The 64988-nt window shown below is 41.0% G+C and overlaps 5 protein-coding genes and 1 long non-coding RNA gene across 6 annotated transcripts; 4 read left to right on the top strand and 2 right to left on the bottom strand.

Moving 5' to 3' along the window:
* Nucleotides 1-483: 483 nt before the first annotated feature.
* Nucleotides 484-24400, bottom strand: LOC119886784 (dynein heavy chain 12, axonemal-like). The gene is made up of 13 exons (XM_038697731.1): nt 24302-24400; nt 23560-23707; nt 20221-20273; nt 12011-12145; nt 11725-11883; nt 7327-7572; nt 6470-6641; nt 6227-6332; nt 5419-5598; nt 3457-3585; nt 3165-3293; nt 2276-2429; nt 484-2146 (listed from the first exon to the last, which is right to left on the bottom strand). Exons 2-13 carry the CDS (start codon nt 23679-23681, stop codon nt 1929-1931), a joined length of 1803 nt encoding a protein of 600 aa, XP_038553659.1. The 5' UTR covers nt 23682-23707; nt 24302-24400; the 3' UTR covers nt 484-1928.
* A 333-nt stretch (nt 24401-24733) lies between these two features.
* Nucleotides 24734-34249, top strand: LOC119886785 (dynein heavy chain 12, axonemal-like). Its single transcript, XM_038697732.1, has 9 exons — nt 24734-24828; nt 28967-29194; nt 29565-29736; nt 29836-29941; nt 30481-30660; nt 31122-31250; nt 31648-31776; nt 32861-33014; nt 33158-34249. Exons 2-9 carry the CDS (start codon nt 29137-29139, stop codon nt 33385-33387), a joined length of 1158 nt encoding a protein of 385 aa, XP_038553660.1. The 5' UTR covers nt 24734-24828; nt 28967-29136; the 3' UTR covers nt 33388-34249.
* Nucleotides 34250-38799: 4550 nt separating this feature from the next.
* Nucleotides 38800-41623, bottom strand: rps23 (ribosomal protein S23; the record flags this gene model as incomplete). The annotated part of the gene is made up of 4 exons (XM_038696131.1): nt 38800-38988; nt 39427-39547; nt 40092-40251; nt 41476-41623. Coding segments are annotated over 4 exons (576 nt in total), but the record flags the coding sequence as incomplete, so codon positions are not given.
* Nucleotides 41624-49912: 8289 nt separating this feature from the next.
* On the top strand, nt 49913-52459 carry atp6ap1la (ATPase H+ transporting accessory protein 1 like a). The gene is made up of 3 exons (XM_038697782.1): nt 49913-49959; nt 50489-50726; nt 51970-52459. The coding sequence occupies exons 1-3, from the start codon at nt 49916-49918 to the stop codon at nt 52216-52218; spliced, it is 531 nt and encodes a 176-aa protein (XP_038553710.1). The 5' UTR covers nt 49913-49915; the 3' UTR covers nt 52219-52459.
* Nucleotides 52460-52717: 258 nt separating this feature from the next.
* Nucleotides 52718-60507, top strand: pde12 (phosphodiesterase 12). Its single transcript, XM_038697292.1, has 8 exons — nt 52718-53942; nt 55056-55483; nt 56275-56380; nt 57342-57486; nt 57597-57675; nt 57795-57917; nt 58081-58286; nt 59825-60507. Exons 1-8 carry the CDS (start codon nt 53377-53379, stop codon nt 59942-59944), a joined length of 1773 nt encoding a protein of 590 aa, XP_038553220.1. The 5' UTR covers nt 52718-53376; the 3' UTR covers nt 59945-60507.
* Nucleotides 60508-62356: 1849 nt separating this feature from the next.
* On the top strand, nt 62357-63943 carry LOC119886389. The gene is made up of 3 exons (XR_005441482.1): nt 62357-62467; nt 63556-63749; nt 63863-63943. It is a non-coding gene; the product is annotated as an uncharacterized LOC119886389 (long non-coding RNA).
* Nucleotides 63944-64988: the final 1045 nt, after the last annotated feature.

Here is a 64988-nt window from a genome sequence, read left to right on the forward strand (position 1 = left end):
TCCAGACTGAAATATCTCAACAACTATTGGATGGATTGTCATGCAATTTTGTGGAGACATGGTCTACAGACATGGTCCCCAGAGGATAAATCTTCATGACTTTGGTGATCATCTGACTTTTCCCACAACCATTAAGACATTTTTGTGGGAAATCTCTCAGCTATTGGATGGATTGCCATGAAATACGGTGCATACAGTCATGTTTCCCTTAATTATAGCACCATCATCCGGTCAAAGTTTCATTTGTCCAGTACTTTGGTTTATGACTAAATACCTGCAAAACTAGTGACATTTCCATCAGCCTCAGATGTACTTTGTGCTTTTAAAAAGTGTAACTGTTACTTCTGTAACACAGACAGAAAATGCATGTTTTAGTCTCAAACACAAGGAGTGAAATGTTATATTTCATCCCATAGTTTGGGTTAGTTGTAACATACGCCGGGTGAAATGTAACATTATGTAAGAAGGAGGATGAGAGAAACATGATATTGAAGGCTTTTATTCAACACTTTAAGGGGCTATATGTAGTGTTCAGTGGCCGCTAGCGTTGCAGTTTCAGATTGCATCCACTACTTTCCAAAGCGTGTGCTCATGCGCATGCTCACACCGGAGACAGCTTCACCCAACATGCTGGAAACTCAGGTAAAATCCCACTGCAACTTTACAGTAATATTTTTATCAGCTTGAGGATGAACTAATCCATGCTTGTTACATGAGAACATTACATTGACTACATTTAGCTAACATATGGTGATGACACATCAGTGTTAGTTTGCTTGCCTGCTTTTCTATTAATATTATCTACATTTTGTACATTTTCCACCAGAGAGGCTTTGCAATGTGAACACAGCTAAATTTATTTGATGATAATGAAAATGGTAATCGCGCTAGCTTGAATATTATAATGAGATTGTTGCCACACTTTATAAAAGTTAGACCGCAGGGGGGGTTCAGAGAGATCAATGCTACTTCACCAATGATGCAATGAATCACAAACTCACGGTAAGGATCTATTCGTGGTTTTATTTTGAAAATGTGCTACGGCTTTGCTAGCTGTTTCTCTCTGTCTGTAATCATCACTCTGTAGTCTGATTGGTTACAAGTTGTGAATAACAGCCTATCAACACTCACGAGACACATTTTTCTTGAAAAAATATGTGTTCCTGAGTATTGGTATTATAACATTAATCTAATTTGAATGTTACAAAGCAAACAATGGCAGATCCATGCTAATGTAGCTGGCTGCCCCTGCCTCGCATCATTATTGGTTTTAAAAAAACAATCCGCTTCACATTTGCTTTGCACCATAACATCAGTTCTTGCGGACTGAAATCAACACTGACATAATACCAGTGGTACACAGGACAGTAATATGGGTCACGTCAGCTGGTGAAATAACGTGGAAATCCATACAAATATATTATTTCGCAACGGACAACTTTAGCCGGCAAGCTAACGTTATCTAACTTGAGCCAACTAAAAGACAAAATCACAATATATTTCACATTCTTTGCAAGAATGATAGTTTACTTCTCCAAAAGGATGAAAGCCAACCCTGGGTTGGTTTTGTCAGTTCTAAATTTAGTGCTGGCCTGACAGGCTTCAGCGCATGAAACTATAATGTTGTTTATATCCTTGCGTGGAGTTTGTGTTGGTCGTTTTTTGGTGTTAGCAGACTCTACTTCATTAGTTGCGGTGTTGTCGCGGTGTGTACGGTTCAGAATCAGTAGGCAAGAGGCTTGGGAGCACGCACGCCAGAACTTCGACTAGATTTCTTCACATTGGACGCAGAACGGTGGCTGTTCAAGGGACAAAGAAATCAGGCATGTAGTTAATTTTTATGTGAGGTTACAACCTGTTTACAAATAAGCAGTAAAAAGGGATTAATTGAAAAGTGATTTCTTTAAAAAACTTCATATATAGCCCCTTTAACAAATTTTGTCTGTCTTCTCACTTCTGCGTCCCTGACTTGCTGCTGTGCAGTTGCTCTGCCGGCCATACAGGTCGTACTCCCGGTACAGGATGTAGTCCCTCAGTCGACCTGGCAACGGCAGGAAGCTCGGGAAGACATGTGTCCGGAGACGCCGGCGACCAAGACAACGACGGATCCGCAGACGACAGAGATGCTGCAGACAACGGACGTTCTCTGGAGAGGACGAGGAGGAAACATGGAGAGGAAAGATGAATAAAGACCACTGGTTGTATTCCTGTTTCTCACATTTTCTATTGTTTCTGTTGTCACAGCCACGGCAAGGAGTGAAAAAGTTTAATATACCTTGCAGCTTGCAGATGTCGGGCCACTGCTGCTGCTCCATCAAAACTGCCTTCAGCTTGGAGCAAAAGTTGACATGATCCACGTAGTCCAAAAGTATGCGAACAACCTGACCAGAGAGGTTCTTCAGCCAGGAGACAGTGATCACCTCACAGAACTGCAAAGACAGATGGACAGGGGTCTGACTGAGCTGCAGGTGCTCCACACCATCCTTCACACCTCTGTAATGACTATAAAAACAAACTGCGTTCTGCAGAAAAAACTGATTTCAGACAGATTCTGCTTATCGTTAGCTTGTCACTCAGTGTACCACCAACATTACAATGAGTTTTCTTCGCTTGAAACAGCTGCTCACTTTGCAGAAAGGTATATGTCAGCCACTTTCATTACTGGCAGCTCTTCCAAGCACAGAGTGTAAAAAATAGCCTAACCTAACGTTAGCTAACTAAGCTGTGAAAATGAGGCTCATGTTGGTACTACTCTGAGTGACTAGCTAGCGTCGCTAACTGTTATGTTATCCAAGACATTGAGGTGATGATCAAAATCATCAAAAACATTATATACAAAAATGAACAGTAAATAATATTCACATTATGTACAAAGTCAGCTGTGAAATGTGAAGTAACTAACTAGCACTGTGAGGTGATCACTAAGTTTGGAGGTGAATGTTACTGTAAAGTTGACGGGAAGTAAACAGACGAGCAGCTGGTAAAACGGATATACGTCAGATGACATTGTGCAAGTAGAGAATATCACAAATCTGCATCAAGAGGCTTTACAATCTGTACAGTTTAGGGCAATCTTCTTTCCTTAGACACAAGGTAACATGCTTTGTCCTCCAGTGGCTCTACAGTGTGACATCCATGATGAACTGGTGTGCTCTGTTCATTACCAAGCTGTCTTTGATCACGCAGTTGGTCCATGCTTCGAAGCCTTTAGGGATGTGGGAGTCATTACCATAGGGACAGTCAAAGCAGCGCCCAACATCATAACCATAGTTACACAGCATCCTGAGGACCACCTAACAAACACAACAGGCGAGATTAAATACAACAACAGTTATCCTCATAAAAGGTGAGAACTGTACAGAAATACATCAGTAAAGTTAGTAAAACTGCGCATTCCAGTAACATTTTTGAATATGGACATTTGTGTATGTTTTAGAAAAGATTTCTCCAGTTTACCTCGTCTGTGAAAGCGTACTGCAAGGCGGAAGGGAAGTGTGTTGTGTTTACTTTGCAGTAATAGTTGACGTTGGCTCCAAACGTCAGCAACAGGTCAATCAGCTCATAGTTTCCCAAACGCAGTGCAACCTTAAAGACACAGTCACTGGATCAGCAACACAGGTTTCTGTTGGTGTTTTGAACTTTTTTAACCAAGTTATTAAAACTAAAATTTAGGAACAAGATGGCGCTCACTCTCTCTCTTTCTCTCTCTTTCTCTTTCTCTCTCTCTCTCCACCTGTGCCTTTTAATCCAATCACCTGCACATACTTATATAAGCCTTTTGGTCTTTGTCAGTAAAGCTCATGGTGGACAGACTGACAAACAACAGTGTCTATACACCCAGTACTTCTGTGCAGCATCTCAAACAATAGCGCTGGTTGCCAGATATGATTGTGAGCACAGGCTTTGTTTTTGGTTTCTATATGTGCACAATGGTACCAAACATAGAAACCTCAATGTGGAGACAAGAGTTTAGAAAGCCACACAGAGTCCCTGCATGACCCTTGTATAGTTCCAGGATGTAACTCCCTGTAAAAGCACAAATGAGATATGATTTGTTTTATGATTAGCTGTAGAAGTGTTGGTAGGTGTAGTTTTGGACTGTACAGTGTCACGTTAACAATTTCCCCCTGCTTGCAGTCTTTATGCTGAGCTAAGATAACCACATTCTGACTCCAGCTTTGTACTTGTACATGAGATTTATATTCATCAGCTCATCTTACAAATGAGTTGAGGCAATTTGTGTTTCTAAACTGTTAAACCCTTATTTTATGTATTAAAGGGGCTATATGTAGTTTTTTAATGAAATCACTCATTAAATAATCACCGCCTATTTGTGAACGTTGTAACCTCACAAAAAAATAAACCACACACTTGCTTTCTTGGTCACTTTAAACAGCCACTATTATGCATTTTATGTGAAAAAATCTGGTCGGATTTTCTGCATGTTTGCTCCCAATCTCTTGCCTACTGGTTCTGAACTGTACACACAGCAACAACACCGCAGCTAACAAGAGTGGGGTCTACTAACACCAAAAACAACCAGCTCCCAGCCCAACATAGACTCCAACACAAACTCCATGTCAGGATAAAAAACAACAATAAAGTTCTATGTGCTGAAGCCCTTCAGGCCAAACGGGAACCCGATCGATGCTGGGACACGGAATGGTGTTTGAGTCACGTCTTAATTTTGGATATAAAAAAATAAGGCAGAGTTGGCTTTCATCCTATTCGACAGGTAAACTAACATTTCTGCAAAGCATCTGAAATTAATTTAGATTTTTTGACTCAAGTTTGATAAGCTTGCCTGCTTGTAAAGCTAGCCTCACTACTTCACTGGGTAAAGCATTCTTATTACTATCCAGTGTACCAGTAATATGTCTAAGTGTTGATTTTAGCCTGCAAGAAATGATATAATGGTACCAAGCAAATGTGGACCGGTTTGTTTATACTAGCACATAGTGATGCAAGGCAGCCAGCTACATTATCATTGATTGGGCTTTGTTTGCATTGTAGTAAAGTTTCCTGCATTATGTGTAATGCTGCCTCTTATGTATGTCCCTGTTTTGGTTTGACCAGCGACGCCGACTTCTCCATCATGAGTTCGAGCCTCCGCAGAATCACAGGCTTGGGAATGTAGCTGTTGCAATCTGAAACCACATCACTATAGGCCACTGAAAACTACACATGGCCCCTTTAAGTTTGAGGATTTTTCTTTCTCGTTTTAACTTTGGCACATGAAGAAAATAATTTCACCAGTAAAATCATCTTAACAATAAACTCTTTGGCTCATGGAAGGTTAGCTAACGTGTACAAAAAAGAAGTTCCTTTTCCTTCCTCCTTTAAAAGGGACTCTCCCCCAGAAGTCTGCTTTCAGTCATGACAATGTGTTGACGCTGTAACACACAAACACACACATGCCTGAAGACATTTGATTGGGTCTTGGTTGGCCATGGCCCCGCCCTCCAGCAGCAGTTTGGCTGATGGCACGTCATTATTGGAGACTGCGAAGAAGAGCACAGACTTCCTCTCGTCGTCATAGCCTCGTTGCACCCAGGGATGGAGCATGTAGTTGGGATCATAACCTGCATCCAGCAAGGCCTGATGGGAGTTGGGCAGGAGAGACATTCAGTTGTTGTTGATCTGTTGTGTGTTTAACAGACAGCTGTCAGCCAATCAGAAGTATTTTCTAAGAAATCAAAATGCAAAAGAAAAAAATTGAACATTGATTAATTATCTACTTTTGTAATTTTCAGGCAAACATTTGCTGGTTGTGTAAATGTCATCTCCTTAGGCTGTGGGAAATTACAGTATAACGCATTACAGTATAAAGTATTTTTCAATATTTTATGCCATTTTCTAGACAAAACAACAATAACGGAGAAAGAATCAGCTGATTAATTCATAGTAAAAAGAATCCTCAGCACTGACCAACCAATCCTGAAAAATACCTGCATTTATGTAGTCATGGCTGATTGCTGTGTTTTGCAGTGGATTTGTGACTTTTGAAACACTTGTGTTGCCAACAGGGGTGTTGCAGAGTCCCCTCAGATGGACAAACTATGCAACAACAACACTTGTAATATCATTGAAGGATCCGTCTCTCCATTTATTTTTTTATTGTCATTTATCGGCTGTTATAAGACAGATACCAATTTATCTGTAATTATCTCTGGTTAGCTGATAATATCTTGACGCTGTTTTATTGGTCAGGCTCTTATGCACACACCTTGATGCAGTGTGGGTGTCCTCCTGCAGCAGCAGAGTGTAGAGGACTTATCCCGCTGTTATTTACTTCTTCGATAGAAGTGACTGGAATCAGCAACTTCAGAGCTCTAAGGGAACACACGCACGCACACACACACACACACACACACACACACACACACACACACACACACACACACACACTTTATCTGATGTTATATTTTAAAATATAAATAAATATGAATATTTTTGCTTTAACATTTACTCCAGGTTGCCTTGGTGTGCAACACTGTGGATCGGCATATGTTTTGTGTTTGTGCCGACGTTAGCATCGGCGCCATATTCCAGCAATAGACGGATAACAGATGGATTTTCAGACAAAGTCGCCTCGTACAAGATGGATGCCTTATCCTTTGCCTCGGACAGGATGTCCGCACCTGCAGGACAAACATGGAATTTTGTACAAAAAAAGATTAGAAAAATACCCACTTGATAAGACTGTTGAAGCCTCATATTAGCTGAATTTATTTAGGAGACAGATTCTCTAATCTGCAAAGGAAATAGTAACTTTAACCATCAAATAAATGTAATGGTACAAAGTATAAAGTAGCAAAACATTTAAATATACAAGTAAAGTTCTTAAATTGTACTTAAGTGCAACACTTGATGTACTTTCCATCACTGTAGAACTGCAGGCGAAATAATAAAGCAAAGAAAGTGTTTTAGAAGAAGCTGTATAAATGACAGCCTTAAGTCAATACTATCTTCTGTCTCGCCTGCTCTTTGCCACCGGTCTGACTTCACCTGAAGATAAATACTCCTTGAAAAAATATTGGCATCTTGTCAAATGCTAAAAATTGAACATCAAATCAAAGATAAAGAAGTAAAAGAAACCACCAGTTTCAAATGCAATGAGTATCCATCATAAAGATGACGTCTTTATTGATGTCATTATTAAGTGAGTTAGTTTATCAAAAATACAGCATTTCTATTTTTTTTATTAGACCTCCATTAATGTGTTAAGGCGGATTTCAGAATACTAATTTAATTCACGTTTTTATGATTTCATTTTTAGTTGGATCACCTCTACCTTAACGTGTAGAGACATCCGTGCCCTCTCACCTCTACTCAGTAGAATCTCCATCACCTCCAGGTGTCCTCCCTGAGCGGCCAGTGCCAGCGGCGTGAGGCCGAAGTTGCTGCGAGGGTCTGGCTGTGCTCCAGCCTTCAGCAGCAGAGTCACCAGAGCTGATTTGCCCAGCTCTGAGGCCTCGTGGAGGGGACAGCGACCGTAGCGGCCCTTCTGGTTCACCCAGGAGCCATAGTGGAGCAGCAGCTTCACCAGGTCAGTTCGGTCTGAACGGATTGCTGCAGGAGTCAAACTTTTAGATTTTAACTGATGAACTCAGAGAAGGAATAAAAAGGTGTAGCCCACATCACAGCTTGACCTGTGTTCACACCGAATGCAAAGCCCACGGCACGACTGAATACAAAGTCCATGCAAAGACGCGAACAGATGCAATTCACACCAGGTGGCGCGAATGAGGCTTGTGTGGAGAGGATCGGTGTTGTGTCTGAACTGCATTTATGCTGAGAAAAGATGTGGATGCAAATCTCGGCAGGTAGCCTACATCATCTGTTCTGATGAATTATGCATCCACCTCTTAAGGTCCTTCTCTACAGAAGCCCTAAGCGGCCATCCATTGAAATATTTTTTTACTTCGTTTCCTCGTGATAACAGCATAATTTTTTCGTGATCTCGAGATAACAAAACAGTAGTTTAACACCCATTGGAAGGAGCGTTTCTTAATGATAATTTCAGAATGGCTTTCAGTGTCAGTGGTTAGCTCAGTTGGTAGAGCACAGGATTTCCAGGCTAGGGGTTGCATGTGCGATCCTCACTTAAGACCAATTTTTTCTTCTTTTTTTTATCTGTTTTATAATCCTCTTCAACAAAGTTCTTTCGAAGAGACTGTTTCACATGTTCACAATGAACCATGTGCTGGACTGTGATTGGTCCACATCCATCAACCTATGAACTTTTCCTTTCCCCATCATTCCCAGAGAAAATTCCTGTGCTTCTCATTCAGCGGAAGCCAATCACAAATTTCCTGACAGCTATTTCAGAACCTTTGAAATAGCCATCGGGAAATGTGTGATTGGATTCCCCTGAATCTCTTCATAAGAACTTTGTTGAGGAGGATAATAAAAACACACAAAAGAAGAAAAAAAAAATCGAAAATGGGGATTGAACATGTAATTACGAGTCCTATGTTCTACCAAATGAGCTACCCAGTGAAAAAATATTTTTTTTCTTAAATTATTCTGAAGAAACACACATGCCAATCCCTGTATTCAACTATGGTTTGTTATCCAATTATTGCGGGATGGATGGTCACTTAGGGCTTCCATACTTTTCAGACACTTTGCTGTGCACATTTATCAACTGCGGTTATTACCACATATTTTTGCTGAATCTCAAGGAATAACGTTACTTAGTGTAATAAAATCATAGACTGTAACGCTGTTTTCTGCCGTCCCTCTCTGGTAACATTTACCAGAGAAGAGCTCTTAAATATTGGACTTTCAACTGCTCATATTATTCCACCGCTCCTTAACGAACCCGGAACTTTCCCAGAGTTATTAGTTGGAGGAGCAGCAGGTCTGTTTGGGATCCTTCGGAAATGGCGCAGGGGAAAACGAGCAGGCGTGCCGGTTAAATTAGACAGTGGGGTTTTTGCACTGCGCTCTCTTCAATTCACCCGGCGAATGTCTGCTCTCTGGCCAACAAAATGGACAAACTGCTTCTCCTCAACAGAACTAACTCGGACTTCTGCAGATCTGCCGCCCTCTGTTTCACCGAATCCTGGCTCACCGAGCACATCCCGGACAGCGCACTTCACCTACAGGGATTTAATCTCATCCGCGCGGATCCTGAAAGGGAGCTCACGGGAAAAACAAGGGGAGGCAGACTCTGTTTCTATATAAACGAAGGTTGCTGCACAGATGTCACAGTGTTGGAAAAATCATGCAGCCTCGCTTAGAGACATTATTTATAAACTGTAAACCTTTTTATTTACCGCGGGAGTTTTCTTCATTTGTCCTGGTTGCTGTTTACATTCCACCTCAGGCCTGTGTTAGTGAGGCGTTACTACAACTGGCTGACCAGATAACTAATGTGGAGAAAAAACATCCAGACTCCCTGCTCATTGTTCTTGGAGACGTCAACAGAACAAACCTCAGCCACAAACTCCCAAAGTACAGACAGCATATTAAGTGTCCCACCAGGGACACTAACACACTGGACCACTGCTACACTACATTAAAGGATGCCTATCGCTCTGTTCCCCGTGCAGCCTCTGGTTCACGTGAGCCACCTCTTCCAAAGGCAGAAGATCAGGAAGGCTCCTGGCCCCGACGGTGTGTCTCCATCCTGCCTGAAAATCTGTGCAAACCAGCTGGCCCCCATCTTCACACAGATCTTCAACAGATCACTGGAGCTGTGTGAAGTTCCCTTCTGCTTCAAACGCTCTACAATCATCCCAGTCCCCAAAAAACCCTCCATCTCTGGACTAAATGTAGTCATGAAGTCCTTTGAAAGACTGGTGTTGGCCCTCCTGAAGGACATTACAGGCCCATTGCTGGACCCCCTGCAGTTTACCTACAGGGCTACCTGCACGTCCATCACTGTCTGGTTTGGATCTGCCACCAAAAAGGACAGGGACAGACTACAACGGACAGTCAGGACTGCAGAAAAGATCATCGTTGCCAATCTCATCCGCGCGGATCCTGAAAGGGAGCTCACGGGAAAAACAAGGGGAGGCAGACTCTGTTCTCTATATAAACGAAGGTTGCTGCACAGATGTCACAGTGTTGGAAAAATCATGCAGCCTCGCTTAGAGACATTATTTATAAACTGTAAACCTTTTTATTTACCGCGGGAGTTTTCTTCATTTGTCCTGGTTGCTGTTTACATTCCACCTCAGGCCTGTGTTAGTGAGGCGTTACTACACCTGGCTGACCAGATAACTAATGTGGAGAAAAAACATCCAGACTCCCTGCTAATTGTTCTTGGAGACTTCAACAGAACAAACCTCAGCCACGAACTCTTTTTCTGGGATCCTCTATTTCCCAGGACCTGAAGTGGGAGCCCAACGCGGACACCATCATCGCGCCAGCTCAGGAAGCTCAATCTGCCTAAGGACCTGTGGATCCACTTTTACACAGCTATCATCCAGTTTGTCTTCTGCACGTCCATCACTGTCTGGTTTGGATCTGCCACCAAAAAGGACAGGGACAGACTACAACGGACAGTCAGGACTGCAGAAAAGATCATCGTTGCCAACCTGCCCTCCATTCAGGACTTATACATTTCCAGAGTCAAGAAACGGGCAGGAAACATCACTGCAGATCCATCTCACCCCAGACACAATCTGTTCCAGCTTCTCCCCTCTGGTAGGCGCTACAGAGCTCTGTACACTAAAACCAACAGACTTAGGAACAGTTTCTTCCCACAAGCCATCACTCTGATGAAAAGCTGATTTCTGACTCACAGTGTCAGGAACAATTCCTGTGCAATAACCCAGTAACTCTGTCTCTAATCAGCCACCTGTTTACTGGCTAACACTTATTATTTACTCACCATTCTCTATTTCAGTGCTGTTCATACTGTTATATTGTCAATATTTGTCAATATGTCTATATTGTTTTTGTCTGATTTTATTTTATTTTTATTATAGTGATTTTGTATTTTTGTCTGAGTAAGCACATTGTGAGCAATGTACAATCCAGAGTCAAATTTCTTGTATGTGTACACATACCTGGCAATAAAGCTGATTCTGATTCTGATTCTGAGAAGTAGGGTCATTATTGTATTATTTCTAATGGAACTGCACTTCCTTTTTGCAACCAGAAGAGTCGCCCCCTGCTGGCCGTTTCAGGTTTAATGGACCCTCATTCGCATCAGATCTCTGACTGGAAGATTCACGCTTCAATAAAATATTAACAACTCTAAACGTTCATAAAATGTACACATTTATCACCGTTGATGAACCCCACAAAAAAATTTACAGCATTTAAAAGCAGCACTTGGAGGTGCATGCAATTATTGGCAGTCATGCAAAATTCAGCATAACACCGGTAGAGAGGAGGGACAGAGCCTCTGCTCGCCGACTGAAAACTACTACACAATAGTTTCTGGACAAATTAAGCACTGGAGTTGCTCCGGATTCTGCTCTGGAGCTCAGGGTGAATTTATTTTATTAAAACAACTTTTTAATTTTAATTTTGGGGATTAAAAAGTCACTCACACTTTTCAATCTATCTGCAGCAGCTAGCCGCAGAGTTTCCAACCTCCACTGCCATAATTGTAGCCATCGGCATAATTTTGATCCATTTATTGCAATTAAATCACAGCAAAATACCGTTATCAATCAGATTGGGGTAAATATTCACAGGTTTTTAGCCACAATCGCTTAACTGGCTTTGAGGCAGTGAACTGCTGGTCGGTGTTCAGCCTACCTATGACAAGTGGTGTGTCCTGGTCATGGTCGTGGCTGTCCGGTTGAGCTCCATGTTGGAGGAGGAAGGAGGCGTTTTCTATCAGACCTCGTTCAACTGCCAGGAAGAGTGGAGTCTTACCACAAAGAGTACAACTCTTCACAGAGTGTTGGCCTGAAACTGGAGAACAGGATACTGCCTTAATCAATTTGATTAGCCCCTTCAACATTCATCACATCTCTGCTTCATTAAAGGAGTTTTATGTTATTGTGAAGCTGCACAGAATCTGTTTAAAGTGAGAACAAACCTCTGAATATGAGCTTAAGGATGGTTTGGTTGCTCTGAGCTGCTGCTTCATGGAGAGGGGTCCAACCTCTGCTGTCTGTCTGTGAAAATGTGTTTCTCTGTTGGACACACAGATCCTTCAAGAGCTTCTCGTTACCTGGAGGGATGGATGAAAGGAACAGCAAAAGAATGGAGATACACTGTCCCCTTACATAAGTACAATTGTCCATTTGTCTCTGTCAGTTAAACTGATTGATGGGCCTGGTGGATAGACATTGTGGTGTTGAGTGTTTGTTTGATTGTAATTTATGTAATAAGTGTAATTTATACTTCTGTGTCAAATTTACGGCGTAGGTGACTGCGTAGGCTACGGGGCTATGCCGAGGCTACGCCGTCGCCTGACATGCACCTCCTCAAAAATGTAACTACACGTTGAGTCAACGGAGACCATGAGCACTGTGATTGGTTGCCTGTGTAGCTTTGCAATGTCTCAGAGACGACAGGAAGTGTCCCACACTTTGTGGTAACTTTTACTAGCAGCCAAAATGGCGTCTGTAACACGGTGGATCAGTATATTTTGACTGAAATAACTCATTTCACTATCAGAATGTGATCCATTCTGTCGATAACATTGTAAAAGTTACAAAAAAGTAACAGCTGCATGTATACAATTTTACCCCCATTCACGTTAGCGGAGGGCTAAACTGGAAGTTAGCCTGCTTGGTCGGCCAAAGTCAACACAGTGGACGATGTAGCGCTACTGCCGACTAGCGTTTGGAAGTGTAGTTGCAGAATGACGGAGACACCTACACACAAGTATAAATGCCTGGCTACGTGCGTAGCCTACGGCGTAGCTATGCACGTAGGCCCTACGCAGAAATATAAATCAAGTTTAAGGTGCATGTTCTTTGAGATGTATCCTGTCAAGTCATTGGCTTTGTGATGTTTGGTGTTGATGTAGCAATTACCGTAATCCAAAACAATAAAGTAACCTTAAAATGCAAAGTGTTTTGAAAACAATTGCCATGTGTCTTTCTCTGTGTGCTATACACCAAATGTGTGAGTTGAAACCTGTTGCTGCTATATGTTTACATAGGTTCTATCACTGATGTAAGGTTTGGTTTTCAAGCAGATCCAGAAACGGACACAGACGTGGACGGAGAGGTGCATGTAAAAGATTTTAATGAACAAATAATGAATGGAAGAAGGGCTGGGCTGACAAAGGTAGGACGTTGGCAGGCTGGTGAGGGTAGAGTATGGCTAGTGACTGAGCTAAGGCAGCTGGTGGTGGTGGTGGTGAATGGCTGGACTGAGACAGTGGAACAGGAATCCTGAGGCACAGGAGAAAAAACACATTAGCAAAAAGCACGAGGGAAACAAAATAAACAAATAAAAATAACAAAAACAGACTGAAAAGTTCTCTGATGGCATATCAGCCAAGAGTCACTGTCCCAAAGAATAGACAGAACAAACTGGCGATGAGTGGCAGGAGACACGGAGTATTTGTGCTGAGGGTTGATGAGCTTATTGAAGCCAGGTGTGGAGATGAGCAAGGGGAGGTAAGCCACGCCCACAACACATACACGGGAGGAGGGGACAGAGAAAACACAGGAAAAAACAGGGAAAGCTGGAGTTGAGGACCCCCCTCTCTCAATGGGTGGCTCCAGGTGCCCTACCAGGCTTGTCGGGATGCTCCAGAATGAGGGTGGCATCCAGAATGTACCAGCAAGGGATCCACAATTGCTCCTCAGGACCATAACCCTCACAGTCCAATAAAAACTGGGACAACCTGCCGTCCAGAATCCGAAGTCAGCATAGTTGTCAATGATCCGGGAGCAGCAGAGACAGGCATGAGCAGTGAAACATGGAGGTTAGGATGAATTTTCATAGAAGCAGGCAACTTAATTACGGAATTACTTAATGACTTTGTCATTTTCAAATGGCCTAACATAAACGGTGTGCCAACTTATGGCATTCCACCTGGAGAGGCATGTTACGGGAGGTCACAAGAGGAAAGCCACACCTTCTAACTGAGAGTGGTCAGCGTTGGCTTCGAGCTGGTGAGCTGATGAGAGCGGACCGGGCCTCCCTTCAAACCTGGTTACACCGACCTTAAATGGTAGGTACCGCCACCTCGCTGTCCAGGACTGGGATAAGGTTGACAACCCAGAAAATCCATGAAAGGTGTCAGTGCTGGTGAGAGAGTTACATTTACATTTACTCATTTTAGCTGACACTTTTGTCCAAAGCGACAATTGCTATACAGGTGCTGGTCATATAATTCGAATATCATCAAAAAGTTGATTTATTTCAGTAATTCCATTCAAAAAGTGAAACCTGTATAATGTATACATTCATTCCACACAGACTGATATATTTCAAGTGTTCATTCCTTTTAATTTTGATGATTATAACTGACAACTAATGAAAACCCCAAAATCAGTATCTCAGAAAATTTGAATATTGTGAAAAGGTTCAATATTGAAGACGCCTGGTGCCACACTCTAATCAGCTAATTAACTCAAAACACCTGCAAAGGCCTTGAAATGGTATCAGTCTAGTTCTGTAGGCTACACAATCATGGGGAAGACTGCTGACTTGACAGCTGTCCAAAAGACGACCATTGACACCTTGCACAAGGAGGGCAAGACACAAAAGGTCATTGCTAAAGAGGCTGGCTGTTCACAGAGCTCTGTGTCCAAGCACATTAAAAGAGAGGCAAAGGGAAGGAAAAGATGTGGTAGAAAAAAGTGTACAAGCAATAGGGATAACCGTACCTTGGAGAGGATTGTGAAACAAAACCCATTCAAAAATGTGGGGGAGATTCACAAAGAGTGGACTGCAGCTGGAGTCAGTGCTTCAAGAACCACCACGCACAGACGTATGCAAGACATGGGTTTCAGCTGTTGCATTCCTTGTGTCAAGCCACTCTTGAACAAGACACAGCGTCAGAAGCGTCTCGCCTGGGCTAAAGACAAAAAGGACTGGACTGCTGCTGAGTGGTCCAAAGTTATGTTCTCTGATGAAAGTAAATTTTGCATTTCCTTTGGAAATCAAGGTCCCAGAGTCTGGAGGAAGAAAGGAGAGGCAGAGAATCCATGTTGCTTGAAGTCCAGTGTAAAGTTTCCACAGTCAGTGATGGTTTGGGGTGCCATGTCATCTGCTGGTGTTGGTCCACTGTGTTTTCTGAGGTCCAAGGTCAACGCAGCCGTCTACCAGGAAGTTTTAGAACACTTCATGCTTCCTGCTGCTGACCAACTTTATGGCGATGCAGATTTCATTTTCCAACAGGACTTGGCACCTGCACACAGTGCCAAAGCTACCAGTACCTGGTTTAAGGACCATGGTATCCCTGTTCTTAATTGGCCTGACCTTAACCCTATAGAAAATCTATGGGGTATTGTGAAGAGGAAGATGCGATACGCCAGACCCAACAATGCAGAAGAGCTGAAGGCCACTATCAGAGCAACCTGGGCTCTCATAACACCTGAGCAGTGCCACAGACTGATAGACTCCATGCCATGCCACATTGCTGCAGTAATTCAGGCAAAAGGAGCCCCAACTAAGTATTGAGTGCTGTACATGCTCATACTTTTCATGTTCATACTTTTCAGTTGGCCAACATTTCTAAAAATCCTTTTTTGTATTGGTCTTAAGTAATATTCAAATTTTCGGAGCTACAGCATGTGGGATTTTCATTAGTTGTCAGTTTTAATCATCACAATTAAATGAAATAAACAGTGAAATATATCAGTCTGTGTGTAATGAATGAATATAATATCCAAGTTTCACTTTTTGAATGGAATTACTGAAATAAATCAACTTTTTGATGATATTCTAATTATATGACCAACACCTGTATATGTTAGAGGTCGCACGCCTCTGGATGAACTAGGGGTTAAGTGTCTTGCTCAGTGGGAATCAAACCCGGGTCTCTTACACGATGTGTCTTAGCCAATGTACCATCGCCACCATCATTATGAGCATACTCCCTTAGGACAACTGTTTGCGCCAGGTGGATGGATGGAACTGTCAGACCACGGGACCAGAATACATGGAGAATCAGAAGATCCATCTGTGGGTTGCTGAGGGCAGTTAAGTGAGAGAACAAGCCTTGGAAAAACGGCAAATTGTGTTGTCTAATGATGGAGGGTGTGTGAAATTCAGAAAGGCAAGCTTGGAGGAATTTCCCCACTGGCGAATCTGAGACCTAACAGGATCAGGCACAAACAGTAGGTTAGGAGGTCCAGTATCTGGGTCAGGGTGAGTGTGCTGAGCCTTCCAGGCAATGGTCCGGTCTCAGTGTCACGCGTAGCAGCAGCCACCAGGCAGGGAGGACAGAGAATGTCTCTTGCTCTGAGTTGGGTTTCTCAGGATCAGATTGGCAGGAGAAAGGTAGGTTTTTGTGGTCCATCAAGACTACAAAACGTTGTTCAACTCCTCCAGTACTTACACCACTGTAAACAGCTCACGATTTTCCACATCATAGTTATGCTTAAATAGTTCAAGGAGACGAGGAGGGACGGATTAGACCAGAATCTAGGGAGTCATGGATGTTTTTCTTCATAGCCTCTCTTTCAGGACGGGAGAGGTTATAAAGTTGACTGGAGGTTAAGGGCCACAACCAGGAAGTCAGTTGTGGTGTACAGTCATGGGGTCTATGTGCAGGCAAAGACACAGCTTATTACTTGCTAAACACCTCAGCTAAGTCACAGTAAGTGGAAGGAACTAATGAGGGGTCAGGACACTCAGGAGCCGGCGTTTCAGTTAACTGAGTAGCGAGAGTGTGTGGTTGAGGTGTGGCTCATCAGGACTCCCCCGTTACTGTTGAGCCTTCTCTTTTTGGCAGAAGGAGACACGAGGTTTGGGAAGTGGAGCTGAGGGACAGACTGGTGCAGGGGTTGGCAACCTTTACTATCTACAGAGCCACTTTTGGCCAGAGAAAGAAAAAAAAATTTGCAAAACAATATTTTAGCCCTTTAAATGCATGAACCACAACCTATTACTGTACATTAGGGTATCGACATTTCTAACAGGTCTAAATGACCATTCATTCATATGTTTTACCACAAGGTGGCTGCAATAGGCCTGTATGTTATTTATGATTATTTGGCTACTTCAACTTTGCATTTCCAAAAATTGTTTTAGTGGATTTATGACAGTATAAAAGTACTACAATAAAGAAAACAGTTGAAACTAGTTCTTTTTACTGGGGATGCCATTTCCAACAAAACTGATTTGTGGGGAAAAATTAGAACTTAGAAACTGAGTAGCTATTGATATTTTTTTAGGGCTAGTTTGAGACCTCAGTGTTTATGGAAAATAAATGAATAGCCCAGTGTGCACAAAACACAATGATCAATTAATTTATAGAGAAAATTAAAACTTGCTAAAAGAGGTAATGTGTTGCACAATAATAACCTAATAAAAAATGCTGTTCTCACCAGTTTAATGGGATTTCTGTTTCTAAACATCAGTGCAGATATTCTTGATACCAGGGCTATAAGATGTAACAATTTGATCTTGACACGACTGAAGGCTCTCATCTGAGGTGGACTAATATCTAACGATATTTTGACTTTATGTAGTTCATGCTTGAGAAAACTGGCTAGCACATACGTTGCAAGTACGTTGATCCGAAATGGGACAGGACTCCAAATGCGTCTTCATATTGACATTGTTGTCTGCAATAACTTTCCATGTTTCAAACAAAAGTTTGGCGGGTTTCGGGAGTTTTTCAGTATCGCTTCGTTTGTGGTTTTGATTGAGAATAGCCTTCTGACAGGCAACATCTTCGAGCTCAGATGTCAGGATTTTGAACTTAGATACACATTTGTCATTGTCGGCCAGTTCTATTTATTTCAAGTTCGGGTAGACTTACTCCTGTGAATGAAGACAGGGATGGGTCAATGTCCAGAGGTGTAACAGGGAATGATAGTAGCATTCTGATGATCAGACACTGTAAATAATTGTTGATGTAATTGTTTTCTTCTCTGAACTTTCTCAGAGAGGGGAAGTGCAAAAGCATGCCTCTCTGTACATCTCACACCAACTTGCACTCAAACACTAAAACAACTTCCGACAGCTGCTGGACTGTCCCTTTCCCTGGAGACTTTTGTTCAGTGTGTTGAGGTGACTTCTCATGTCCACCATGAAGTGCAACTTCTCCAGCCAATCATGATCTTCCAGTTCTGGGTAGGTCTGGCCTTTGCAGGAAGATTTTCAAATGTTCTATAGTGGAAGTTGGCCTCTGAAGTTAGGATCTGACAGCCCAGACTTCTCCCTAGATCGTTTACGTAGTTGGTTATCGAACCAAATACACAGGAAAATTAGGGAATCTAAGCTATTTGTCTCATCCCTAGCCACTAACTCATCATATCATTTACTTTATCAGAAAGCCCACAAATCAAAACTCCCTGTAGAGCGACTTAATTCCCACCCACTCTCTGATGCCCAAAGTCTCAGCTCCACAGAGTATTCTGTGACTGAACTAGAACGCTGGCGAAGGGAGAGAAATCTGTTGGAACGCTTTCTTTCCATGAACAGGATGGACAAAAATGTTTCTCATCTCAGCTATAAATGTTAAAAAAGAACTACAAATCAATGACCCCTCCTCCGACAAAGTAGTAGCCCACTGAGATGCTTTACTAGTAAATAAACCAATAAGTTTAATAAGACCTCAGATTCCCAGATCTCCGGAGTAATGCTGTACCGGACATGGTGAGGGGGACTATGGCTGGAACGCAGCGGGTGAAACACTCCCAGCCATGGCAGAGGAGATGGACAGGTGAGTGGTGATTTGATTAATATGGCAGCCGAGTTGAGCAATACTGGTGGTTGGGGTTCACAGGGTGTCTATGTTGTCCAACCAGAACACCTTGAGAGGCTAAAGCTCATCTGCTGGACTCTGTTGCTTTCTGCTGGGTATTCTGTTCTGGTTTGATTAAGAAGACCCAGAAGCAGACACAAACAATGGAGGGAGAGGTATAAGTAAAAGTTTTTAATGAACAACAATGAATGGATGAAAGGGGTTGCTGGGCTGACAAAGGCAAGAGGCAGGCAGGCTGAGGAGGGTTGAGTATGGCTGGGGATTGAGCTGAGGCTGCAGGTGGTGGTGAATGGCTGGATTGAGATGCTGTAACAGGAATCCTGAGGTACACGAGAAAAACCACATTAGCAAAAAGCACGAAGGAGAATCATAAAAACACACTAGAAGGTTCTCTGAATGCAAATCAGCCAAGAGTCACTGTAGCACAGAGTAGATGGAACAGTCTGGTGATGAGTGGCAGGAGACGTGAGGTATTTGAGCCGAGGGTTGATGAGCTGACTAAAGCCTGGTGTGGAGATGAACAAGATGCCAGGAGAGGTGAGCCGCGCCCACAACACATAAACACGGGAGGAGGTGACAGGGAAATCAAAGAAAAAACACAGGGAACGATGGAGTTGAGGAGCTCCCTTGCTCAGTGGGTGCCTCCAGACGCCCAAACCAGGCTTATCAAAATGCTCCAGAATGAACCAGCAAGGGATCCACGATCGCTCCTCAGGACCAAAACCCTCTCAGTCCACTAAAAACTAGAACCCCCAGCTATGGGGTTCCAGGGAGCCAGGTGCCAGGAGAGGTAAGCCTCACTCCAACAACACATACACACATGTACAGGAGGAGAGGAGGGGGCAGGAAAAACACAGGGAAAAGCTGGAGTCACAGCCAGAGTGGTGACAAATGAACTGATGTGTTAATTTGTGTTTAAACTGCGGAGGCTGCCTGCCTGCATTACACATATGATCCGCACACAAGATTGACCCATCTGTCTTGGAATAGAGTAATAATAATAATTCTGAGGGATCAAAAAGTGGAGGTTCAGGAGGCCCCAGACCTCCATGTTTCCATGTTTAGCTACAGCACTCTGACTGGAGGAACAGGGGATCTGATACTTTATTTACCCAAGTTACTATATTTACCCCCTCCAGATAGGTTTGTGCTGTGAACTCATGGGCAGACAGCGTGTTGTTAGTGATATTGAAGAGTCAGTACCCACCACATCAGCATCTAACTGGACCTAAGTGACATTTGCAGGTATGTTTACATGCTGTTTAATGTGATTTAAAGAGCAGATATATATGCTGTAGCAACTGCAATTTTATTTCAGTTACCTGATGGTTTAATTTGCATTCATTTATAGTAAATCACAACAAAAGCCGTCACCTTGTTACAAGCCTTGTACCCCCCCTCACCTTGTCTTATAGCAGTGAAGATCGAGCTGCTGTCTGCAAAGTCAGGCCAAGAGCTGTGAGGAAAGAAGATCGCTAACTATGTTAAACATATCAAACACAAAGTAAAACAAAATTCTGTTTAACTACACAGGAAAACTAATCCAATCTGATGATAGCTTCACCTGCTGGGAATAATACTGATGCAAAAAGTTAACATATCGAGCCTCTTGAGACCAACATTTGTCAAGGCTGAACGTCCCACTCTCTTTTAGAAGACAGTTTAAAGTATTACTTACTTCTGAAATCTGGTAGGTTCTTCCACCAAATTTGTATTTAAAATTCCAGATTTCAGATTAAAGAGATAGTAAGTAACTGTAATCCAATACACTTTTTTTGTTAAATTCAGTGTGTATTTCCTCATGGTTTTTGTGTGTGCTCTGAAAAAAATCTGTCTAGAAAGTGGTGTGGAACTTGCCACACAACATCCAGCCAATCATCAATAGGTGGTGTTAGTGCTTGTGCACGTTCTATACACCAGCACATTCAAACATGCTGGACTCTATGCACCATGGCCGGCTCGTGACATACAGTGGGTACGGAAAGTATTCAGACCCCTTTAAATTTTTCACTCTTTGTTTCATTGCAGTCATTTTCCAAAAATCAAAAAAGTTCATTTTATTTCTCAGTAATGTACACTCAGCACCCCATCTTGACAGAAAAAAACAGAAATGTAGAAATTTTTGCAAATTTATTAAAAAAGAAAAACTGAAATATCACATGGTCATAAGTATTCAGACCCTTTGCTCAGTATTTAGTAGAAGCACCCTTTTGATCTAATACAGCCATGATTCGTTTTGGGAAAGATGCAACAAGTTTTTCACATCTGGATTTGGGTATCCTCTGCCATTCCTCCTTGCAGATCCTCTCCAGTTCTGTCAGGTTGGATGGTAAACGTTGGTGGACAGCCATTTTCAGGTCTCTCCAGAGATGCTCAATTGGGTTTAAGTCAGGGCTCTGGCTGGGCCATTCAAGAACAGCCACGGAGTTGTTGTGAAGCCACTCCTTCGTTATTTTAGCGGTGTGCTTAGGGTCATTGTCTTGTTGGAAGGTAAACCTTCGGCCCAGTCTGAGGTCCAGAGCACTCTGGAAAAGGTTTTCGTCCAGGATATCCCTGTACTTGGCCGCATTCATCTTTCCCTCGATTGCAACTAGTCGTCCTGTCCCTGCAGCTGAAAAACACCCCCACAGCATGATGCTGCCACCACCATGCTTCACTGTTGAGACTGTATTGGACAGGTGATGAGCAGTGCCTGGTTTTCTCCACACATACCGCTTAGAATTCAGGCCAAAAAGTTCTATCTTGGTCTCATCAGACCAGAGGATCTTATTTATCACCATCTTGGAGTCCTTCAGGTGTTTTTTTAGCAAACTCCATGCGGGCTTTCATGTGTCTTGCACTGAGGAGAGGCTTCCGTCGGGCCACTCTGCCATAAAGCCCCGACTGGTGGATTGCTGCAGTGATGGTTGACTTACTACAACTTTCTCCCATCTCCCGACTGCATCTCTGGAGCTCAGCCACAGTGACCTTTGGGTTCTTCTTTACCTCTCTCACCAAGGCTCTTCTCCCCCGATAGCTCAGTTTGGCCGGACGGCCAGCTCTAGGAAGGGTTCTGGTCGTCCCAAACGTCTTCCATTTGAGGATTATGGAGGCCACTGTGCTCTTAGGAACCTTAAGTGCAGCAGAAATTTTTTTGTAACTTTGGCCAGATCTGTGCCTTGCCACAATTCTGTCTCTGAGCTCTTCAGGCAGTTCCTTTGACCTCATGATTCTCATTTGCTCTGACATGCACTGTGAGCTGTAAGGTCTTATATAGACAGGTGTGTGGCTTTCCTAATCAAGTCCAATCAGTATAATCAAACACAGCTGGACTCAAATGAAGGTGTAGAACCATCTCAAGGATGATCAGAAGAAATAGACAGCACCTGAGTTAAATATGAGTGTCACGGCAAAGGGTCTGAATACTTATGACCATATTTCAGTTTTTCTTTTTTAATAAATTTGCAAAAATTTCTACATTTCTGTTTTTTTCTGTCAAGATGGGGTGCTGAGTGTACATTACTGAGAAATAAAATGAACTTTTTTGATTTTTGGAAAATGGCTGCAATGAAACAAAGAGTGAAAAATTTAAAGGGGTCTGAATACTTTCCGTACCCACTGTAGGCGATAGAGGCGGTCAGATGTTGGGGGGAGGGTCACAAGAGAAAGTTTTTGACTCTGCGCAAATTAACGCCGCCCGGCTGATGCAACACCGGTGTAACGCTGTCATAGTGGACCCACCTTGCACTGAGTCGCAGCCAGTTTGTGACAGAGTGGCAACATAGCTGGTAGAGTTTTGTTATATAAACATCTAAAAACTGAGGTGAAACTTTGTTCTGTGGATCTACAGGAGAAAACATATTTAAAAGCAATGTAGAATGCCCAAGAACCTTCTATTTTCATATTTTGAAGTGTTGCGTGCTGCCCGAATTTTGTGTTTCCCTTTACATAAATAAAGATCACCAAAAATTGATGCAGAAAAGGCAGCAATTTGTGTAAAATGTAACACCAGAATACAGGAAATTAAGTCTCAAGACCCCCACACCCTGCATTTAATAAGTGTCCACTCCAGTGTTGAAACAAAGTTGGGGCAGCCAAAGAGGAAAAGGTCTGAAGAGTATAAACAGAAAAGAAAGGGGATTTGAAATTTAGGTTGGTGGAGCTTCTGAGGGAGCACTGAGGGGAGGGGTGTATTTGTTTGGCAATTAAGGTCAAATATCAAAATCCTACAGAATCACTTACTCTCCCTGTAACTTAACTAGCAGTCTTGATTTTTCCACCCAGTTAGTCAAGATCCTGTAAACCAACAGTAAACTGACATAGAAATCAAAGATAGATTTGTGTGGAGCCCCTAAACTGACAAAATGGATTAATTGGACTGGTGGTGAAACAAAAGGCTTTACTATTCTTTACCAACTAATTAAGAGGTTATGTATAAAGCTATCTTTTAACACTGTATTTTAATTATTTAACTAACATTATTATTTATTTTTTGAATCAGTTATATTTTTTACATGTCTGATAATGTTTAATGCTTTTTGTCAGCATGGGGGCTTCACAGAGTTGACAAAATGTAGTTCTTTTGCTTAGTAGAAGAAAGTCTCAGAAACTTTCGGATCATATACTTTAATAAACAACTAAGAAGAAATAATTACAGTATTGCAAATACAGCAATGGAGAAGACAGCAAAGGAACAAGCAGAACTTTGATCAAACTAAACATCTGAGGGAAATATTTTTAATCTTTGTTTCAATTACACCGACCTCCTGCCTTCTTCCTTCCATTTGTTGTGCTCCAGCAGACTCTGCTCAATCATGTACTGTGTAGCTGCATCAAATTCATCTTCATCATCCACACCCTCTATCCCATATTGCTGAAGCTCCATGATATCCACATAAGGGGTCCTGGGCCCTGTTGAAAAAGGGAAAATTTTAAGATTTATTTCAATGAACTTGTGTCTGATATGCAAGTCAGTGTTACATCATGGACACTACATCGCATAAGTATGTAGACACTGAAACTGTGTGTAATAGATCATTTGTCATTCCAAATCCATGGGCCCATCTGCTCCCATTCAGCCACTAGAGCATTAGTCAGATCCAACACTGATGATGGGTTATAAGGTCTGGCTCCTATGGCGCTCCAGTTCATTGAGGTCAGGGCTCTGTGCAGACCAGTCAAGTCCTTCCACACCAAAGACCATTCTTTATGGACCTGGCTTTCCACAAGGACACTGTCTGAAGTTGAATCTTGACTAGAATAGCATCCCGCAAAGTCTCAAATCAGTGCAGAACTTTAAAAAGCATTTTAAAATAATTTATTAAGCACTCTTATTGTTTATAACAGCAACATCCCTGTTTTAAATCCAACATAGGATCTTAGCTCCATGTCATCTATCTTGCTCTCTCCCCGTGTTTCCTATCAATCTCTACTGTCAAACAGACCATTTCCAGTTTTCTTGCCAAAATATAATTATATATAATGACAATCACTATAGGTTTTTACCTTGTGGTTTTGTCTTGTGTCGTTGTTTTGATTCTCTCGACTCGGCCGTGGAGTCCCTGCAGATTCTGGAGAGGATCTTTGCTGTTGCTGAAAATGGCAGGAGGTGTCTCTGACCTATGACTTAAACTACAGCCTACGTGGAAAAGCGGATCCAATATCTGTTACTATATTTACCTCCTACTAAGTTTATGCAACAAACTAACAGCCGACAGTCAGTGTGTCCGTCAGTGTGTCCTCTGTTGACCACCTACCTCCATTTCTAACTTTACTGCCCTCTGTGCAGTGTGTATGTACCCTAACACCTTTAATTAATTAATTACATACAGAGCACACAGCAGTATGGGGAAACTGTGTGTAATAATTAAACTTTTGATTCCAGATACATTGGCATTAACGAACTGCTGTAACCGCCTTCTGGTTTCAGAATTTCCACCATTTTTCCCAATCAGCCACAAGAGCATTGGTGAGGGTGATAAGGTCTGGCTCCCAGTTCATCCCAAAGGGAATATGATCAGGGCTCTGTGCAGGTCAGTTCTTCCACACCAAACTTGGAAAACCATTTCTTCATGGATCTGGCTTTGTGCATGGGAACACTATCATGTCGAAAGAGGATAAGTTGTTTAAATTTGCTCCTCGACTTTAGAATAGCACCCAGGGGATTTAAGTGACATTTAATGTGGCACAGTTGTTGGTGCCAGACGGGCAGGTCTGAGTATTTCAGAAACTCTACTGGGATTTTCAAGCACAACCATTTGTAGAGTTTACAGAAAATGGTATGAAAAAGAGAAAATATCCATTGAGCAGTTGTGTGGATGAAAATGCTTTGTTGATGTCAGAGGAGAATGGGCAGACTGGTTCGAGATGACAGAAAGGCAACAGTAACTCATATAACCACCCGTTACAACCAAGGTATGTAGAATACCATCTCTGAATGTGCAACACATCAAACCTTAAACCAGATGGGCTACAGCAGCAGAAGACCACATTGGGTGCCACTCCTGCCAGTTAAGAACAGAAAACTGAGGCTACTATTTGAAAAACGTTGCCAGGTCTGATGAGTCTAGATTTCAGCTGTGACATTCAGATGGTAGGGTCAGAATTTGGCGTAAAAACATGAAGGCATGGATCCACCCTTCCTTGGATCAACGGTTCAGGCTGCTGGTGGTGGTGTAATGGTGTGGGTGATATTTTCTTGGTACACTTTGAGCCCCTTAGTACCAATTGAACATTGTTTAAACGCGACAGCCTACCTGAGTATTGCTGCTGAACATGTGAACCCATCTTCTTCCAGCAGGATAATGCACCATGTCACAAAGCTCAAATCATCTCAAACTGGTTTCTTGAACATTGAGCTCACTGTACTCCGATGTCCCTCCACAGTCACCAGATCTCCATCCAATAGAGCACCTTTGGGATGTGGTGGAACTGGAGATTTGTATCATGGATGTGCAGCCGAAAAATCTGCAGCAACTGCGTGATGCTATCGTGTCAATGTGGACCAAAGTCTCTGAGGAATGTTTCCAACACCTTGTTGAAAATATGCCACGAAGAATTAAGGCAGTTTTGAAGACGCAAGGGTCCAACCCAGTACTAGTAAGGTGTACCTAATAAAGTGGCCAGTGAGGGTGTATTATGACACTCACTGTGGGTTTCTGTGCTGACAGATCTCACTGGGTTTTTACCTTGCGGTTTTGTTTTGGGTTTTTGTTTTGGTTCCCTCGACTCGGCTGTAAAGTGCTAGCAAATTCTGGAGACGATCTTTGCTGTTGCTGGCAGGAGGAGACGTCTCTGACCTGTAACTTAAACCAGAGCTGGATGCCTACTTGGAAAAGGGGATCTGGTACTTGTTACTATATTTACCCTCTCCGGCTAAGGTTACACAGTGAATTTATCAACAAACAGACAGTGTGTGACTGTAGGACAGACCACGGCTGGATTAATGTGTTAATGGCCTAAATATTCAGTTTTGGGCCCCTGTTGATACCCTACCTCAACTTCTGACTTTACAGCACCCTGGGTAGTGTGTATGTACATCATCACCTTTAATTTAGGGCTGCCACTAATGATACATACAAAGAAAATCCATCACATTTTGCCTAAGATCTATGTGATGTTATCTTGTTTTGGTCGACCAACAGTCTGAAACCCAAAAACATTCAGTTTACAACAATATAAAAGAGAATAGGAGCAAATCCTCATACTGTAGAATCTGGATCTGGAGAATGTTTAGCATGTTTGCTTGAAAAAAAAACTGCAAACAATTAAGCAATAGTTGCAGATTCATTTTCTGGCCCCTGATTTCATTGATTATCAACTAATCATTGCAGCTCTACACAGCAGCTTCATTACTTGCCCAAAGACCAACAACTAGTAGAACTGTATAGCCCTGTGTGTCTGTTAGTTTGTGGTGATTTGATTAAACAAATATGGGAATAGGCAGTGTAGGAATATGCAGCATGTGTGTACAATATAAAGTAGAATAATTAAGGTCTTACAATTTTGGCTTCTATATAAAAAACTAACAAACCCAGCAAGGGCCAGTCTGCAGGAGGCAGCAGTGGTTCTAATCGTGGGGTTAATATTTCAGTCCTGGGCTCCTTCTGTCCTAAAGTGCTCTTGGGCAAGACACTGAACACCAAGTTTCTCCTGATGGGCAGACCCGCACCTTGCTTTTCCAAATGGCAAACTGGAAAGCACTTAGTATACTGAGGTAAAAATACCAAGGAAGGTTAAAATCAAGGGCAACTGTATGTGGTTACAGCTCCCTGATACTTGAAATGAATTGTAATGCAAAGCCTGCACTAGCTACAAATGGACTTTAAAGGTTCAAATTCTATAACAAATTTGTAATTAATCAAATTACAAAAAACAATTGACAAATAGTAATCATGGGACAGTTATCCTACCTTGGGACAAGGGCAGCTAACATTAACAGGAAACAAATACAATGTAAAGGATAATGATACATCTGTATATAATATAAACTGCCGGCATACCTGACCTTTGTATCCAACTGGACACAAAGCATGTTATTTTATTATCTGTGTGGGACCATTCAGCTGTTAAAGGTTAAAACTAAATCTGACTGCTGAGGTTCAGGGTGCTTGAAGATGCAGCTCATGTGAAACACTTGGAAGTGCACACTGGAGCCACGTGTTTTACCTAATTTTCCGTCTCATGTGCATCTGATGGAACCGATGTGTTTCAGTTTTAATAATTTCAGCTGTCCAGGGTTCCTACACATTTTCCATTTCAAAATTCCAAACTTTTCCACTCAAATTTCCAGACATCTCGGTAGATTATTCTGAACATATTTGACATCTGAGTACAAATAGCTTGATGTTCATTATGTAAATAAATTGTTTTAAATTCCAACTTTTAATGTGTATGTTACATTCTTACCATGTTTGCTATCATGTTGTCAAATCAATGCCAGAAGATTGTAGCTTGGTAATGCAGCTCTTACAAATCATATAACACCAAACCATATGCAGAAACTTGGAAGATGTTCCCCTGTCAAACATCTCTGCTCATAGTAAACTAACCCATACTCATGTTATTGTCCCTTAATATATTGAATAAATAATATAATATTCCACAGACCCTGGAATGCTGAGTTCACTTAACAACTGCCTTTGTGAAGTTAAAAAATGGATGTCAAATAATTTCCTCCAGCTGAACTCAGACAAAACAGAAATCCTGGTCATTGGGTCTCTGGCAGATGGCAAATCAAATACTGCCATCTGCTGGTTCCCTAGTAAATCACATTAAGCCTGTGGCAAAGAACCTTGGTGTTTGGTTTGATAGTAATTTAAATTTCGAGCAGCACACCACAAAGCTTGTTCAATCAACTTAGAAATATAGCTAAAATTCGATCTATGTTAACTTTTAAGGACACTGAGACCATTTTACACGCCTTCATCTCATCACGCCTGGATTATTGCAACAGCCTTTTCACCTGTTTAACCCAAAAATCTATTGATCGACTCCAGACTGTCCAGAACTCAGCTGCCAGGCTTTTAACCAGAACAAAGAAATATGACCATATTACTCCTATTTTAGCTTCATTACACTGGCTCCCATTATGTTTTGGAATTGACTTTAAAATTCTATTGATTACTTTTAAAGCTCTTCATGGCCTCTCGCCTTGTTATATTTCTGACCTTTTAGTCCCATACACACCAGCACGTACCTTTAGATCCTCGGGCAGAGGTCTGTTGTCTGTTCCAGAGTCTCGACTGAAAACTAAAGGGGACAGATCGTTTGCTGTCAGGGCCCCGAGGCTCTGGAACAGCCTGCCCGAGGAAATCAGGTCAGCTGAGTCAGTGAACTCTTTTAAGTCCCTTCTTAAAACATACTTTTATTGGAGAGCCTTTCCCGATCTTATTTGACTTTATTTTATCCCTTTAATTGTATTTTACTAATTTTATATTTATCTGTATTTTAGTCTTTTCAATGTTTTCATGCTTTTATCTTGTATTGTTTTTTTGTATTGTTGTCTCTTGGGTATTATTGTCTTTACACTTTGTAACTTGTTTTTGAAAAGTGCTCTACAAATAAGGATTATTATTATTATTATTATTATTAAGAACCAAAAATGACAACATAATAAAGCTTAATATTTAAATTGTAAAATGTGTTTGACTCCTGCTGTGATCCATTCAGACTGCACTGACCTAGTGAAGTTCCTGATCCTGCGGGGCTCCTGGGTGAACCAGAAGGGCCACTACGGTCGCTGTCCCCTCCACAAGGCCTCGGGGCTGGGCAAAGCGGCGTTGGTGACTCTGCTGCTGCAGGCCGGAGCACAGCCAGACCCTCGCTGCAACTTAGGCCTCATGCCGCTGACACTGGCCGCTCAGGGAGGACACCTGGAGGGGATTCTACTGAGTAGAGGTGAGAGAGCACGGATGTCTCTACAGCTTTACATTAACAATTCATATATACATTAACATTATCTCTTTAAAAAGTCAACCAGAATGTCAGATGGCAGAGGGATTTTGATTAGGGAGTATACAAAAAAAGAGTTTGCTATGTTATACATCACTTTAGACCTACTACTACTAGGCCTAGGCTACTTGTCTGTGGCAGTAGACTACTTTTTTCTCCACTACATTTATTTGATGGTTAAAGTTACTATTTCCTTTGCAGATTAGAGAATCTGTATCCTAAATGAGTTCAGCTAATATGAGGCTTCAACAGTCTTATCAAGTGGGTATTTTCCTAATCTTTTTTGTACAAAATTCCCTCTATGTTTGTCCTGCAGGGACGGACATCCAGTCCCAGGGACAGGACAAAGAATCCATCTTGTACGAGGCATCTTTGTCTGGAGATCCATCTGTCATACGTCATTTGCTGGACAACGGCGCCGACGCCAACATCATCCAACATACAGGACGCATGCCGATTCACAGTGTTGCACGCCAAGGATACCTGGAGTAAATGTTATATTCTGTCCTTTGAAGCAAAAGCATTACAATTTTTTTAAAGTCAACTACAGCATCAGATAAAGTGTGTGTGTGCGTGCGTTCCCTTAGAGCTCTGAAGTTGCTGATTCCAGTCACTTCTATCAAAGAAGTAAATAACAGTGGGATGAGTCCTCTACACTCTGCTGCTGCAGGAGGACACCCACACTGCATCAAGGTGTGCGCATGTGTTACGAGCCATGACTACATACATTCAAGTATTTTTCATGGTTGGTTTGTCAGCGCTGAGGATTATATTTGCTATCAATTAACTAGCTGATTATTTTCACAATTAAACAATTGTTTTGTCTATAAAATGGCAGATATATTGAAAAAAATATTGAAAAATCCATGTTATACTTTAATTTCCCACAGCCCAAGGAGATGTATAAAAACTGTTCATTTAGCTTCGACATTAAAATTCAACATTAAAAAAAGATATTTAGTTTCCTGTCATATATGACAAACAAAAGATTTAAACCTTCACATTTCATAATCTGGAACCAGCAAATGTTTGTCTGAAAAATTACAGAAGTAGTTAATTAATCAATGATCAAAGTAGTTGTCAACAAATTTTTTTACAGCTTGACAATAGTTGCTGCAGCTCTTTGTGTCGTATAATTTCTTAGAAAATACTTCCGATTGGGTGACAGCTGTCTGTTAAACACACAACTGATCAACAACAACTGAATGTCTCTCCTGCCCAACTCCCATAAGGCCTTGCTGGATGCAGGTTATGACCCCAACTATATGCTCCATCCCTGGGTTCAACGTAGCTATGACGACGAGAGGAAGTCTGCGCTCTTCTTCGCAGTCTCCAATAATGACGTGCCATCAGCCAAACTGCTGCTGGAGGGCGGGGCCATGGCCAACCAAGACCCAATCAAATGTCTTCAGGCATGTGTTTTTGTTTTTTTTTATATCCCAATAGGGACTTTGACCTGAATGCACAATAAACAATGACCAACTCGTTTCTCCGGGGACAAATATTTAGGTCCCCACAGGTACAGACTGCTTTTTGAGAGTTTAGACTTGGTTTTAGGGTTTAGGATCACAGTTAGGTTAAGGTTAAGTGTAGGGTAAGGTAAGGGTTAATGTTAGGTTTGTAGTTGTGATGGTTAATGTTAGGGTAATGGGGTTAAGGAATGCATTATGTAAGTGAGAACAAGAGAGGAACACGTGGCTCTGTCTACATTTGGAGATGATGCACAGAAGTACAGTGTGGACATGTGTTGTTTGTCAAGAAATAGTAACACTGATGATGGTACTCTTGTTTGTAAGTCTGTCAACTCTGAGCTAAAAACATTTAAAACACCAACAGAAACCTGTGTTGCTGATCCAGTGACTGTGTCTTTAAGGTTGCACTGCGTTTGGGAAACTATGAGCTGATTGATCTGTTGCTGAGGTTTGGAGCCAACGTCAACTATTACTGCAAAGTAAACACAACACACTTCCCTTCCGCTCTGCAGTACGCGCTCAAAGACGAGGTAAACTGTTACTAGATTTATAATTTCTTAAACTTAAATCTGGGGGCAGCTGTGGCTCAGGAGGTAGCGCAGGTTGGCTGTTAATCGGGAGGTTGGCGGTTTAATCCCCGGCTCCCCCAGGCTGCATGTTGAAGTGTCCTTGGACAAGATACTGAACCCTGAATTGTGAATATGTATGAATGTCTGTGAATATTAGTTTCTGTTTGAGCACTTAGGCTCAGTGTGTGGATGTAGTGTAAAAGCACTTTGAGTGGTTGGAAAGGCGCTGTACAAATATGGAGCATTTACAAATCTGCAGTTTTACTAACTTTACTGATATTATTTCTGTAAGTAAAGTTTTCATCGTTTAGGAAGGACAGCTGTTCTTGTATTAAATCCCGCCTGTTGTGTGTGTTAGGTGGTCCTCAGGATGCTGTGTAACTATGGTTATGATGTGGGGCGCTGCTTTGACTGTCCCTATGGCAGCGGCTCCCACATCCCTGAAGGCTATGAGGGATGGACCAACTCTGTAATCAAAGACAGCTTGGTAATGAACAAAGCATACCGCTTTATAATAGTATTTATCGTTTTTGTTTATAGTGTAGTATAGTATAGCCTAATATTCACAGCTTAGCTAGAAAAACTAAAATGAAAGTGACTGACGAATACCTTCCTGCAAAAGCGTGCAGCTGTTCCAAGAAAAGCCAAATATATTTACCATTTATTCTGTTGTGGCAACTTTATTTATACAGCACTTTTCAAAACAAAGTTACAAACTGCTCTACATGGTTCAGCCAAGATTAAAATATTTCAGACCTGCAAAAACTAGTGGCCTTTTATTGTGGCCAGCCTAAGACACACCTGTGCAACAGCCATGCTGTCTGATCAGCATCTTGATATTTCACACCTGTGAGGTGGATGGATTATCTTGGCAAAGGAAAAAGTGCTCACAGATTTTGACAGATTTGTGAACAATATTTGAGAGAAATGGACCTTTTGTGTACATAGAGAAAGTCTTAGATCTTTGAGTTTAGCTCATGATGAATGGGGGCAAAAGTGTTGACTTTATAATTTTGATCAGCGTAAAAAGCTCAATAGAGCCTTTCACACTACTTTGAACTTTGAATCTTTGAATTCCTTGTTAATATAAAAAAATACTGATTGAAGCAGCTTAAGAAACCATCTGTACAGATAACCTGAACATTTAGCTTGAGCCAGAGTTTGTAGTTTATTTAGTTTTAGAGGTATCCTGTCATGAAGTGAAGTGCTGGAGGTATTTTGGCCTGTTAGTGGTGCCAGAAGATAAGTCAGAGGATCACCAAAGTTACAGAGGCATGAATATGTGTAACAAAGTAAAAACATAAAATCAAATACATACCTTACATTCGTTTAAATTTCCTGCATGTACTGAAGTTCTGTCACAAACCAAATTCTCCACCATAGTCTGTCTGAAATTAGATCTCCCTACACAACTCAGTCAGCTGTTTTTCATGTTACTGTTTTATCTCATTTTGTTTTTTACAGCCGTTCAGTCATCTCAGAGGTGCGAAGGATTTTGTGCATTACAATATAGTTTTAACCTGTTGTTGAACCTACACCTCAGTCACGCCTCTGTCTGTCTGTCAGTGCAGTTCTGTGAGGTGATCACTGTCTCCTGGCTGAAGCACCTCTCAGGTCAGATGGTTCGCATCCTGTTGGACTACGTGGATCATGTGACTTTGTGCTCCAAGCTGAAGGCGGCTGTGATGGAACAGAAGCAGTGGCCCGACATCTGTAGGCTGCAAGGTAAATTATAGTTATTGCTCCCTGCCCTGACTGTGACAACAGAAACAACAGAGGGAGACAAATGAGAAACGAGAATACAACCAGTGGTCTCATCAATCTTTCCTCCTCCTCCTCCTCCTCCTCCTCCTCCTCCTCCTCTTCAGAGAACGTCCGTTGTCTGCAGCATCTCTGTCGTCTGCGGATACGTTGTTGTCTTGGTCGCCGGCGTCTCCGGTTGCCCTTCTTCATGAGCTTCCTGCCATTGCCTGGGCGACTGAAGGACTACATCCTGTACCGGGAGTACGATCTGTACAGCCGGCAGAGCAACTGCACAGCAGCAAGTCAGGGTGATGCAGAAGTGAGGAGACAGACAAAATTCAAAGAAAGTAGTTGAATATGAACACGCAAACATATAAAAGGATGGCAACAACAAATACTTGTCTTATATTTGTTTCAGATCCCATTTTGTCAGATTTTATTTAGTACTTTTATTTTATCACCAAATTTGTACTTTATCACAATTTAATAGTGATTTTTATTTAATGGAAATTATCATTAAAGTCCACAGATTCTGTTAGAATAACGGATTGAAAGCTTTAAATGGAGGATGGTGCTTAAAACCATGGTTCTTCCAAGGTTACCTGCAAGGTAACATGTGCCATCATCATTGCTTTGCACACAGAGAGCTTCACAGGCAAAAACATTGCTGCTAGTAAGATGCACCTAAATCAATCATTTATCAGATCATCGAGAACTTCAAAGAGAAAGGTTCAGGATGCAGGATTGCACACCACCAGTGCAGAGGAATGTCAGCAGGCAAGGCAGGTGTAAGTGCAACTACACACGCAGTGAGGCGAAGACTTTTGGAGGATGGCCTGGTGTCAAGAAGGGCAGGAAAGAAGCCACTTCTCTCCTGGAAAAACATCAGGGACAGACTGGTATTCTGCAAAAGGTACAGGTACCTTCCGATTGTTTGGGGCAACCGGAATAAAGCTTGTCCGGAGAAGACAAGGTTAGCGCTACTATCAGTCCTGTGTCATACCGACAGTAAAGCATCCTGAGGATTCAAATCACATCACAAAATGAGCCATTAAAATACATTTTCAAAACTAGTAACACCTATCTAGCTATCTTCAAGTAAAGTAATCACCTCAGGCTATACCAAACGGAATAAAACAATACTGTGAATACCCAAAATCTACATTTTCATTTTTATTTGTTGCACGTATATATAATGTGAAGATTTTGACATTTATGGTGGGTGATGTTTTTTCCTCTTTTTCAAGACATTTTATAAATTAAATTTTGAGTTTACATCTACAATATTGAAGTATGAGACTGTGGTTTTTTTTGGACCTTTTTTTTGGGGGGGGGGGTCATATGTTGTGTGTATTAGGTTTTTTTCCTCTATTTATCTAGCATTATGTTAATTTGCTATTTCCTCTGAGTTATTTGTCTATTGATATATAAGGCACCATTAAGATGTGTGAGTATATCTATTTATGAGTGCATTTTATGATATTATTATATTAACACCATTTGCCTGATGAAGGTATAGTACCAAAACGTTGTGTCAATATTATATATATATATATTTTGCAAGTTAGACAGTGTGCAAGAGTTTTATACCCAAAATCTACCACTAGAGGACAACAAAAAACAGCAACTCTACAGGCCATTTCATCCATCCATCGTCAACCGCTTATCCTGCATACAGGGTCGCGGGGGGCTGGAGCCAATCCCTGCTGACATCGGGCGAAAGGCAGGGTACACCCTGGATAGGTCGCCAGGGCCACACATAGACGAACAACCACTCACATCCAACGAAGGTTAAAATCAAGGGCAACTGGACTTGGGTGAAGCTACTGGAAGACGTTTCGTCCCTCATCCAAAGGACTTCTTCAGTTCTGACTGACTGGCAGGGAAACTCAGCTATTTAACCTCAGTGGGGACGTTGGCCCGGGTCATCGATACCACTGGTTCGTTAGTGTTCCTTGTTGCTGTGACGACAGTCGTTACAGTCGTTAAGACTACCTGTGGCCAAGACTGAACGACCATCGTTGGTATCTTCACCTGAGGCCAATAGGTTACGTTTGTTGAGTTTCCTGGGAAGTGATGAAAGGACAGCATTGTAAGTGGGGGATAAGTGGTGGCGTAGACCCCCTCCCCTGTTCAATGACGGCTTCTCAACCCTGGTGTAGATGGCTTCCTTGACACCTCTTTCAAACCATCCATCTTCTCTGTCTAAAATGTGCACCTGGTGGTCCTCAAACGAGTGTCCTCTGTCCTTCAGATGTAAGTAGACTGCAGAGTCTTGACCTGAGGAGTTGGCCCTTCTGTGTTGAGCCATGCGTTTGTGTAGTGGTTGTTTAGTCTCCCCAATATACAGGTCTGTGCATTCCTCACTGCATTGGACCGCATACACTAGATTGCTTTTCTTGTGTTTGGGTGTGCGGTCTTTGGGGTGTACCAGAATCTGTTCTTGGGTTTAAACCCAAGAACACACTAAGACAGATGCTTTGGATCTGGGACGAAAGGTTTCGAACCTTCTTACTGCACCACCGTGCCGCCCCAGGCCATTTCAATAAAAACTAAAACAAAGGTAAATTGACCAATCAAGAAACTCTCAATCTCTTGACATGTATTATTATATTATGTTATTATACCACTAAAACAGCCTAACACTATCAGTAAAATATTAAAATGATAGTTTTTCATATTAGTACATACTGTTTAGGATATAGCCTACCTTTATCAGCACTAGTCCTATTAGTCCTAATGGTTCTAGTCAGGGGCCGATTTTACCATAAGGCAGCAGTCGTAGTACCATAATTTCAACTAGACAGTAGCTACAGCAGGTTCATAATTACAGGGCCAACATTTATCATTTTAGTAGTTTTTGTTTCAGTAACCCAGAAAAAGATCTGACTTGTGGTTATTCTCTCAGCTAATTAAACAAAAACGTTAAGTCATTATATTAATGTCCCACTGACACTTGTGTAACCGTTAGCTACCTTATTAGCTGGTCAAATAAACCATATTATCATCAACCATTTCATATATCATCGTACCATGTTACTGGTGCCTTGCTTGGGTTCTGGGGGACTGTGCTGGCCTTGATTCTGTTTTGCCATTGCCCTCATCTCTGCTGTCTGTCTCATGTTCACCCATGTCATCGTTGGTATTGGGGCTTCTGGTCTCCTCACTGATGTGTCCACTGGCGTTGGTAGAAGAAGCAGCAGCACCAAAAGAAGAGGCTGTAATTTTGAGGCACTTAGCTGCACATGCCTGGAGCAAAAATGTTTTCCTCTCGGGAGTTTTAGCACCACTTTAGCGTTTCGTTGCATGTTTTTTATCCATGATTTTTGAAGCACAAACAACCGGACAAAGTGGTTAGGTCCATGTTTCAATAATTATATTCTGATGTAGTGTATGATTGATTGATTGATTGACATAATCAATCATATCACCCCATCTGGGCCAGCAACCACACGCTATGGGACAGGAGATCAAGGCACATGCCAATCGATTTTTGTCTCTATTATAATACTAACTTGTTTATCGGGTTATCAAGTTTTTCTTTACAAAAAGTCAGCAACAGATGAATAAATCTGTATTTAAAATAATTCAAGGCCTCTGTGTGGTGCGGTAGACTTCCCAGTAAATGTTTCGTTTCATACAATCAATCAGTGTACTGCATATTTGCCTGCTCCAAACGCCATGAACACTCTGCTTGCATTCCCAATTAGGTTCAGAAATTCTGTATATCCACATTAACACATGCTTCCCTCACATAAAGCATATTTTTAAGCTTTGTGACTCTTTTCTATGGAGTCCCGACAGTTTCTAAACATTTATTTTGTGCATGGCATGAAGTAAAATACTAGTGGGGGTCGTCCACAAATCTTGTGGTTCGATCCATGACTCCACCCCTGTCCACCCCAAATTCCTCAAAATGATCAGCACCTTCAGCGGTAGCTGGCTACATTGGTGTTTGTACACATGAATCACAGGCATATTTTAAAAAGTAAAGATTTAAGTAATATTTATGCAGTCCACTAAGTCCATTTTAATTATTATTTTTTTTAATATTTCAGGACTTCAGGGACCCATTTCTGACATTATATTAGCATTAAGCTACTAAAAATCTTTCCAGCAGAGTCGCTTTATGCAAGCGAAATGTACTATAGGCTAACCCAAATTTAAAAATCTGTTAAGTTCAAAAGGCTGGCTTAATTTGCTGGTTCGAGTCCAGCAAGGACCAGGAAGATGTCCCTGAGCAAGGCCCTGAACCAGCTGCACAATGGCTCCCCACTGCTCATTATTAAGATGGGTTAAATGCAGAGAAACATTCTACATGCTGTGTATAATTGTATGTGACAATACAAGTTGATTGTAGATATGCTGTTTTGATAATGTAACCAATAAATGGGTGCTTAGATAAAAAATAAATAAAGTTGAACAGTGTGAACAAACAATGCTGACTTACAATCTGAACACTTGAACATATTTTCGTCTTTATAGAGTGGCCGAAATGACACACCACTCGCGATTTCCACCTGCGATTCCGTTTACAGCTGCAGGTGCATGGAGGAGGCTTCTTAATGGGGAAGCCTATCAAAACCGAAACTCAGGTTGTACCCAGACATCTGCACCGTCTTTACTGTTGCATCTGGTCGCTGCTTATAAAAAATCCAGCTCGTCTTATTCTTATAAAAGGTGATAGATAGCATCTCTCTTCGTTTCTCTGCAAAACACAAATGGGTTGCCAAATATACTTCCGCGGCCCTAAACGTACCTGAGTAGCCCGCCCGAGTAAAGCCTATGTGTGGGGAAACACCGATATCAGCAATCTGACCAGCCCACCCCCCAAAAGATGGTCCGGCCCCTCTGGCATTTTACAGAATTGCCAGATGGCCAATCCGCCCCTGGCTACAGGCAGCGCGTATTTGCACAAATCGCTTTCAACACAATGCTTTCAATGTTTGAGAACCATCTTAAAAAAAGTTATTAGCAAGCATGTAAGGAGCCTAGCTAATAAGGAGAGTTAAGTTAATGTTAGAATACAGCTGAGTTTTCGAGGCTAGCATGCTGTATATAGCTGCGCCTTACACTGTCATTTTGTGGGAAACAGTTATGTTATTAACAGATGAACTAATAAAGTCCAGTCAATAAAACTGATTAATTTATCACTGAGATGAAAAGGGGCCACAAACATTTAAATAGGTTACTTCACCACAACAGAGGTGGCAAGACTTAATCATGTGTGTTGACTCAACAAGGATATTAAATGTTATCTACAGGATAAAAATATTAAAAAGCAATATAGAATGTCTAAGAGTCTCACATTATATTCTATTATTATATATTTTAAATTGTGACCTGGCACTTGTTTCCCTTTATTTAATGACACTTCCACCATAAATTGGTGCAGAAAAGGCATAAAGTGGAGCAAACATTTTCACCAGAATACAGGAAATTAAGTGTTCAATGCTCAATCTTCGGGTGTGGCTTCACACAGTTTCTGGGAGGAACATTCACTAATTAGTTAATTACTCTCCACATGGCTTTTTGTTACCTGGGAAAATAATTTGTCATTCAATTATGTGCATTTTCCATGTTTTTAAATAGAAACAAACAAACAAAACAATATTCAGGGAAAATAGCAAACATCTTTTTTGATGGGGGGCAGAAAGGGACCTGGATAATGGATAGGGGGGCGCTGGCCCAAAAAATGTTGAGAACCACTGTTCTAAAAAGTAAAATTTGTGAGCGAGAAGCAAATGAGAACACGAAACAACCAGGCTGTAATTGAAAACCTGTTTATTTTATTTTCTGCCTCGACTGTTTATGACCTGGGTCTCTCCTTCTTGCCTTTGTAGAGTGCCAGCAGGGACACATTGGCCACCTTAACGACCTTGAATCGTACTCCGGGGATGTCTCCTACGGCGTGACCTTTACGTCCAAATCCTGCCACCAGAACCTCATCGTTCTCCTGCAGGACCGGAAAGAGATCAGAGAGGGTGGTCAGAGGGAGATGAAATGCAAGGAGGAAATGAGTGACGATAACGTCAACCTGTACGGCTAACTGTAATTTTTTATTATATATATATATAATCTGATCTTGGACAAATATGCAGGATGGTTTAAGCAAACAAATCTATACATTGATTTGGGAAGTAACTCCGGATTAAGTTACCTGCAGCTTCAACACATTTTAGGACCTGCAGACTCACTACACCAATGCTAAGCTGCATGAAGACATTTGAGAAAGCTCAGAAGGAAAATAGTTCTCTCTGGCTGATTTGAACCTGGGAATGCAATTAGTACGCTTAGATTTCCTGTAGCTTAACATAACACCATGTCTTCAGCTGCTGCACAGCAACTGCTCGATAGGCTGTAATTCAAGGATTTATACAGGGCGGGCATTTACCTCGATGAAGTTGAGGCAACCATCGTTGGGGACGAAGGCAGTGATTTTCTTGCCGTTCTTGATGAGCTGAACCCTCACACACTTCCTGATGGCAGAGTTGGGCTGCTTAGCCTCAACACCACTGCAGACAGAAAACAACGCTTTAACTTAAAATTAACCCAGAAAATAGTTCAAACTGGAATGAACTGTCAGGAACGTTTTATGTTTCATAAAGATCTATCCTGTAAATACCCTTTGCACTGCAAGTTGTATTTTTTGACACATGCCACTGCTCATCACGGACTCTTAATTGCTGTGGTTTTCATTCAGTGTGTGATGCCAGCAGTTAATCAGTTAACAGAAAAAATAAAATGACACCCACGTTTGGCTTAATACTTCCAAATCTTCCAAGATTAAAACCACGAAAGTGATCATGATTTCGATCCAGCACTAAAAGACTCAATTGCAATACTTCACAGAAACATTTCAACAAGGACTTCAGAACTTTCCAAAAAGGTATAATGGAGAGAAGAGGTAAACGCTACCATTTTCCCAGCTGGCATCCCAAACACCAACCAGCGCTTGTATGCCAACACCTACAAAAATGACTAGCTGTTTGTCTTGGTGTCGAGTAATTATCACTTCACCTTCAGTATCAACTGATTGGCAGGTCTCTTGGTACTTACACTTTCTCAAGGACGATGCCCTTGGCGTGGGAGGCTCCTCCGAAGGGGTTAGCCTTCAGTGCTGTGCCCAAATGGGCCTTCTTGTACTGTTTATCGTGCCATTTCTGCTCACGGCGGTGGTTACGGAGCTTCCTGGCTGTGCGCAGACCACGACACTTTCCTGGAAGACAAAGACCAGCAGGAAGTTAGGAGTCAATGCAGGACCACTGTAGCTCTCAGATGATGTGGAATTCAACAAAGCTTTCTTGGATTATATTTTGAAACATCCATGTATATGTAAGCCACAGGTTTCTACAGCAGAACAAAGATTGTTATAAAGTGCAAAAGAAAAAAAATGCTTTCTATTTCAAAAAAAAAAGTACAGAAAGATGTTTCCCTTAAATGTTAAATGTGGGCTATAATGGCGTGAGTGAAAACCATGCTATAAACAAGATCATCTAGTTTTAACTGTTAAAATGACCACAGGCAGTCTTTGAAGGGCTACAGAAGTCAGTTTACATCTGAGCCGTACTGAAACCGTTTCCTCACTAAAGACCAAAATTCTCCCACAGGGGTCAATGCAAGTGCAATAAATGTCAGGAGGCAATTAAGGTTTCCAATGATAAGTAGTTAACAGGTTAAACGTGTTCAAAAGTAACTGGATTGTAAATGTTATACATGATGCAAACTGGGACTAAGGCAACACAAGCAGCATCGCTGTCTACTGGCAATGTCTGTCACATACAAACATGGCTTATTCTGATTCTCACCAATTACAGACTTACAGAAGTTGAAGACTAATAATTACTACATAAGAGGCACAAACTGAGAGAACTTGAGCACAAAGCAGCAGACTGACGTGTCCAGTTTAGTAACGTTACATTAGTAGTGGGACTTACTACAGCTAGCTGTAACTTTGCCTAGTCAAGCCACTGCAATATACTTTAATGTTCAATCGCGCAAATGTCCTTTGCAGCTATAAAAAGGTAACGAAGCTTCACGTTTCAAGCTACGAGCGGCGTTAACATGTTGCGGTTAAGGAGCCTTACGAACACCATCTGAGACCTTCTCCATGATATCAGCGGAACATTAGTTATTGTATTGTTCCGTTCTTTAGTTTAATAATAACGTTATAATATTAACAACAACAGTTTGAAGCGTAAAAGGACCGTATGCTAAGCTAACCATGCTAACACGCAGCTAGTGCTTCGCGGACATGTTATGGCCGCTCCACGTTGCGGGGAAACAGAACCGTCAAAATGTTCCGTTTTTCAACTGACTGTGAATTTCTACCGTTACAAACACATCGAAAATAGTTCGTAAGATATTCATGTACGACACCGATATGAAAAACCACCTCTGTACACAGAATAAATCGGTATTTAGGATGAAGTTTGAGCTGTACCCATGATTGCAGAAGCGAGCCTGGGATGGAAAGGAAGGACCCAGCATGCACCGCGGCAATGTCTAGTCTGAGGACCCCGGACAGGCCTGACTATAGAAAATGCCTGACTGAAATTATCACAGGAATGGAAAACAACGGTGATTTCAATTAAATATAGTGATATTTTTTAATGCAGAACAAAAAAATGTAATAATTTTGTTACCACACTGTGACATCCTGTGACTTCTATATATGTATATTTTTCAAGGTTACTCCAAACCTTTAAGGCTTTTTAACATGATTTGATTTTTAAGCATTAAACTATGAGTATGTTGTTGTATTCAATTTAATTTGTCTTATGTAAAATGTTGGTTTGACCTTTTTTCTATCATCTTATACTTTATTGTATTTTACTTTACTCACTACTTTAGTGCTTGGATTATTTAACCGAGTGGTTCTCAAACTTGCTCACATCAAGGACGCCTAAATTGACATTAGACCACGGACCCTCATTAGAGAGGATTTTGTCCCAGGGTACCCTATCTAATAGGATTTTTGCTTTTAGATGTTTTATTACAAAAAGTGTATGAAATCCATGATCCATGTAGTCATGGTGTACTTATGGATGAAATTGTAGTCAAAATAAATGATTCCTCTTTTTGCTGGGGACCCCCTGGAGCCCCCTCATGGACCCCTGGGGGTCCCCAGATTTTGGGAACCACTGATTAAGCCTACTGTCTCTGAAAAATCTGTATGTTGTTCTTAAAATGTTGAGTTCAAAAAATGCAAGATGTTTGATGCCAATATGTCGGCTCATCAATATAAAAGGGTAAAAAGAAGATCTGATAATAATATCTTAGTAGTTAGTGGTTTTATACATACACACTGCATTAGTGAATTTTGACCAATATATGTACTGATCAGAACATTTTAAAGTGTAAAAATAAACTTGTGGGAGCTCTCTATTAAAAATGTAATAGCAGTGTAAGTATTTTAATTACTTCATGTAACTCATTACATTTCATTACTTTTGATCACTGTTTTCAACGGTTTCTAATCATTGAAACTCATTTTGAAAAGACAGCTTGAGATGTAATTAAGCTGGCAGTCGAGTGGTGCTGCGAATTCAAACATGAGAATCAATGAAAAGCATCAGAACAGCATCAAACTTTACTTAATAGCTGTGGCTGGAAATGAAAAAAAGGAAGACATTGTGCACATGAAAAACAGACAAAGCAACAAAATGAGTATTATTCAACAAATAAGAATAATAACAAGAAGAAGTTTTATTTATATAGCGCCTTTCCAGAGCTCAAGGTCGCTTTTCATGGTACATTTTAGCTGAGCTGTTTACAGAAAATATTCAGCTGTAACCCTCAAAGTAATCATAAACATTTTCATAAGTAGCTGTGATTTAATTACACATTTTTACCAGTAACTGTGACAGATTACATGTAACGAGTCGCTACCCAACACTGTTCAATTAAAAATTTCTTAATATCTTCAGAACTTATAAACTTGAAACAATGAGTTGAATGAATGTACGGCTTAGTTCAATAAACTCATTAAATTAAGCAGACTTCACAGCATGCACTGTATGAGAGTCTCTCCAGAGAGGTTAGTTTTGAATTCAGTCCCTCTTATAACTGGACAAACTGGGTAGGAGCAATTTTATATCCTGTAGTCTTTGTTATAACTCTGGTACAAAGCCTCCCCATCAGCAGCTGTAAGTTCTTTATGACATTTTAAATTAAATTAGCTTTACTTTAATAAAACATATATATTTAAGTTAAGTTAATGTTTGATGCTTTCCAGTTCAGTTCATGTTATAGTCTCACAGAGCCACCAGCAAGGATGTAAACTCTTGTTTCCCTCTGTGGTGCACAAAATAGATAAAAAATAAATAAGTGTATCCATATAAGTAGATGAAGAATGTACATATATTTTGTACTATCTGATACATATGGGTGAAATTTACCAGGTGTCCTGTCAGTGCATTCGTCATTGAAACGACCTTTATTTGGACTGAGCTGAACTGAAAAAGAGAAAATGTCTTTGACCAGTCAGCAGGGCTCTCTCTCTCTTTTAACCCTGTCTGTCGCTGCTCTGTCCTGATTGGCTGATTCGTTTGTCTGGAGGGGGGGGGCTTACAGACGGTGGGCTGATTAAAGTAGATTATGAGGGGGAGAGGGGAAGAGACCAGTCTGGCATCACACTCTGGTCACCACAGCTATGGCTTCACGATGGAAACACTGCTGCATCCTCATCCTCTCTCTCCTTCTCCTCCGTCTACAATCGTCTGCCTGCCTCGACGGACAACCTGCTGACAGGTAGGTGAAGAGACAGAGAGACATGTTACCCTTCATGAAACAATCTAATGCCTGGTGTTCCTGACCTCTCCTGACTTTTTAATCTTTGACTCTTGACACGTTCAGCTCAAAGATTACTGGTGTGTTTCTGGTCCATCAGGACCTGTGGGTATTTTCATTGACTGTGTTAGTTATTTCTTTAAAGTTGCAATTACTGATTTGGTGATTTGGGGGCAGAGGAACAAGATGAAAACCCAACATGGACACATTATCACCTTATTAAGTAGTTATGGCAAACGTGTAAACAAACAGTTACCTACTTTAACATCCAGCAGACATGATCACCCCATCGGAGTCGTGGTTGTGTCCACCTGATCTGGTTTGGTCGCCACCAAATCCTGGGAAAAAAAATATCTGTTTCTTTAGCTGCTGGATGGTCCACCAGATGTTGTAGTAAGTGAGAATTGTGCAAATGTTGGCATTGGATCAATTTATCATAATCTGGGGTTTTGCAGAATCAAGCAACATCAACATTCTTGACAACGATGATGTTGCTTTACGTCTGCAGATGTTTTTACAGAGTACTGCTGATGGTAGAAGGGCGGGAGAATCTGCAAAATCTCCTAATGGCTGAGAGCCACCCCATCCTTCATGACCTGTGTGTGTATGTTTGTGTGTGTGTGTGTGTGTGTGTGTGTGTGTGTGCGTGTGTGTGTGTGTGTGTGTGAGAGCTCATGATTGTATGATTATATAATCAGTGCAATCCCACAATCCACAGTTCTGTGGTCTGACCCAGCAGACAAGAAGAGCTTTTTGGATATAGGGAGTCAGGGAGGATTTGACAGCTCTGACTATTGTTCTCAAAAAATACAAAATACATTTATAATACATTATGTATGGGCTGAAAAAAATGTTAAACAAGTTTTGTTCTAGATCTTCTGAGAGGAGTGTCACCTTGAGAGTCTGAACGTCCCTGGACTTTCAGAGTTGAGACTACTCTGATTATTTTTCACTTCATAAGGCTACATGCTCCTCGCTCACAGACCAGAGTAGAAATACTTCACATTTTGCCTGTGAAACAACAGTGTGTTATGTTTGCCATCCCTCAAACATACCGTAGGAAATGTCAACTACTGTTCAATCCTCTGTTATGGTTGTGGTGTATAACATATGTGCAGACACCACATGTTAAAGGCCACACATGCTTAAAAACGGACACGGGCACAGGCAGCAGTTATTGGGCCACATAATGTTTGAGCTTCACGCACACAGTCTGAATTGACCCTTGCTGACATTATAACAAACTGTACATTTCTCAGACTATGGTGACCAAAAAGTAATTTAATTTTATGTGTGAGCAAAAATGAAGTAAAGCCTATTACAAAAACCTGCACACGAATTATTATTTTTCCATCCCTGTTCTGATGAAAAAGAGTAGCTGAGTTTTTATGTGTTAAAGTTTTAGTATAAGTTTTCATGGCTTCACAGTTTACAGGATGTAGCTCAGTTCTTGTTGTTGCCTCTCTCGATCTGTGATGGAAACATCGTCAGCATTCTTTACATAAAACCTGAATGTGCTGCATGTGATTATAAAAAGTAATCAGAGCTGCTGTTTGGTGTTAAACTGATTCTAACATTAAATCATCAGACCATTCTTTCTCTCTGTAATCGGGGTAAGAGTGGGTCATCTGGCAACAGTATATCTCTGTTCCAGACTGATCAATCTCCCTGTAACCTTAAACACTAATCCACAGGGTGAACGACTGGGTCACCGGGCTGCACAGATGCATTCTGGGTACTTGAGACCTTATAGGTCCATCTCCTGGTCATTCATGCTCCCTTCACTATTTCTTACCTTTTGTATTTTGTATTTGTTTAGGGTAATGTTTAAACCCTTAATTCATTTGTTACTAAACCTTTAATCCTAAACCAACAATCATTATGTTTTTTTAATTTAACTAATGGTAATTTAACTATTAATTTAAAGACAAAGTGGGTGAGAACTTTCTTTGCTACCCTTCAGGTTCATCGTGCATAGCACACCATATTATTTTAAGTGTTTATTTGTATAATATACCATAGCTTGTGTAACAGTGCACCACTTTCCATGTGTTAGTAGCTTCATGTTGCAGTTCACAGTTAAGCATATGAGAATTTAAAGTAAAGACCAATCTTTAATCTGAATAGAACATCTCCTTTGCTGTTGTAAATGCCCACTAAATGACTAACAGCATGTGAACATAGTTTGTTTTTTTTGGATTCAGCCATATTTCTTGTCACATACTATAAAATGATGATATTAAAAGATTTTGTGATTTTTAATTTGACTTCAAATTTGCTGACTACTATAAGTAGTGTAATAGCCGCACGAGTACAAATGAATAATTTATAAAATAAATCTAGCCATTGAAAAAAACTGACTTCAAATTGTAACACCATCAGGCTCTTCTGACAGATAATAATCTATGTGAGCTATCTGACTGCAGCGAGATAATTTATTGTGTCACCTGAATGTACAGAAAAAAACTAAAAGAAAATACTGATTAATAAAATAAATATAATAAAAGAGAGAATTGTGTAAATGAAAACAGAGGACCCTATGTGAGAGTAAAAGTGGGCGAAAAATTATGATTATTATTTTAGTTATTTATTGATCCTCCTGTCACTTCTATTTACAGTGCTGCTGTCTCTCCAGTCTATGGTAAGTGCCATCAATCCATCTATCTATCTATCTATCTATCTCATGAAAGAACTCATTTGGTTATTGACTTTCTCTCCAGATAAAGGGATAGCACAGAGCGATGGAGGGGTGTGGATAGAGGACCGTTTGGTACCTGCAGACGACCGATTGCAGGTAAACTCTGAGTGGAGGAGAAAACAGCAGCGTTCACCTCACTGTACTGATTTTTTACTTACAGGTGAAGAGTGGTGGTAAAAATACAGCACCACAAATCTTGCATTCAGAATTGGGCTTAAGTTAAAGTAAGCAAGCGTCAGCACTGACATTGAGAAAGAAAGTCTAGTTTCACTGTTGAGTAAACACTCAATGCACAGAATGCCTGAGAGCTGCACTGACTCATATTCTGTTATATTTATATATTGTGAAATGTCACATGCTACCTGAATTTTCTGTTTCCTTTTACATAAATAAAAACATTTCCACCATAAAATGGTGCAGAAACTTTCACCAGAAGGCAGGAAATTAAGTGTTTAAAGATCAAAATTTCTTGGAGGATTTCCCCCAGACCCCTCGCTCATACATCTCAGCATTGACAATATATTTAAAACACTGTTTAAGGATCTTGTCGTCTAGTTCTCGTGAACCTAATATTGCATATTGTGATCATACCTCTATGTGAATGAGACACACTGAATTGAATTTACATATGAAATTGTGTTTCACGTGATAAATAAGTATTTTCTTCTTGTCTCCAGCTTCCTATCCAGTCTCCAGATGTGTCACGGAGGAAGTTACTTCAGACGCCAGGAGCTGCACTTCCGTTCCCTCCCCTCAAGGTAGCATTGTTGTCTCCAGACAATTAACCAGCTACTGTAATACATACAAATAACACACAGTCAAAACAGTATTTCTGTCCATCTGGTGTATAATCTTCAATCAAATTAAGTTTTCCTCCATTATCTACACCTCCTTACTATTAAATTTTATTGTCTAAACAAGATTGATGGTCATAATTGTTTAGAATTGGCAATTATTTCATTGTAGTGGTTTTGTACTAGGAGCATTTTTTCACTTTTGAAGATACTACGCTGGCAGTTTCCCCTGCTAGGCTAAGGGCTAAACATGTCCTTGCCTGCACCTATTTGTACTGGACACACAGATATTAAACCATTATTCATCTTCTCATCTGACTCTGGGCACGACAAAAAACAACAGGATTTCACAAATCCTCACAGTGTGGCTTTAACAGATATCCTCCCCCTCTGTAAATAACTGGAATTGTTGCTGGTGGTTCCAACATTAGGATTATAGTAGCCTGTAGCTGTAGTTGATTATAACCACATGATTATTAGATATAGGCGGCAGTATGTTCATAACACAAAGTAAAACACACATCCTATTTGCCAATTTGTGACTCTGAAAAGTTGATACTGGAGTTTTATTTTGTGGATCTTAGGGAACACATTCCGCCCACCATTGATTGAGTTGACCACCAGAGATTGTGTTTTTGCTCGCACGGTGCTGTCTGATAATGCTGTCTCCGTCTGCACTGCACAGTGTCCAATAATGTTGTTATCTCTGCCTGTACGGTGTTGTCCAATAATGTTGTTGTCTCCGCCTGTACGGTGTTGTCCAATAATGTTGTTGTCTCCGCTTGTACGGTGTTGTCCAATAATGTTCTTGTCTCCACTTGTACGGTGTTGTCCGGTAATGTTGTTGTCTCCGCTTGTACGGTGTTGTCCAATAATGTTGTTGTCTCCACTTGTACAGTGTTGTCCAATAATGTTGTTGTCTCCACTTGTACGGTGTTGTCCGGTAATGTTGTTGTCTCCGCTTGTACGGTGTTGTCCAATAATGTTGTTGTCTCCGCCTGTACGGTGTTGTCCAATAATGTTGTTGTCTCCGCCTGCACTGCACTGTGTCCAATAATGTTCTTGTCTCCACTTGTACGGTGTTGTCCGGTAATGTTGTTGTCTCCGCTTGTACGGTGTTGTCCAATAATGTTGTTGTCTCCACTTGTACAGTGTTGTCCGGTAATGTTGTTGTCTCCTTCTGTATGGTGTTGTCCAATAATGCTGTTGTCTCCACCTCTCCTGTGTTGTCCAGTAATGTTGTTGTCTCCGCCTGCACTGCAAGTGTCCAATAATGTTGTTGTCTCTGTCTGTACTGTGTTGTCCAGTAATGTTGTTGTCCAATAATGTTGTTGTCTCCACCTGTTCTGTGTTATCCAATTATGTTGTTGTCCAATAATGTTGTTGTCTCCACTTGTACAGTGTTGTCCGGTAATGTTGTTGTCTCCGCCTGTATGGTGTTGTCCAATAATGCTGTTGTCTCCACCTCTCCTGTGTTGTCCAGTAATGTTGTTGTCTCCGCCTGCACTGCAAGTGTCCAATAATGTTGTTGTCTCTGTCTGTACTGTGTTGTCCAAATATGTTGTTGTCTCCACCTGTTCTGTGTTGTCCAATTATGTTGTTGTCCAATAATGTTGTTGTCTCCGCCTGTAGGGTGTTGTCCAATAATGCTGTAGTCATAGAAACAATAGCAAAACAATGCACAGCATTTACAGACTGAACCTTTCACGGAAACGGTGGTGACTTGAACTCACTGTTGTGTACGCAAGTGCACTGCACGTTACTGCCTTTTAAATACAGCTGTATTTACATAGGCACCAGCACCAATTGCGAGAAAACATACCTCAAAGCCCGTTTCGAGGAAACATGTCGTTAAATCCAAAAACGTAAAACAGGTGCAAAACGTTTAGAGAATGAACTACCCCAGGGTCCTGTTTCAGAAAGCAGGCTTAACAAACTCATAATTTTAACTAATCCCACTTTCTGAAATGGGGCCCAGGTGTTCAGTAATACTGTTGTCTCTGCCCAACCAGGTGTTGTCCAATGGGGAGCCCTGCTTCCTGTTCCAGGCCAGGAAGCTGTCTGTCCGCTATGAGAAGGAGAAGCAGCTGGACCTGACGGAGAGAGCCTTTTCTCCTCATATACCTGTCGACACCAGCCAGTCCATCTGCCGACAGGACAAAGCCACGTTAGTACACCTGTCTGTCTGAATGGAAAGTCTGTCTACCTGTCTGTCCTTTAAAAGCATCAGAAAACATAAATAATTTAGATTTAGTTGTTTTCTGGAGAAACATCTCATAACATAGCTCAAACAGATATCCCTCCTTCTCATATGTCTGAGAGAGCTGTAGGAGATGTAGGCAGATAAAAAGCTGTTATAAAAATAAAATTGTTATTCCAATAATTGAAACACAGAATCCAAAAGACTATTGTCCAATTTAGAGACCATTACTGTAGGTCTAGTAAATACATCCACAGAGATATGTCCGAGGTAGGATGTTGATGAAAAAAGTCCAACAGCTGTTTCTTATGTCATTCCAAATCCAAAAATATCACATTACCTCAAGTCTTTTGTCACTAAACTCTGACCCTCTGTCCGTCTGTCTGTCTTCAGGTTGGTCATGAGGTTTGGGGATGTGGAAAATTTGAGAGGCCTGTCCATCAGGTCAGTCATAATGCAATCTGTCCAATCATGTGCTAAAATGCAACTTTATAACGTTAATCAAGTTAAATGTGTGATCAGATGTTATATTCAAGGTCACACTGACAAGTCAGATCCATCTGTGGAGTTTTCTTGTAAAGTACATTTACTCAAGAAATACACTACAATTTTGAGGTGCTTATACTATACTTCTACTACATTTCTGAGAGAAACATTGTACTTTTTACTTTCTACTTTTACTTAATTGCTATATTTAGATTAGATTTTACACATAAAGTATACAGTATGATCAACTTATGGCATATGATGCATTGCACAGATTAAAGGCCCCACAGACCTCTCAGGTGCAGTGTTGTATTTTTGGGTGCATTAGCACCTCGTGTAGGTCAGTGGAATAATGTGACACCATTGGCAGGAATGTGTAAAGGTTAAAAACTGCACATGGTACCTTTAAGGCTTAAAAGTCTACAGCCATGCTAGCACCACCTGAACAATTAAAGGTAAAGGTCTCCTCTCGTCCCTCTGGCGTCAGGCTGCAGCTGTCCAACACTTTCTACGAGTCTTCGGGTCAGTGGTGGTTCTCGGTGGACAACGTCTCTCTGCTGTACAACACCTCTGAGGAGGCTGTGTTCAACGCCAGCGATGTGTACGCTCCATCCTCCTCCTCCTACCACTGCCTCCATGTAAGTAGCCTGAAGCGCTACAGCGCCCTGCTGCTGCCCAGCACCGACCACGCCCACCGCTGGTCCATCACCTTCACCAACTTCCAGGTACTTGTCCATTTACCCAGCTAACTCATTGATATCTTAAAGCTAATATATGATTTACCATAGCTGCAGTTCGATCAATGACATCTGGAGAAACTATCTATTTTTATTTTTTATTTCAGGTTTATCGAGCAAGGGCAATCTGTTGTCCCTGAACTGGTGGTAATATGTCACTCTAAAAAGATAAAAGAATGAGGCTATAAATAATACATACAGATTTAGCCCAATACAATAAATTACAACAGAAGTTTAGCCTATCTAAACACTAATGAACCAGACAACCTCATATGCATAGCTCAAGAAGCACAAACAGGCAGAATAGAAAAGACAAGATAGCAGCAAGTGTCTAAATTTAATGTTGACTGTGCTGACTATCTGTTAGCCACTTCTTTAAGTTTAAAAGAGGCATAAGTTTTAAATTCATCCATCTTTAAATTGATCCTTAACTAAACCCCTCCCTCAAATAGTGAAAAGCCAATCATGACATAGCAATAGTAAGCCGTTCCAAAACTAAAAGCACATGAGCAAAAAAAAAAGGGGGTTGCTTGTAGTGATAAACCCGCAGAAAAGGATTCTGCATTTTGCCTCAGTTCTGCACAGCTTTAAAGCTTCTTTCAGCTTCTTGTTCTCATCGTGTTGTTTTCAGCTAAAGCGGGCAGCTGTTTCAGGTAAAAAAGCTGAAAAAGCTCTAAAAGTCCACAGTACACTACACAAACATAGTGGTGAGCCATGGTGAACATAGTGCAGCGTTTAGCAGCCAAAGAGACAGATATTTCCCTCAGGAGTTGGGAGACACCTAAAAGAGAGCTAAAAGAGAGTGCACATTGGACTAACATTCATCAGGTGGACACAGACACGACTATAAATAAATGATAATGTTGCTCTGTAACTCAGCGTAAATAAGTAAACTGTTTACTAACAGGTTTGCTGTGTCAACTTAAAAGGTGATATGTAAGTGTTCACGTCTTATTGCCACTGGCCCTAAGTGACCAAAATAATCTGTTGTGTCATATTTAAGTAAAACTGACCAAAGCTTGGGTAGTTTTATGTATTTATTGACATGAAAATGGATATTTATGGAATATTTCTTGACCCTGACTCAAAAAACAAAACTATTTGTTTCACTGTTTGTTTGGATTTGAACTTCACTGTGTAAGAGGATGAATAACAATGAAGCTAAATTTTACACACATTATGAATCACAGTATGAATTTTATCTTCTTTATGTCTCTCATGTCCTCCTCAGATTCAGGCGTTCAACATCACCTCTGGTAAATTTTCTCCTGCGACTGACTGCGCCACCTTTCTGACACCGGCCATCCTGATGGGCCTCATCACTTCCCTCATCCTGCTGCTGGTCCTGGCCTACGCCCTGCACATGGTCATCCACCTGAAACATATCGAGCATGACGACGAACACAAGGACGACGTCTACTTCCCCCAAAACACTGAACAATGCTGTGTGGAAAACTTTGCTGAGAAAAATATTCTGTAGAGAGATAATTAGACACTTCAAAAAGAGTCACAGCTGATTTGATGCTAACAACTGGCACCAAACCTCTGGTGTGATGGTATACTTTCAGCTCAGGATCAGATTTTTAAATATATATTTCTAGTTTTTTTATTTGCCTATTTGTGAGTTTCTGTAGGCCTATTTGTATTTATAACAAATTTAATAAAAATATGGGTAAAAAATATATTTTGTTTTGTTCCGTTTCCCTCTTTGTAGTAGGTAATTTTCCACCTGGTTTCATTTCAAATTTTGCTTTTTACAAAGTCTGTTTAGTAAAATATAAAAACAATAATCAAATAAACCTGTTTAGTGTACAAACAAGCCGGATGAATTTCATTAAAATGTATTGGATATATATAGTCCACTCATGCAAATAATTATTTTGATCAAAACTCAAATAGTTTATTTCATCACATGCGCATACTCTTGAGGCTGTGCAAAAATGCTAGTGTGCAATAAAGAATACTTAGAAGTAAAATAAGAATTAGACTTGTAGAATTGTATTTGTATTGTATATAAGATAAGAAGATATAACTTTATTGATACCCCACAGAGGAAATTCACATTGGCAAAGCAGCACAGGGGAATGTGAAAAGAAAGGCAAAATACAATAAATAATATCAATACATAATAGAAATACAAAGAATAAAACTTTAGCATAAAAAAATATAAATACATGGAATAAATTATGTAATATTGAATAGTTTGGGTCTCCATGTGAATAAGACACGATTGGTGTAACTCCAGTTCTGTCCGCTGGGTGCCAGTAAAGTTGTGTAAAAGCGTTGAAGGAACCATATTGTACACAAGAAGAAGACGCACATGCTGATTTCAGAGAAAGTACTGACAGATAATGGACCAACTTTTGTGAAAATAAAAAAAGTACACGTTGTTTAACGCATCGGGTTTATTCGCGAAGCATGCGTGCTATTAAGTTTTGACTCAGAGAACTGGAGGCCGAATTAAAACTCGCCATTGTGCCAGTTTTCTCTCCGGTTTAGCTTTGCTGTGTAGCATCCTGGCTAACCGGTGTAGCTGTAGGACAGATCACAACCAGCTGACTTCAGGACGGGGACCCCCCCACCTGCCGTTGACCGTGTAGTCAAACCCTGCCGTCCTCTTGCTGCCGCCTGGGACTTCATGTTTAACCACCTCGCCGCTGCTCTTACGCTGCTTCCCCGCCGCCTGCTCTCTTCCTGGCCGAGGACTCTGACCAGAGCCTGCCGCCTCCTCGGCAGGATGGATGCGGCCGTGGTGCGGTGCCTCCCCGGGGAGCCCAAACTCACCATCTCCTTCTCTCTGGACGGCAGCCACAAGCAAATGCTGCGGGACCAGGACGAGGCTCTGGGAAAGGTCCTGGCCCGGATCTCCAACAGCATCACCAAGAGCCAAGGGAAGGCGAAGAAGTCGAAGAAGAACAAGGGAGCGTGTGAAAGCACCGCGGAACCCGCCGTGGTGAAGCTGTACTACGGAGGGGACGAGGTGGCCGACACGGTGCTGAACTCTGAGGCGTGGCAGGACGGAGCCGTGCTGCAGGTGGGGGACGTTAAATACTCGGTGCAGAGGAACGCGCCCACCTTCACCACCGCTGAGCTCCCGGTGTCCCTGCTGGCCGGATTCCCCGTCTGTCCCAATCTGGAGGTGGAGTTTGGGAACCTCCAAGACTGCGAGTTCACGTGGTATAAAGAAAATGCCCCAGACACAAGGTAATAACACTGAAACAGTAGATATATTTACAGAATGAAACTTGCAGTGTGACAGTGTGTTAAATCCTAGATCAGTTTTTTTCACTATAGTTCTGTCCTTAAGGAGCACAATGACAGAATGTATGATTATTTTGGTCATGGGTTTCATACACTTATGTAATAAACCACCTGAAAGCAAAACATCAGATGGGTGATCCTAGGAAAAAATCTTATGATGGGGTCCTTGACAAGAAAAAGTTTGAGAACTCCATGTCCAGAGTCTGTAATCTGCAATATAATGACAGGGTTTTCTAATAATCTGCTGCCTTCATGTATAAAACAAAACATTGTTACTCACTCCCACTTAGGGGTTTGACAGTGAATCATTTTTCTTAATTTCGTTTTAATCTTTGTAAGTTTTTAATCAGAACACAGCCGATAAACAAGCCAATAAATGTTTAGTTTATCACACACACCATGTATGTAAGTAACAAGAAACAGCAGTACACAAATGCCAAAGAAATATTTGATAGTTTGATATCACTGATAATTTAATATCTTTTGATGGCGAGTCGAACAGAACAGACAGAAGAGGAAGCACCTGACTGATAGTTCTGAAAAGCCGAGATTATCAAATAAAAGTTTATTTATTGGTGTATATGTTGGCTCGTAAGTAACAAGAGGTACATAAAAGACATTTGAGGTAAACTAAAAGCAGGTTCTCCATGCATAGTTTGTTCACCAAAGAGCACTGAGTTTATCTTTACATTGTAAAATGTCCTGCTGAGCACACATTTTGGTCACATTTAGAAAACATACTTGTTTTTTTTTTAAATATATAAATACTGGCTCATACATCATCATCATCATCATCACCATTTTAAACTCAGTATTAATGAGGGTATGTGCCTCAGACATCCAGCATCAGCCAGGCTATAATCCAAGGTCGTGTCTACTCTGTCATACATTTTGTCAGTTTGACAATGAGACAAATCAGAGTGATGAAATGATGGACTGTAGAAAGTGTCACCAGAGCTGGGCCGAATAAATTAATCTCAGATTTAATATAAATCAGTTAAAGACGTTATGGGACATGCAGCACCTTGGTCCTTATTTTTCTCTTTTTTGTTGTAGCTCTGAAGCTGCTGAAGCAGTTCCGGGTCAGGACGGCGGTTGGACAGAAATAGGCTGTGGGAGAGTCCACGTCCCGTCCAATCAGGACATCGGCTGTAGGCTCAAACTGCGCTGCATACCTAAAGATGGAAGACGCAGTGGCCCGGCCAAGGAGCTGGTCTCTGTGGGAGCCGTAGAGGCCGGCCCAGGCGTGTGCACGTTCGACAACAGACACGCGTACACTATCAAAGAGGCGGAGTGGCCGGCTGTGAGGGTGGTGTCGTACAACATCCTCGCTGATGTCTACGCCCAGACAGAACTGTCCAAGACGGTGCTTTACCCGTATTGCGCCCCCTACGCCCTGCAGCTGGACTACAGACAGAACCTGATCAAGAAGGAGCTGGCTGGGTACAACGCCGACATCATCTGCCTGCAGGAGGTCGACAAAGGTAAGTAGTGCTGAAATTACTTAACAATTTTTAAAACTGTTTTCATTTTGGCTGGATTTGTTATTTGCCAACGTAATTTTCAGTCAACACAGAAGCTGTGGCAACAGTTGTTTATGTTAATCAAATAAATATGTTGATTTAAGAGTTATGTCTCTAAGTCGTCTTACAGGAACCTCAACTCAACTTTATTTATACAGCGCATTAAAGTGCTTTAATGTAAACACAGATTCTGTACAGATACAAACATTTTACCATCACCTGTCAACATTTTGGTGGAAATGTTTCTGTTGCTGTATCCTGGAAGATCATATTGTTATACATTAATCCGACAAAGCTCTGGTTGGTTGATCATTTCTCCAACCAGGAATCAATCAACATATAAACAGACGGAATCTCTGAAAAAATCTGAGATGTGGGCAGAAATTCAAAGCTCTTAAGGTTATTGGTAGTTAAGAGAAAATGCTTTCACTTAACAAAACTCAAGAGCTCAAAAGGTCATACTTTAGCAGTTTAACTTTTAACAATTACACTACAAGATCCTCTTAGTAACAATACATGTATAAATTGTGTCTTTGTGGTGTTTTATCTTAAATCTCTTATTCAATTTGAAGAGATCAGTTGGCTGACATCTAATTATATAACATGCCTTTTAATTGCTTTCAGTTGTAATTGTAATTAGCTTGTGAGAATCTATGCTTAAAACGTTAGGGTCTCTACCTTTATGCAAAGTACCATCATCTGGTGGATATGTGAGTCTGACAGACGTACTTCATGTTCTCTGGACTCTTTAGGGGTGTTCATGGACAGTCTGACTCCAGCTCTGGATGCTTTTGGTCTGGATGGCGTTTTTAGGATCAAAGAGAAGCAGCATGAAGGACTGGCCACTTTCTACCGCAGGTCAGGTCTGCAGGCATCCAGAATCTGGAGAAAATTGTTGTCTGTGTGTTTTTAGTGTTGTCTGGTGCGGCCACAGTTGGGTGTTCTTGTTCTGGGCACTCAGGATTTGATCAAGTCGTCTTTCTTAGGGCACACGAGTGACGTTCCCTTGCTGCCAAATTAACAAATGACACACATGGGCCTTTATGTCGTAGGATAAAACTGGCTATCATTTAAAATGTATTGATACCCAAGCCAATATGTCAACAAGCGGTGGCAACATTTACTCCTTTCTTTAAATAAAAAAATAATTAATAGCAAAATAGTGGATATTAAAGCATTTCATACATTTTTGCAATTTGGCGCCCCTGCAGTTTCTACCGCGGTGTACAAGTGCAGTTCGTAAATAAGAACAGCTGAACGTGTACATTTGTTCTTGCATTACTTTTTATCAAAAACTAGGGAGTGTACAACTTTGTTGATACAGCCAAACATCAAATGTAACTGCTCCGTATTTGTATAGCGCCTTTCGAGTCTTTTCGACCACTTTTACACTACATTGGCATTCACACACATTCATTCACTGAGCTCAAACAGAAACTAACATTCATACACTGGTGGAACAGCCACCAGAGGCAATTCTGGGTTCAGTATCTTGCCCAAGGACACTTCGACAGGAGCCGGGGATTGAACCGCCGACCTTCCGATTAACGAGCATCCCGCTCTATCTCCTGAACCACAGCCAGTGCAACTACACAAGACATAGAGAACCAGCTAATTTACTAGTCTAAGTCCAGCCTTTTAATTCAGGAAGCTGACACCAACACGTGGAAGTAGGATAAAAAAGCCATCAGACTGGCCCCGCCCCCACAGAAACACCCACCCATGCTGCAGTCAGACTCCTTTCTTGTCTGTGACAGAAACTTGTAACTACAGTACGATGTAAAATCCAGGATTAAGTCAGATGAAAATGTCTTTTCAGGTCAAAGTTTCAGCTGCTGAGCCGTCATGACATCGTGCTGAGCGAGGCATTGACCTCTGACCCCATCCATTCTGAGCTGTTGGAGAGGGTTTCTGCAAACGGCGCTCTGAGGGACAAGATACTGCAGAGGTCCACCGCCCTGCAGGTACTGCTGTTCACCTGCTGTATTTACTAAGAATCATTTGGAAGCAAACCCCCTCTTCATGGGTCAGCTTTGTGAATCTGTGTTCTGACACTTGTCTTCTTTCTCTGCAGGTCAGTGTGCTTGAGGACCTGAATAAACCAGGCAGGAAGGTCTGTGTGGCCAACACTCACCTGTACTGGCACCCGAAAGGTAGAACAACCCTTTCCTCTGTATGAACACACCTGAGTCACTGATGTAAGAGAGCAGAGTGATGATCTGTATCCATAATGTATGCATTCCTAAAAACAGAATTAATTTCCTTTTTGAAGGAGGGAACGTTCGCTTGGTCCAGATGGGCGTGGCTCTGCAACACCTGAGTCATGTGATCAGCGAAGTTGCACCTGGAGCCCCTCTGATCTTTAGTGGTGATTTTAACTCCATCCCTAACTCAGGTAACTCTACACCAAAAGGCAAGGCCCCAGTAGCCTAGTCTCTGCCAGCGTTCACTTTTTGTAATTTAACAGTGTTCATAGGACTTTTGATCTTTAAAAGTACATTTCCTGTTTTGATGCGAGCTGTGTGGCGTCATTGCTGATCTTCTCTTCCTGTGTGCAGGTGTGTTCAAGCTGCTCAGTGAGGCTGTGGTTCCTCTGCAGCATGCAGACTGGAGCAGCTCGGGGCCAGAGGAGTCCTGCAGTATGGAGCTGGTCTCTGCCTTCCCCCCGCTGTTGAGCGCCTGCAGCCAGCCGGCCTACACAAACTACGTGGGAGGATTTCACGGCTGCCTGGACTACATCTTCATACAGCCGGACAGCATGCAGGTACTAATACTGACGCTGATACTGCTAATATGAATACTGATTACTCATACCTGCCACATAAACACTACATATTACATTAAAGTAAAGTCTCAACATCCAACTTGATGCGTTACATTACCGAACATTGTTGCAAATCTAGGTTTTTATTTTTTATTTGCGTCTTTATACTGTAAACATTTGCTCATTCTTCAATCAATATGTTGCATCCTCTTCATTAATTTTAAACACTGGATGGCTATACATATTTTACATATTTTCTATTATATTCTATTATATATTTATGACTCTTGACTTGTACAGTAGTTTAGGCATCACAACACCAAGTCACATTCCTTGAATGTGAAAATCTACTTGGCCATAAACCAGTTTATGATTTCTGGTACTACTGTTACTACTGTTACCACTACTAGTACAAACACTGCTATTGTTATTACCACTAATGCTAATTGCAAGTAACACTGGCAGTAGTAGCAGTGCAATGCAGGTACTACTGTTACTACAACTGCTATATTTACAGTGGATAGAAATGCAACCAGGTTATTTGAGGGGTTTTATTTTTTATTTTTCCCCCTCAAAGATTTCAATTTGTTTTACAATTGAATTGTTCACATTATAGGTCACATTAAAGGTGGAAAAAGTTCTCACATGATTTATCTTTGTCTCATTATTTTACATCCACAAGAACCTGGCATTTTAACAGGGGTGTGTAGACTTTTTCTATCCACTGTATGTGTTCTGTTGTCGATGAAAAGGTCCAGACAAGCTCCATGTTGGGTTCTTACTGTTACATTAAAGCAGCTATAACCAATATTTCAATATTAACCAGGATTAGGTGACTACTTGTAAGTGAAAATGGATCGGTCGTTGTGATAAACCCACAGAGAATTATCACCTGACTCTGCAGTTTGCCTCGGAGCTCATTGTTTTAGTTGTTCATGCCGAAGGAAACTGATTTGATTCACTTATCAGCCCTAAAAAAGCCGTCTTTACGCTGCCTGCTCAGCATCATGCTGCAGACAAAGTTAGAGATGGGCAGATGAACATAGTGGAGCATTTAGTAGCTAACATATTAGCTAGTTTCAGCTAAAGTTAGTGGAGACCAGACCAGAGGGTAAATATTGTACTTACATTTGCTAGATGGACTCAAACATGACTTCAATTTAATGCTATTGTTGCTCTGTATCTGCTAGATGTGTAAATAAACATCAGCTATTTGTTTAACTTAACTTAATGTTTGCTTTAATCTTTATAAGGTGGTGATAGTTTATTCTAAATCAACATGCTCACAGATCTGTGTGGCGAAAACCTAAAACAGGAACTACAGTAGATTCTTAATTGATACATGACAGGCAACGTTAAAGTTGGTCTCAACGCTTCAACCCTTCCTCTGCTGAAGGAGGAAGTAGGAAAAATATTTTATCCAGCAGTTAAACTTTTTAAAATGAACAATATTTGCATATTCTTGGATAAATTTCCCAATGAAGGAGGAGGAGTTGATCCTAAACAAGAAGCTAACATGCTGCTGTGTGTCTGTGCAGGTGGAGCAGGTGATTCCTCTGCCCAGCCACCAGGAGGTCACCACCTATGAGGCTCTGCCCAGCGTGGCTCACCCCTCCGACCACATCGCTCTGATCTGTGACCTGCGCTGGAGCCCATGACCTCTGACCTCCAACCACCTGGACAAAAGGCACGGGAGAACCGGACCATCAGTTGCTCCTGCAAATACACTCAGACTTTGGATTTCTTTGCCCTTGAATGAAGTCTGAGCGTTGAAACTTCTCCTGCAGTGAGAGAGAACAGAAACCTGGACGAGCAGAGAAATTATTTCACACAAGAGAACTGTCTTAAATTACAATATGACTGAAGTGTTCATATTTTATTATTCACAGTACAATAATTATTTCATTTTAATCACTGACATTCAGTGTTGCAGTTGCTACTGGAAAAAGTAATGAATTGCACATTGCTTGTTTACTTGGTACGTACTCTAACAGAAAGTCGCACTACTGCATCATACTAGGTTGATAATTATTGTCAGCCTGAGCTCATTATCAACAAAGGTAATCTGACTCTTGCTGGCTTCTTTACACAATGGCATGGTTATTAAATAAATATTAACATTTTAATAAGGGTATTTATTATTACTGTTATTTTGCCCCAATAAGGTTGCTCAGTGGTCCTTTAAGTTTTTTAAATAAAGAGTCTGCAGCATTAAAGTCCACACATGACTCTTTGATTTTAATTCTGATATGTCTAAAAGGCAATAAGAGAACGTGTCCATTGATACGGTAACGGACAATTAAGGTGCTCTGATTTCTGGTGACTGTTTGTTTCGGTCAATTTAAAAGCGCGTCTCTCAGGGCAAAATATCCTCATCTCATAATCCTGGTGGTCTGATCCTGTCATGGAAGAAAAAAGCGATGTTACAAAAATAAAAATACACTCAAATAGAGATATTTAGTAAAAGATGTCACATCTTTAAATTTAGAATTATGAGAAATCAAATATTTGACTAAGTCGATTTATAAGTTTGGTGATAAGTCAAAATCAGATATTAATTAAAAATTTTAATTCAAGCTCTTTTCGACCCCAAAGTTTATGATTTTGATACCTTCAGCCCGAGACGAGAGGAATGTCTCCATTGATGAGGTATCACACCAACAAAGATGTTAACGCGGATGTAAAACCGGAAGTGGGTGAACAAGCTGTCAGACTGTCATGTTTTTTCCTCATATGTAAATGCGGTGTGTAGACGTCGGTCATCCCCGAGTGCGGTTCATCCTCTTTCCATCGCCACGCTGTTTTTCTCTGATTGGTCAGAAGTGGTGGAGCAGGAGTGTTTGGGACATACCATAGTGTCGAATGTCAGGGGCGTAAAGAAAAATTTAAATAAAGGTTACTGAATAGGTGGGACAGTTGTGACGATATAATACATGTAAATAATAAATAAAAAATAATAAACATTTCTCACATTATGTTTGTATACTTTAAGGACATTTTAGTTTTTCAGTTAAGACTCAGGTGTAATTTAACACCCCCGAGTCAGTAACAGCTGTGAGAGGCACAACATCAAGTTCACCAGACTTATCCACACAGACCGGAAACTGGATGATTTGGCCTTTAAAATAAAAGCATAGACATTTTTGTTGAGTGTCACAGTTTAGAAGGAGCATTCAAATACAAATTTAAGAAGTAAATAATTAAGTTTCGATATAACAAGAAAGTTAAATAAACTAATGACAGAAAAGATAACCATTAGTGATCTCAATTTAGGATTTGGCTTGTTGTTGCTATTATATAAAAACCAGAGAGCTTATCTCAAAGTTGTCTCCTTATAAGATAAGTTCTGTGTGTAGCATGAAGGGACTACAAACTTTGTTTTCTTTATACAAGATTGTGTTGTATATTTAATAAAATAAAGAAACCACCTTGATACCCTATATTATGTATTAGGCCTATATATTTATACATCTATGTAGGATGTTACTGATTCGGCTTTTATTTTTATTTTACATTCCTCTGCTGCTGTGTCAACCTGAATTTCCCCTAGGGGAGATTAATAATTAATAATACTTCTTTTCCTATTTTATAATGCTGTTCTATTTTATAATGAGTATGGCATTTTGTATAAGTGGTAGATCTTAGATTTAAAAGGACATGTATTTTTTTAATCTGGGTGATTGTAATTATTTATTGCCTTGTTGGGTTGCATTTTTTGAAAGGTGGGTGGGGATCAAATGCCTTTTTTGTCCAGGACACTTCAAGCCAAAGTAAAAAAAATAAAAATAAAAACAGTGCTAAGGCAGAGTGATAAAAGTTTTGTGTTGCATTATTAACATTGTGTTCTGTGTTAAAAGTTAACCAATAAGATATGGTCCAGTAATCTTTGAAGAAATTGCAATAATACTGTTCAGGCTGATGAACTAGTTAATAGAACTAAAGGTCAAAAGACTCTCAATTGATGAGTGATTAAAAAACATTGTTAAAACGACTTGCTGAAAAGAAAGTTTTTTAATTTGAAACTCTGCACCGGATCTTGTTTGTGTCACGTTGTCTCACTTGACGCTGATCAGCTGGACAGGAAACCAAACAAGGAATTCGGATTTAAACAGTCTTACGTGTCATTACCAGAGTTTCAGTGATTCAGAAATCTCCAGGAGACTTTACGTGAACGGATCCCTGTAAGTTTTCATCCCTTTTACTCACTTTCACACAGACAGAAAACAGGAAAGAGGATGCTATTTAGTTAGTAGGCGGTTTTTGTTTAACTGCTGAATTAAGTCAGCAGCAACTTAGCTAGCTTAGCTAACGTGGGTGAGCTAACTACAATCACTGCAAGTTAATTTGTGTCACAGTTCAAAACATGAGCACAATCTGTATTTATCTCCGGGCTGGTAACATACAGCCTACCCACGTTCATTCATAAATTACCGCAGTTTACGGTAGAGAAAACACTGTATGACTGTGATGCTAAATTGGCTAAGTTAGCTGCTGCCGCTGAGCCCCCGTTTTATCGTCTGTGTATGTTGCAGTTTTGTTGCCATTCTAAAGAAACTTAAATAAGACAAGTGCACTAACATGAGAGCCAGACTTCATTGAAGAATGACTGAACTCTTGTGATCTGAGGTGACGCCTCAACTTACAACCTGAATACGGTTCACAACACTTTGGTATTGCAGGTTAAAGTAAACATTTGCTCTTCTACTAGCAGTTAGCGGGACTTTAAACGTTGAATATGTTTCAGAGTCAGAACAATCAAATTAATTTAAAGTTACTTGAATTGGTAATCCACCACAGAAACCAGCATGTCAAATTTGATGTTATGTTCTCACAGGGGCGTCGCATAAACATCTAGACCCTGTGTCCAAGCATTTTCTATGGGCCCCTCCTTTTCATCCATTCATCCTCACATTTTGCTCCCTGATTCTGTCAGCAAAGCAAAAATACAATCCTACTGACACTGTTTTTGTTTTGGTATTAAAATATTTTGTGCCTTGCAAATAACACTTGTGCATGTCGCTGAATTTACTTAGCGACGACTCCCAGTCTGTTTTCTGCCGCTACAGTTGCTTTTCACTCGCGTGTTACTTTCAGTAAAACATCCACCTTTTTGTCGGTCCATGGGGGAAAAAAAAAAATATATATATATATATCTCGGGTGTGGTTCTTCATCTGTAGTACATCATTCTTTTGCCAGATCTTGTGCAGCTGTCGAGTAGACAATGTCAAAAACGTTTGCCTTCATCAGTCACTCCTCTCTCCCCTTCAGGCTGTTTGCTGTCTCTTCATTGATGAGCTTTGGTCACCCTGGTAAGGTTTGTTAACGGCAGAAGAATGAAGGCTTTGATCCTGGTTGGGGGGTACGGGACCCGGCTGCGACCGCTCACCCTGAGCGTCCCCAAACCACTCGTGGACTTCTGCAACAAACCCATCCTGCTGCACCAGGTGGAGGCACTGGTCAAGGTACAGAGAAGGCCTGAACACACGTCCTCAGACTTTACTGCTGCCTTTTCATTTTGAGTTTATTGAGGATAGTTTTTCACCTTGTGTCTCTCTCTCTTTCTGTGTGCGTGCAGGCCGGGGTGGACCATGTGGTTCTGGCGGTGAGCTACATGTCGGATCTGCTGGAGAGAGAGATGAGAGTCCAGGAGAAGAGAGTATGTAAAACAAATCATCACACTGACACACTTTTACAGCCGTGATACACATTAGCACACTGCATGTTTTAATATTGTACAGGAACACAGCAGTTTATTCACCTTTGAGGGCTTTTTCCTGAAGGATCAAGTCACACATTCCACAAAAAGAAAACATTTTTCAATGAACCACAGCGGTGTCAAGTCATGCGGGTAGCTTTTGTTTATTCTCAGAGATTTGATCTCCACCACATTACAAGAGAGATGGATGGAATTTCATTGTCTCTCAAAACATCGAACAACATGACATTTAACTCTTCTCGACACTTTTCTGCTACTCTAAATGCTTGATTGACAGTCTATGTTGTGAGTTAGTGAAAGTGAAGATTACATTAACGAATCCCCATTTCCCCCTTTTTATTTTAAATGCCAGAGATCCATATTTATTCATCTGTGCGCTCAGATTTCCACCTTCCACCTCCTTTTTACCTGCTGTATGACTCCTTGAGAGAGTCATTTTTACCTTTTGATAAAAAATCTAACGAGAGATATATTTTACAACACCTTTTTTATTATAAATCCAATCCGGGCAAGATAAGTAGTTTATTACTGTAATAATTTGTGAATTAATAGATTAGTGAATCACCAGAAAGTTAATCACTAGCAATTTTGATTAATAAGTAATAATCTGGTTACTGCTTCTACAATTTGAGGATTTGTTACTTTTCTCTGTTTTAAAATTGTTAATTGAATATCTTTGGGTTTTGGTCACGTAGTTGGACAAAACATTCGAAGATGTCAACTTGAACTTGCGATGACCACAATTTTCGTTGAAGTTAGGGTCTTCGACTGTGTTAATTGTTTTGTTGGAAAAAAATAAATAATAATAATCATTAGATTAATCAACAGTGTAGACAGTTGTTAGTTGCACCCCTAAAGTGGTTAATATTAATACTAATTATATGAAGAGGGGACTTGTGTTGGTGTCAACCGTAGAATATTAAAGGCTTGTGATTATACTCTGAATTTTTCGTCTTGGGAATCTGATAAATTAAAAAGTGTCCTG

Source organism: Micropterus salmoides, unplaced genomic scaffold, assembly GCF_014851395.1.
Source record: "Micropterus salmoides isolate LMB-PRFRI ecotype aquatic unplaced genomic scaffold, ASM1485139v1 Ms_hic_scaffold_4, whole genome shotgun sequence".
In the NCBI taxonomy this organism is placed as follows: Eukaryota; Metazoa; Chordata; class Actinopteri; order Centrarchiformes; family Centrarchidae; genus Micropterus; species Micropterus salmoides.

What these genes read in the sequence shown, in the direction of transcription:
- LOC119886784 (XM_038697731.1), bottom strand. Translation starts at nt 23,681, where the DNA reads ATGGAGCTTCAGCAATATGGGATAGAGGGTGTGGATGATGAAGATGAA. An exon ending in GGAGATTCTACTGAGTAGAG is followed by an intron (nt 6,642 to 7,326) that starts GTGAGAGGGCAC and finishes TTTGTCCTGCAG; the next exon opens with GTGCGGACATCCTGTCCGAG. An exon ending in GCACACCAAGGCAACCTGGA is followed by an intron (nt 6,333 to 6,469) that starts GTAAATGTTAAA and finishes GTGTTCCCTTAG; the next exon opens with AGCTCTGAAGTTGCTGATTC.
- LOC119886785 (XM_038697732.1), top strand. Translation starts at nt 29,137, where the DNA reads ATGCCGCTGACACTGGCCGCTCAGGGAGGACACCTGGAGGGGATTCTA. An exon ending in GCACGCCAAGGATACCTGGA is followed by an intron (nt 29,737 to 29,835) that starts GTAAATGTTATA and finishes GCGTTCCCTTAG; the next exon opens with AGCTCTGAAGTTGCTGATTC. An exon ending in AGTACGCGCTCAAAGACGAG is followed by an intron (nt 31,251 to 31,647) that starts GTAAACTGTTAC and finishes TGTGTGTGTTAG; the next exon opens with GTGGTCCTCAGGATGCTGTG.
- atp6ap1la (XM_038697782.1), top strand. Translation starts at nt 49,916, where the DNA reads ATGAGGTTTGGGGATGTGGAAAATTTGAGAGGCCTGTCCATCAG. An exon ending in TTGAGAGGCCTGTCCATCAG is followed by an intron (nt 49,960 to 50,488) that starts GTCAGTCATAAT and finishes CTCTGGCGTCAG; the next exon opens with GCTGCAGCTGTCCAACACTT. An exon ending in TCACCTTCACCAACTTCCAG is followed by an intron (nt 50,727 to 51,969) that starts GTACTTGTCCAT and finishes TGTCCTCCTCAG; the next exon opens with ATTCAGGCGTTCAACATCAC.
- pde12 (XM_038697292.1), top strand. Translation starts at nt 53,377, where the DNA reads ATGTTTAACCACCTCGCCGCTGCTCTTACGCTGCTTCCCCGCCGCCTG. An exon ending in CCTGCAGGAGGTCGACAAAG is followed by an intron (nt 55,484 to 56,274) that starts GTAAGTAGTGCT and finishes TGGACTCTTTAG; the next exon opens with GGGTGTTCATGGACAGTCTG. An exon ending in TAACTCCATCCCTAACTCAG is followed by an intron (nt 57,918 to 58,080) that starts GTAACTCTACAC and finishes TCCTGTGTGCAG; the next exon opens with GTGTGTTCAAGCTGCTCAGT.